This window comes from Pistacia vera, unplaced genomic scaffold, assembly GCF_008641045.1.
Source record: "Pistacia vera cultivar Batoury unplaced genomic scaffold, PisVer_v2 Contig290, whole genome shotgun sequence".
Classification (NCBI taxonomy): Eukaryota; Viridiplantae; Streptophyta; class Magnoliopsida; order Sapindales; family Anacardiaceae; genus Pistacia; species Pistacia vera.
The window spans coordinates 467,765-528,712 of NW_022196102.1; the positions used below are offsets into that span (position 1 = coordinate 467,765).

Consider the following 60,948-nt stretch of genomic DNA (forward strand, 5'->3'; position numbering starts at 1 on the left):
AAAAGAAATTGATGGAGAGTGATGGCGTGATGGGGAGAGAGAAAGAAAAGTGAAAGATGGAAGTGATGGGGAGAGAGAAAAAATAATTAATAATAAAACTTGAGGGTGTATTTACTTTATTTTAAACTCATAGGGGTTTATAGGTAACTTTTAGGGATGTATTTGCTGGTTTTTAAACTTATAACAATTAACAGAATTGATTAAAGATGGGACTGTTACATACCGATCAGACCGACCGATCCAATCGGTTGGACCGATCAACCCGTGAACCGACCCTTTGACCGAGTTAACGAACGGTCCGGTTTTTAAAACAATGGTTTGTGTAATTGAATTTAGAAAGATTATCCAAATAATGGCTTGGCCAAATGAGTATATTGTTGTTTCTTGTTTTGAGATTAATTACAAACAATATGTAATAAATGATTTTATTACATAAAGAATAGAAAAACTTTCCCAAGTATAGATATCAAAAGAAACATTAAAGATATAGAAGTTTGGTCTTGTATTAAATATATGACCATTTTAGAAATTGATTGGTATAAGTATAGTTTTCATGCCTTATTATATATTACAAACTATAGAACTGTGCTAGAAGATCTTGAGAATAAGTTGTATTGGCCAAAAGTTTAGTTAAGAATATTAGAAAGAAATTAGAATTTAGCCAAAGTATATATGTTGTGCCATATGTTAGATTGAATTTACAATGATTAATATGACAATATAGACTAATGTATAGAATGTAGCCAAAAAAAGAAGAAGAAAGAAAAGCATGTATATCAATTGAAGTTGATGGTCATGTAAGAGAATGCAAATTTATGGCATTAAGATTTGTATTTAGAAAGTTGTACAAGACATGTTTGTTATATTAAAAAAATATTATGTGAATTGTTTAATGACATGATTATGTGACATGTAAGTTTGGGAAAAACTAGTAGTATAATTGGACATGTTAGTAAACTTAATACCTAAGTTGTGACATAGATTTTTATAGAAGAAATTAGATTGCCGAAAATGTAGTATTCATTCCCTAATTGAATTATGCCGTTTTAATATATCACTAATAGAATTATAAAAGAGTAGAATTTGTAAGATTTAATGTACTTATGTACGTGTACATTTTACATAGCATGATAGAATTGAAGAATTACAGAATTATGTAGAAATTATAGAATCGCGTATGTACACACGATGCATAGAATTCCAAAATAAAGAATAAAATAAAAAATGTTTAGTTTAAGCCTGTTAGTAGAATAGAACTTTGGGCTTTGCAAAAAAGCATAGAAATAAAAGCCTTAGAATTAATAAAATACATGCAAGAGTCAGACACGTATTTTAGGATCATGCATAGACAACATATAAATGCATGATAGAGCATAGCATAGCATATATTTCAAAAATTTTATAATTATTGGAAATGTCTAGCTAGTTATTTTGCAAATTTACAGAGAATGTTTTCAGAGAGCTATTGCGATGGGGAACCTGTGAGCATTCGCTGCGTTAGCCAATGGCAACAGAGATGCAAAAGGTTCCCACAAGCACGTTGTCATCAGTGAGCAGTCTCAGAATAGAAAACAGAATTGTACAGTCCGCTAGAAGTGCAGGTGGATAAGGACTGTTCCCAAAAAGAATTTCAGAATACGCTCACATGACCAAGGTTTCAAATCCATGCTTCAGTCTAGTCCGATCGGCAAGCCAGAATATAAAACAGAAAAAGTTTCAGAAAGAAAGAAAAATAGAATAAGAAACAGAAATCATAAAGAATTTCAGAAAGAAAGGAAAATAGAATAAGAAATAGAAAACAGAAAGAATTTCAAAAAGAAGAGAAAAGAATTAGAAAAGAATTTTCAAAAGAATACAAACATAATCATTTACATATGCATAAGACATTTCATGTGCATTGCATCTTATGCATAGATTAAACAGTTTATTTATTATTGCGTGTCTGATTAGCCAAAAAAAGAAAAATAAAAGCCCATGAGAATAGAGAAGAAAAGAAAATAGAAACCTATGAGAATAGAGAAAAAAAGAAAATAGAAACCTACGAGAATAGAAAATAAATTAGAGATATACAAGAAAAGAATAGAAATTAGACACCTATTTGAAAAGAACAAAAATTAGAAACATGACAAATAGCAAGGAAATTTAGCAATTTGTTGAGTTGAGAAAGAAACAGAAAGTTATAATCTAATAGAAAAGACAAATAAAATGATAAAGAATGGCACAATCCTAGAAGGATTTAGAAAGATTTGAGAAAAATAGAAGACTGCTAAATAATATGCCTGAGAATAAAGAGAGAAAGCAAACAGAAATTTAGAAATAGTACCGCGAAAATAGGAACAACGGAGTCAAAACATAATTAGATTTAGTTTACTTATTGAGCATTTATAGCTCACCCCGTTGCTTTCCTTATTTTTGCAGATATTAGATTGTAGTAGTCGAAAAACGTCAAGCTGGCGAGAAAATTGTACACATTGTCTCAGAGAAGAAATTTAATGTGGATTTATATATGTGAGAGATAATCTGTGTAATAGTATGTTATAACTGGATTAAGGACAAAAATTTTAGACAAACACCCTTTTTAAACTAGCAATTCTCTAGATTCTCTCTATAGGATACTCAGTAAATACTTGCCCAGTAAGACATTACATCTTATTAGACAACTAATAGATATTTACTCAAAATTCACACTAGTAGTCACCCGGAAAAGTTGAGAACGTTAGAACGGTACAACAGTTAAAGTTGATGGTATCATTTAACGAACCTTGTAGTTGATGTAGAAAAGTTTTATTACTTAGATTGTAGAAAAATTCTTGAGCTACGAAAATTATTAGTGTAACATCATATATTTTTTCATTAAATAAGAAGAAATTCAAATCATATTTAATGAGAGTGAGTGAAAAAAGCCAATGACTGCCAACTTTTTGTAGATATCACCCTCTTTTGCTTATTAAACAAGCTATGTATTCTTCTTCATCTCATCTAAGCTTATACCTGCAATAGAATTGAGCAGATCAACCAAATCATCATTTACTTCGTTGAAAATCCTAACAGTTGACCAATAAAAAAACATGCATGTTCGTAAAAACTAAATTCAAGAAAAAAGCATTATTTCTCAAATTGTTCACATTTAAGAACAATGAAATTGTATTGTGATGATTGAAATTGCTCAATAACGATAACTAAGTACTGAAGATGGCTTGCTCATCATATGTTTCTTGAAATGAGTGACAGACACGACCTCCAAGTATGTATCTACAACTAAGCTGGCACGAAGTGCTGTAAAACCAAAGTAAGGATAAGGAAGAAGGATTCCTACTAATTCAACAACATCAACTACAGTTACCTGTGAATAGAAAAACAGAGAGGTAAAAACTACGATGAAGAGTTACAACTCTAGTAGAGACAAGATGATAAACTATTTGAAATAATGCAATTTCTTAAACAAAGTATTGTAAGAGCCAGTTGCAAGTTGCAATTATTCACACCACTCAACGATTACTTTAAACCCATGTAATGACATTCTCTTCCGATTCTTTTTTAGCTGAGACAGATTTATAAGCAAAGGGGTGAATTAGTTTTGAAATGCCCTTTTTTCATCAAACTTGAGTTCATGGCTTTATCCAAAGTTTTTATAAGAATCAGACAACAATAAAATTGATTAGTAACAATTTAATGCATATTAACATTACCTACTGAGATTTAAGTGCTCTTCTTACACCCAAAATGAAATACAAGATGTAGCCTCCAAAGTTTCTTGGAAATCAAACACAACCGCTAATCTTTCTTGTAAGTTCTCCACTCAAGTGACACGCCATAGTCTAAGAGACATGACCTTTTGGAACATGCGCATCCAACTCTTTCTTAGCCAAAAATAATCATGCTTACTATTAATCCATTCTAAGATTGAAACCAAACTAAATTAAAAAATTCTTGAAAATTTGATGGTCTGAGTTTAAGGATCAAATTCCCATTTGTTATATTATCCAACAACATCTGGACGGGCATTCAAATGCAGGCAACTTACTTTTCTATCGCAGATATTAAATGAAGACAAATAGTGTAAAGAATAGACAAATATATAACCAAGTTTTGTGAAATTATAGGTCCTATAAAGTACCTAGTAGATTTTAAAAGACAATTCGCCATGTATATATTGCAAACACATAAGGGGCTTAACATCTGAACGGAGTTTAAATGCTGAATCCGTAAGGGCGGACCAGAGAACAGGGAGAGAAGGGTATTATTCGGTGCCAAATAGTATAGGAGAAAAGTATATAAACAAAACAAACATCCACCCACCAGTGAATGAATCCGTCATCATAAATAATAAAAATACCAAACAAAAATCTCTTAAGACATAAAAACTTGTTACGAGGTACTAGTTTGATTTAGATTTGCATAAACTGTAAAGGTAGGGTAAAAAAAAAAAAAAAAAAAAAAAAGTGAAATCATAGAAAGAATACATCACCACTAGTTAACCAAAAAAAAAAAAAAGGATGGAAGACAAATCCGACTAGCAAAGTTAAGAAAATTTAAACGAATAAGAATCCCCATTTTATGACGAAATCAACATTAACATCTATAAAGCAAAGAAATTGCTGAAAATGGAACATGTATCAATTTATAAATTTCAACCAACATAACCAAACAAGAGTAGCTACCAATTAATTAAAGCAAGAAAAGGGGAAACGAATCATTCAATGGAACTTACAGTGAAAATTTCCATCAACCAACTTGAAGCATCCTATTTCTATGTCGTCGCAAGGCTTTCTAAACTATAGTTCACTCATTCCACCACTCATTTCAATTAGGGTTAAAATGATGACAATTCAAAATAAGAGCACCAAGAGTTATAATAAAGGAGTGAGCCACATGAGCAAAATAATTTAGCAAATTAAAATTTTGTGTATAAATAGTGACTCTAAATCGAGTAAATTCTCTAAAGTTTGCTACTAAAAGTCTGAACAACTAACTGCTGAGTCTATCTTGTTCCTCTAATGGCCCATCTCCTGCACGTGATAAAAATTAAAAAGGTGTACTTTACAAAGAAGGGAAGATATATCAACATAAGCGATAAAAGAAGCCCCTCTTACAAACATTAAATTAAAAATTTGTAAAGAAAAGACATATCATATCAAGTCCAGTGAAAATAGAGATCCTGTAATTAGTTACGTAGATTTAAATAGAAGGATTAAATGTTGTCATATAATTACAAATAGCCTAAAGGAAATGAGACATCCTGGTGTGATCTAACTATCAGTAGAAGTTCAGCATATAGACAAAATATTAAAACCAAGACTCTAGTTTGGTTTATAACATGAAGAAACTAGGCCACCTAATCTGTCATTAAAAATTAAAACATATTCAACTCAATCATATAAAACTGGTGCCAACGACAACTAATCAACATTCAGATCAAAGAAGAATATATATATCACTCTGAGGAGTTTATGCCTCGGATTATACACAACAATCTTTATTCAAATAATTCATAAGTGTTTGTGTGGCCATGGGAAGAATTAGAGGAAAAAACAATATATAACAAAAGGTTAGAAAGAAAATAAAAGCAAACCATTAATTCTAGACGATGCAGATCACCAAGATTAATGTCCCCTTAACTCAAAAGCCCTCTAATATGAATTAGCAATGTTTACATAAAGTTTTTTAATGCATCAACATCCCTCCATGCCCCAGCTTCTAGAGTTATCAACGCAACTGGAAAATTAGCATTCAATTATAATATTCTTAATGACACCAATATTGCTTACAATTTCAAACGAAAGACAAATAAATAAGATAGTGGTAAGCCTAGCTATGAAGTTTTAACTTAAAATTTTTAATTCACTTTCATACTAATCTAAGATTCTTGTCCTCCAAGCTTCCCAATTACAAATTACAATAAAAATTACAAGGTAAAACATAATAAGATTCTAAGCATTATAAGAAGAAAAGTCCTGAGCTTTCATTGTGCTTGACAAATGGCTTCATGCTTATATTTCGACGAAAAATTATACTAAAGCATTGAGAAAACAAGCATAAACAAGTGAAATACAAAAGAGAAAATAATTACAAGACAAAAAACGAGACAAAGAAATACTACCACTAAACTTCTTGAAAGCACAAAAAAAAAACATGAACACAACAGCAAGGGATGAATGAAAAAACTTATGAGACGAACAAAACATGATTCTGACCATATTCTGGGCATCTAATCATTAACAGAAACAATGGTATCCAAAGCTCCTAATTAACCAATTTCTACTCTTCTGCCTTCTTTCCTACAACCTCAAGTTTGAAATTAGTAAAACCCCATATAGATTAAAAGAAAAGATCAACATCTTTCTCACAATGTTAGGTTAAGAAAAAATTCGAGCCAACAGTAAAAATTCCATTAGTGAAGAGTGAAAAATTGTTAGTAGAGAATTTCATAAAGCTCCTAAGTATCAAAAGGCACTTCCCCAACTCTTGTAGAGATCATAAAAGTAAAAGCAATATTTCCATAAGCTTCAGAATTAAGTGTCCTGGTAAATGATGAAGCATTGTGTGAAGAAAATACTTTGTTTTATTATATTTCAAATAATGTACAAGGAATTTATAGCAAAAAACAAAAAAAACTATCTAGGAAGTAAATTGTTACATTCCTATTATACTAATCTATTATTATAGCTTTGATCCTAACCTAATATAGAAGTAGTCTTTAATGAGAATAATCATTTTCATTTTACAAATTTTACACTTAACACTCCCTCTCAAGCTGGAGATATAAGTCATTGCACCAAGCTTGTTACAAATAAAATCACATGAGAACCTTGAGAGACTTAGTGAGGATGTCTGATACTGGTCGTTGGAACTGACATAACTAGTTTCAATACACCCTGATAGAACTTTTCTCGAACAAAGTGACATCTATTCTATGTTTAGTCCTTCATGAAACACTGGATTTTAAGCAATATGAAGGGCAGCCTGATTATCACAGAGTAACTCATTTGTGATACTTCGACAAATCTCAACTCTTGAATTAGTTGTTTAACCAAACAAGCTCACAAGTGGCTAAAGCCATTGCCCGATACTCTACTTCAGCACTTGACCTTGCAACAACGCTGTTTCTTACTTTCCATGAAACTAGGTTCCTCCAACAAGAACACAAAAACCTGAGGTAAAAGTCTATCAGATGGAGAACCTAGCCAATCAGCATCTAAATATCCAACAATATGTGAATGACCTATTTCATACATTAAGCCTCTACCTAGTGCTCCCTGATATACCCTAAAATCTGGACAATTGCATCCCAATGACTATCATATGGAGTTTGAAGGAACTGACTTACAACACTGAAAAAGGAAATATCAGGTGTGTGATAGTAAGATAGTTAAGTTTTCCAACAAGTCTTCGATACCTTCCAGGATCACAAGAGCTCCCTCTGTCCAGGTGAAAGTTTAAATTAGGACACAGAAGAATCTATGGTCTGCAATCTGACATCCTTGTTTCCTCTGAATATCGTAACGCCCCCTTGAGGTACGTTGTTATTGTTTCCTTTTCGCCCTTAATCGAGTTGGTTTTGTTATTATTGTTTGTTGATGGTATGTTGAATGTGCCCTGAATTTTGGTTGAAATAGAAGAATTTGAGTGACCAAGCTTGCCGGGGCGAAGAAAATCTTCGCCGCGCGGAAGAGGGTTGAACCAAGGGTGAAACTCTCTGGACAGTTTCGCCGGGCGACAAATGTTCTTCGCCGCGGCGACGGGCGAATTAGTGGTTGAGTTTTAGACATTTTCTTCCCTAAGGACAATTGACCTTTTACCCCTTTAGCAAGAAAGTGGGGAGTTAATTGTAAGGATTTTCATGGAGAATGTGTTATATGGGGTGAGTTTGTAATGAATCAAAGGATATAGATGAATCCCAAAGAAGAGTAAGGGCAAAAGGGAAGGTTGTGTTATAATTTCATTAAAAGGGATTAGAATCAAAAAACCCTCATCTTCTTCTCCAAAAAACGCAACCCTCATCTTCTCCTCTCAACTTCTCTTTTCTTTGATCAAGGATTTCCAAGGATTTGAAGTGATTTGGGGTATAAAAGCAACCTAAGGCTTCCTAAGGTAAGGATTCTCTTAAGTTGTGTGATTTGTAGATTTATCATATTGAAATTTGAGGGTTTTCATTCTTTGGTTAAGAGTAGAGAGAATAGAAGAAGAAACCAAGTGGAAAGAGGATTTGGTGAAGTCTCTCCATAGCAAGTAAGTAAAAAACCAACCAAGTTGAGATTTATGAAATTCTTGATTAGGGTTTTGATAAGTATGATGTATGTATGTGAAATACAATGGGATATGCAGTATGGATGATATAGAGATTTCTAGCTTGTGAATGTTAATACTTGAAATATGAGAAGAAAGGGTTGTTGGATTGGCAAGGTAGTTGAGATGGATTGAAGGGGTGTTATGAAACCCTTTTGGAAGTGTTTATTTGCAGGTTTATGGCTTTGTGAAGGGGTTTTTCCCATTTTGGATGGTTAGGAAAAGTTTTAGATTCATGGCTATGATAGAGTATTTATAGTGCAATGAGTGTGTTTGATGAAATGCTAATAGAGAATGAGTGTGAGTAATGAACCTTATTCTTGCAACTGCATGTTGGCATTTCACAAGTGCTTAGTAGAGATGAATATCCATGTGCATTGTATATGCATGACAAGTGACCTAAGAAAGAGTGGAAACTTTGTGTATAGAAATACCCTATGAGTAGAGAGCTTAGTGGGGTAAAATTACTCTAAGGGTAGAGAGCATTGAAAAATGCTACAATAGAATGAGTTAGAAGAGTAATATAGTTGGGTGATGCTTTGTGATCATCACCCGACCGTATGGGAACGGATGATGCTTTGTGATTCATCCGAATACCTTAGAGAGATGGGTCGATGCTTGTGATCGTCACCCAATGAGAATAGGAATGGGTAAGATGCTTTGTGACCATACCCGATTAGTTAGAGATATGAGGTTGATGCTTTGTGATCATCATCCAACGGCTAGTAGAAGGGGTTGATGCTTTGTGCTATCACCCGATAGTGACTAGAGACGGGTAAATGCTGGTGATCATTACCCAAAATTCATGAGGAACGGGTGAGGTGCTAGGTGATCTCCACACGATAGTTAGGAGGAACCGAGTTGGTGCTTTGTGATCCTCACTCGGTAGTCACTAAGAAGGGTTGGTACTGTGTGAATTCCACCGATAGCCATAGAAGTGAGATGGTGCTGTGTGAACGCCATCGACGTACCTCGGTAAGATGAGGCCATGATGTTATTAGAACAGAAATAGAAACAGAATTAGAAAGGAAAGAATTAGAGTCACACACGGGGACAGACAGTTAGAGAGTTTACTTACTGAGCATTATTTGTGCTCACCCCGTTATTTTCCTTGGGATGCAGGTTCTAGGTGATGATGCGGTTGGAGGGGCGTCGGCGCGCGAGGAGCAATAGCTACACTGTTCCCTATTTGTCTTTTAAAATGCACTTTTGTAAACAGTAACCTTTGTGTATAAAAGACATGTGGATGTAATGAAAAGAAACATTTTGGGCCCAATTTTCCATTTTAATTGCATGCATTGTAAGTTTTCAGTAGGTGACATTTTGGTATCAGAGCAAAGATTTTGGGATTGAACAGTGTCTATTCTCATCGCCACGACGTCCTCTAACCGATTGTGTGAGTAATCTTTCCTTACAGTAATTGTTTCCTGAGTCATTAGTGTGATCATTTTGTAGATGAGGCGTAGTTATCGAAACCGCGGTAAAGGTGTGGTGAATGAAGGAGAACCTTCTAAACCACCAGAGTCTACGCCCCCTCCTTGGGATGAAGCTAGAATCCGGGGAATGTACAGCAAGTTATGGCTGAAAACTCCGGGGGAGGTAGTAACCCGTACAAGTACGCCAGTAGGTACGCGTCGAAAGAGGGCAAACCGTACTCCCCAGTACCCGAACAGAGTTGAACGATTTACGGTCTCTCTAGTCAGCATCAACCCTCAGAGTTTAAGGGTACTATAGATCCAGTGATAGCAGAAGAGTGGCTTGGGGCAGAGTAGAGCGAGCCACGGGGTTTATTTCCATGTCAGACGGGGAGAAGATCCGGTATGCGAGTTTCTTGTTTCGGGGTGGCCCGAATTTGGTGGGAATTAATGGAAGAAACTCATGATGCGAAGTAATGACATGGGAAGAGTTTAGGCAAGAGTTTGAGGCTGAGTATAGATCAGAGGACCAAGTTCATGAGAAGGTCCAAGAATTTATCAGTCTCAGCAAGGGACTAGCGTGTGAAAGAGTACTCAGTGAAGTTCAACGCTCTTGCAAGGTTTGCACTGGGAATAGTTAGCAATCCGGCCTTGAGAAGGGATAAGTTTGTGCATGGATTGAAGCCGGAGATAGCCCGGGATATAATGACAAGCTCCAACCTCCTCGGAATTACAGTGAGGCTTGGAGCGGGCAATGAAGGCGGAGATTTTGAGAATAAAATCTTCCCCTTAGGGATCCCGACGGGAGGACCAAAGGAGCTACCCTTACTCCTCAGAGAGGAAAAGCATGAGGGTGTAAAGGCAAAGAAATGAAGAATCAGAAGAAGAAGTTTCAGTATAAACAGAATAGAAAAGAGTGGAAGAATAAACGACCTGGACGAAGGGGTTCTCCTTGCCCTAAGTGTGGGAAGAATCACCCGGGAGAGTGTCTGAGGGATCAGAGAGTATGTATAGGTGCGACAGCCAGGGCATATGATGGGATTGTAAAGGCTTCCCACCAACTACTCAGAGTTCAGGAGGTACTGCGAATCCAGAGTTTTTACTGTGGACAAGGAGAAGCAGAGGCCAGTCCATCAGCCGTTACTGGTCAGTTTATTTTCATGCAGTCCCTTTATATGCTTTAATGATTCGGGTGCTACCCATTCGTTATATCTTATGGGATGCTTGAAAGATTAGGTTTGAAACCTACTAGAGCGACTCAGCCCATTAAGATAGAACTACCCAATGGGGTGGTGTTGTGACTCAAGAGATTTTGTTAAGAGAGTCCTTAGTGATCCAGGTAGAGGATTAACAGTTGACTTAATAGTTTTGATATGGCCGATTTTGATGTGATTCGGGTTAGGACTTCCTAGGAAGGTATGGAGTAGAGATTGACTGTGGAAAAAAGAAGGCAAGGTTAACCTCGACAGTGGAGATAAGTTTAGTTTGGAGAAGGCCATCAGTTGAGCATGCTGATTAGTAATGTGAAAGCCAGGAAGATGTTGAGAAAGGGGTGTTCGGGTTATATTGCCCATGTAGTGCAGAGTGGTGATGTTCCACAGTTAGAGATTCAGAGGTGCAGTGGTTCGAGACTTTATAGATGTGTTTCCGGAAGAGTTACCGGGTTTGCCTCCAGAGAGGGGAGTAGAATTTAGTATCGAATAGCACCAGGAACGGCACCAATATCTAAAGCCCTTATCGAATGGCCCAGCTGAGCTCCAAGAATTAAAGAAGCAACTCCAAGAACTTTAGATAAAGGCTTCATCCGACCAAGTCATTCCCCTTGGGGAGCTCCAATCCGTTGTGAAAAAGAAGGATGGAGCACTAAGGATGGTGTATCGATATAGGGAGTTGAATAAAGTTACAGTGAAGAATAAGTACCCGCTACCCCGAATAGATGACCTCTTTGATCAGTTGAAAGGGGCTGCAGCAGTGTTCTCCAAATTGATTTGAGGTCCGGGTACCATCAGGTAAGAGTGGTTGAGCAAGATGTGGCAGACTGCCTTTCGTACAAGGTGGGCATAGAATTTGTAGTAATGCCGTTTGGTTTGACCAATGCCCCAACAGTTTTTGGACTTGATGAACAGGTATTTCATGAGTACTTGGATCGGTTATTGTTGTCTTCATCGACGACATCTGATTACTCAAAGTCAAGAGAAGAGCATGAGAAACACTTGAGCTTAGTGCTGCAACGGCTGAGAGAAAAGAAGTTGTGTGCTAAATTCCAAGTGTGAGTTTTGGCTGAATCAAGTGATATTCTTAGGTCAACGTGTCAAAGGAAGGGATTTCGGTAGATCGAGTAAAGTGCAGGCAATTCTAGAATGGCAAAGCGAGAGGAGAACAGTGAAAGAAATCAGGAGTTTCTTAGGCTTGGGGGTTATACTGGCGATTTGTAGTAGGATTCGCCCAGTTGGCTAAACCGTTGACAGCTCTTACCAAGCAGAAAGCTCCTTTTGTCTGGTCAAAGCATGTGAAGAAAGCTTTCAAGAGTTGAGAAGAGGTTAACATCAGCTCTGTGTAGTGTTACCGCAGGAGGGTGTAGATTATGACATTTATACAAGTGCTCTTTACAGGGACTGGTGCTGTGTTAATGCAGTTAGGTAGGGTTATAGCTTATGCTTCTCGGCAAATGAAGAGTACGAGACCAGATACCTACACATGACCTAGAGGTGCAGCTGTGGTCTTTGCTTAAAGATATGGAGCATACCTTATGGTGTGAAGAGTAATATCTACACCGATCATAAGAGTTTGAAGTAATTCTTCACTCAAAAAGGAGTTGAATGAGGCAGAGAAGTGGTGTTAGAGCTGGTCAAGGATTATGATTGTGAGATCAAGTACCAACCAGGGAAAGCCAATGTAGTAGCCGATGCCTGAGTAGAAAAGCTCATGTTTTCCGGCTTACCAGACAGAAAAAGTTAATAGAAGAATTGTCTAAGGAACAGATGAGTGGTTCCGGGAAGAGTTGCCAGCCTAGAGGTACGTCGTCTTTACTGGAGGAAATAGAGAAAAGCAAAGGCTGATGAGTGGTGTCAGAAAAATTCAGCAAGTACAGAGGCAAGACATCAGAGTTCTTTGTGAGAGATGGTGTCCTCTATTTCGAAAATCGGGTGTGCATTCCCCAAATGAGGAGGTGAAACAGGAAAAATCCATAGAGGCTCATGACACACCGTACACCGCTCATCCGGGAGCAACCAAGAGTATCAGAATGTAAAGAAGGGTACTGGTGGTCAGGTATGAAGAAGACATGACACGCCGAGTTTGTGGCTAAATGTCTAACCTGCAGCAGGTGAAAGCAGAACATCAACGGCCATCAGGGTTGCTTCAACCATTGAGTATTCCAGAGGGAAATGGGAGAGCATTTCAATGGATTATCACGGGTCTCCCAGAGTGCAGAAGGGTGTATGCTTATGGGTGATTGTGGATAGATTAACCAAGTCAGCCCATTTTCTCCCAGTAAAGGAAAGTACCACTACAGATCAGTGGCTCAGATTTACTCAAGGAGATAGTCAAATTGCGGGTGGCCCAGATATAGATCAGATAGAGATTCAGATTTGTGTCAGCCTTCTGGACAAGTTACAGAGGAGTTGGGTACCGTTTAGCATTCAGTTGCCTCTCATCCTAGACAGATGGCCAAACCGAGGAAACGAATCAGGTGCTCGAGGATATGTTAAGAGCCTGTTGCATGGATTATAGAGTATCTGGCATGAGATGTTACCTTAGTGGAATTTGCCTACAACAATAGTTATCAGTCTCAATTAGAATGGCGCCTTACGAGGCTTTGTATGGTAGACGGTGTAGGTCTCCGCTTCATTGGGGAAGTAGGCGAAAGAGATGAGTTGAGTACGCTCTTGGGCCAGAGATGACTCAGAAACTAGTAGAGATGTGAGGTTAATCAGAAATAGAATGAAACAAGCCAAGATCGACACGAAGAGTTATGCCGACTTGAAGAGGAAAGAGGTAGAATTCCAAGTGGGTGACAAAGTGTTCCGAACGTTTCCCCCTACAAGCGAGTAATGCGCTTTGGAACCAAAGGGAAGTTAGCACCGAGGTATGTAGGTCCTTTTGAGATCTTGCAACGAGTAGGAAAAATGGCCATAGATTGGCACTACCACCTAGCATGGACAGGGTGCACCGATGTCTCCATGTCTCGATGCTACGAAGTATGTAAGTGATCCCCTCCACATCCTGAGCATAGAAGACGTTGAAGTAGCAGAGAATCTAGTATATGAAGAACGTCCAGTTCAGATTTTAGACCGAAGGGTTAAGGAGCTTCAGAACAAGAGTGTTCCGCTAGTGAAAGTCCTTTGGAGGAATCATAAAGTGGAAGAAGCCACTGGGAAGTGGAACGAGACATGCAGATCGTTTCCAGAGTTATTTGAAGAATTTCGGGGACGAAATTCTTTAAGGGGGGAAGAATTGTAACGCCCCGCTTGAGGTACGTTGTTATTGTTTCCTCTTCGCCCTTAATCGAGTTGGTCTTTGTATTTATTGTTTGAGAATGTCATGTGAATGTTGCCTGAATTTTGGTTGAAAATAGAAGAATTTGAGTGAACCAAGCTTCGCCGGGGCGAAGAATAATCTTCGCCGCGGCGAAGATGGGGTGAACCAAGGGTGAAACTCTCTGGACAGTTTCGCCGCGGCGACAAATGTTTCTTCGCCGCGGCGACGGCCAGGACGAATTTCAGTTGGTGAGTTTTAGACATTTTCTTCCCTAAGGACAATTTGACCTTCTACCCCTAATTAGCAAGAAAAGTGGGGAGTTAATTGTAAGGATTTTTCATGGAGAATGTGTTCATATGAGGGTGAGTTTGTAATGAATCAAAGGATATAGATGGAATTCCTAAAGAAGAGTAAGGGCAAAATGGGAAGATGGTTTATCATTTCATTAAAAGGAATTAGAATCAAAGAAACCCTCATTCTCTTCTCCAAAAACGCAACCCTCATTCTTCTCCTTCAACTTCTCTTTTCTTTGATCAAGGATTTCCAAGGATTTTGAAGTGATTTGGGGTATAGAAAGCAACCTAAGGCTTCCTAAGGTAAGGATTTTCTTAAGTTGTGTGATTTGTAGATTTTAGCTCATTTTGATTTGAGGGTTTTCATTCTTTTGGTTAAGAGTAGAGAGAATAGTCAAGAAAACAAGGAAAGGAGATTGGTGAAGTCTCTCCATAGCAAGTAAGTAAAACCCAACCCAAGTTAGATTTATGAAATTTCTTGATTAGGGTTTTGATAGTAATGATGTATGTATGTGAAATACAGTGATATGCATGTATGGATGTATGAATAGAGATTTCTATGCTTGTGAATGTTAATACTTGTAAAATGAGGGATGGGTTGTTGGATTGGCAAGGTAGTTGAGATGGATTTGAAGGGGTGTTATGAAACCCTTTTTGGAAGTGTGTGATTGACAGGTTTATAGCTTTGTGAAGGGGTTTTCCCATTTTGGATGGTTAGGAAAAGTTTTAGATTCATGGGCTATGATAGAGTTTATAGTGCATATGAGTTGTTTGATGAAAGCCAATAGAGAATTGAGTGTGAGTAATGAACCTTAATTTTTGCAAAATGCATGTTGGCATTTCACAAGTGCATTAGTAGAGATGAATCATCCATGTGCATTGTTATATGCATTGACAAGTGACCTAAGAAAGAGTAGGAAACTTTGTGTATAGAAATACCCTATGAGTAGAGAGCTTAAGGGGTTAAAATTACTTAGGGTAGAGAGCATTGAAAAATGCTACAATAGAATGAGTTAGAAGAGTAATATAGTTGGGATGATGCTTTGTGATCATCACCCGCCGTTATGGGAATCGGATCGATGCTTTGTGATCATCAATACGAATAGCCTTAGAGAGATGGGTCGATGCTTAGTGATCGTCACCCAAGAGTAATAGGAATGGTAGAGCTTGTGACCACTACCCGATTAGTTAAGAGATATGCAGTTGAGTGCTTTGTGATCATCATCCCAATGGCTAGTAGAAGCGGGTTGAGCTTTGTGATTCTGCAAGCGAGCGTAACATTGACGCTATCTGCTGACTAGCTTATATTTGCGCTGGTGTATCACCAAAATTCATGAGGATCGGGTAGGGCTAGGCTGATCCTCACCCGTAGTGAGGATCTTGTGTTCTCTCTCTCCCACCCGCTTCCCTGCTTTTGGAATTTCGAGACGTTGGTGCTTTTCTCGTTGATCGTCCTCGGTGTCTCACTAAGGAAGGGTTGGACTGTTGTGAATGTCCCTCGATAGCCATAGAGATGAGATGCGGCTGTTGTGAACGCCATCCGGCGTACGCCCGGTAAGATGCAGGCCATGAGGTATTAGATCAGGAAATTACGAAACAGAATTAGAAAAGGAAAGAATTAAGAGGCACACACGGGGACAGGACAGTTAGAGAGTTTTAATTACTGAGCATTATTTGGTTGCCTCACCCCGTTTTTTCTTTGTGGATGCAAGGTTCTGGGATGAGTGCGGTTGGAGGGGCGTCCGTGACGGAGGAGCAATAGCTACAATGCCCCTATTTCTGCTTTAAAATGCACTTTGTAAACAGTAACCTTTGTGTATAAGAGACATGTGAATTGTAGCGAAACGATAAATGTTTGGGCCCAATTTTCCAATTGTAATGCATTGCATTGTACTAGTTTTAAGTAGGCTGTTACAATATCCAATTACACTACTTCTCTGAGGAAATAACAATACCAGATTTGGACTGAGCGACTTCTATGCCAAGAAAGCATTTGAGTAGCCCTAAGTCTTTCGTCTGAAAATGTTTGAACAAGTGTTGCTTCAACTGTCCAATGTCATCTTGATCACTTCCTGTAAAAACCATATAGACAACCAAATAGACACATTGCCCTAATGATGTATGTCTATAGAAAACAAAGTGATCAGACTCACATCGAATCATACCAAACTCTTGGATAACTGTACTAAATCACCCAAACCAAGCACGGGGAGACTGTTTTAGGCCATATAGAGAACGACGAAGTTTACATACCAAACCAGACTCCCCCTGAGCAACAAAACCATGAGGTGGCTCCATATAATATCTTCTTGAAGTTCACCATGAAGAAAAGTATTCTTAATATCCAATTGATGCATAGGCCAGTGTCAAATGACAGCTATAGCAAAGAACAACCGGACGGAAGACATCTTAGCAATAGGAGAAAAAGTGTCAAAATAATCTTCCCATAGATCTGAGTGTATCTCTTGGCCACCAAACGAGCTTTCAGTCGATAAATTTTACCATCTAGACCCACATTTACAGTGTAAATCCATCGACAACCAATAGTCGAATGGCCCGGAGGTAAGGAAACTAACTCCCAAGTATGATTATGATGCAAAGCAGACATTTCTTCAACCATTGCCTGACACCACGGGGGGTGAGAAAGTGCCTCATGAACAGTGCAAGGAATAGAAACAGAAGAAATGGTGGACACAAAGGCATAATATGAAGGATATAAACGATGATAACTCAAAAAATTGTAGATGGGATGAGGATTGCATGAAGACCGCATACCTTTACAAAGAGCAATGGGAAACTGATCAGCTTGAGACAAGACTGTGGCATTAGAGGAATTGAGCACAGGACCTTCAGTGATAAGGGTCTCAGGAACAGTAGCAGCAACATCAGGATCATTTGTAAAAGGAACAAGACTATTGTTCACAGGAAGAGTGGTATTAGTAATAGACTGAGGTACCGAAACAGATGAAGGTGGGAAAGCAATGTATGGAATTGGTAAGACATCTACTATCAGATCAGACTCTAATGTAGGATGAGGAAAAAATGGAGAAGACTCAAAGAACGTAACATCAGTAGAGATGAAGTAGCGATGTGTGGCGGGAGAATAACACTTGTAGCCCTTCTGAAGACGTGAATACCCTAATAAAATACACTTCGTAGACTTGGCTGACAGTTTATCTCGACTAGGAGAGAAAATGTGAACAAAACAGGTACTCCCAAAGACACGTGGGGGAAGAGAAAATAATGGATGATCAAGGAATAATATGGAGTGTGAGACCTGGTCTTATAAGACAGAAGAAGATATGCAATTTATTAAGTAACAAGCGGTTAGAACAGCGTCAGTCCAAAAACGGAAAGGGACTTGGCCATGTAAAAGAAGAGTGCAAGCAGTTTCAATGAAGTGTGTAATGAATTCTTCCTACTAATATGCTCATAAAATATACTTAATAAAAATACATATATATTGACTAAAAAGTAGTTGGGCCCAAGTTTTTTCTTTACTTAATATATAAATTCTTTACACAGTACAAAAATAACATATACAAAAACTATGAAAATGGTGGACAGTGTAGCCATGTATCTCCGCTTGCCGACGTCCGTCCGACCACATCCTCACCTATTTCCTGCAAAAACATAGAAAGCAACGGGGTGAGCACAAAAATGCTCAGTAAGTAAATCCTTTACTCCACTATCCCCGTGCATCACTCTTTGATTCTTTCCTTATTCTACTCTTTCTCTTCTTTTTCTTTCTCTATTTCTTACTCTCACTGTTCTTTTCCTTCCTTCTACTTCTCCTCTATTCTTTCTTTCTTATTCTTTCTTTCTTATTCTTTCTATTCTTCCTAACCATGATGAAATTCATGGCAATGTACATGAATAAAATGCATATGCAATAATGCACAAAAATGCTTTTTCTTTCTTATCTCTATTTTCTTGTTCTATTTCTTTTCTTTTCTTTTTCTTTCTTATTCTTTCTTTTCTTATTCTTTGCTGATCGGACTCGGTTGATGTATGGATTCAGAACCTTGGCCATGTGAGTGAGTACAGTCCTCATCTACATGCACTCTTACGGACCATACAAATTCTTCTTTCTTCTTAGGCCACTCAATTAAGGTGACGTGCATGTAGGAATTCTTCTTGGTACAACCCTCATCCACATACACTCTTACGGGTCGTACAATTCTTCTTCTTCTTATGCCACTCAATTAAGGTGACGTGTATGTGGGAATTTCTTCTTAACACTCACGGTTCCCCATCACACCAACCTATTCTTTACTTTTCTTTAACACTCTTTAATTATTTAATGCTTATTCTTCCTTTCTTTTTATTCTTAGAGTGTTTTATTCTTTCTTTCTTTATTCTTTATTCTTTATTCTTTCTTATGTTTCTACACATACACAATTATATGCATATGGATGGCACATGTTTAAAATTTCTTACTTAAATGCACTTATGAAATGCACAAATGCAATGTTGCATCAAAGATAGTCATTCTGCATAGGTCTTATTCAAGAAGGCATAACTTGAGTTATACACATCGGATTACTACAATTTTTGTCTCATTTTAAATCTTAGAGACAGGGATATAACTTTTATGTTTAGGTGTAGACCCAGTTCAATCTGAAAGATGCACAAAAATCACTACGAAAGTCACGGCTGTGACAGGGCAGTTTGGCAACATGTTTTCAATTAGGCATTTCATCAAACAATAGTTGTGCATAAACAAACCCTAATTCAATTATCATTCAATTGGTTTCTTAAATCATCCAAATTGAGAGAAAAACTCTCCCATATCATCACCACACCTACACGGCACAAACACTCCCAAAAGATTTCTCCAATTCTTCCACTTTCAACCCATCATCAAACTATCACATACACTCCTCATATTCAACTATATCCAGCAACAAGCATAAATAATCATCCATGTCATCTCAATTTCTCAATAATCATAAGATTTACATATTTAAAAGAAATCTCTACTCACTTGATTTTCTTAAACTTTAACTTGAGTTGGATTTTGAGTGGAATTTACTTACCTTTTGCTTGAGTAGTCTCTCCTAAGCTCTCTACTCTTGTTGGATTCAAATCTTCTCTTAACCCTAAGCATAAACTTCATAAGAACTCAACTTTTACACAAATAAAACATAGATAAAGAGCATGAATCCTTACCTTTTGATGCCTTGAATCAAAACCCTATGAAAATCTACTCAAAAGCCCTCAAATTCCTTGGAGAAGTGAATGAAAATTTGAGAGAAAAAGGAGGAGGAGTGTGGGGGTGGTATGAACGAATAAGGGTTTCAAACCCTTAACATTTTAGTTTATAACTTCACTTTCCCATTTTGCCCTTACTCTTTCTTATAAATCTCATCTTTGTCCCTTAGAAAGAAATTCCATCTTTGTCCCTTAGTCAATTACCAAAATGCCTTCACTTTAATTGTATTCTCTATGATTTTCTATCTCTTTCACTCCCACAAAATCACTAGTTTTGTGAAAGACTATTTACCCTTAATGCAAGTTTAAGGCATTTTCTTCATATTCTCTTAAATAATTCTACACAAATATTAACTAGGGCTATACAACATAATTTAAATCATGTACCTCAATGTTGGGTGGTTACAAAGTGTCTATTTTATACCTCAGCAGCCCTTCTGTTGGGGACTATAAGCACAAAAGACGATGTAGAATTCCCTGGATGATGAATTTAGTAAAGGAATCAGAAAAATATTCTCGAGCAATATCATTCTGTAATAACGATGGTGTATTATGTTGAGTCTTAATTTCAGCACAAAATGATGAAATATGGAATAATTCAAACTTATTGCATAAGAAATAACCAAGTTCAACAGGAATAGTCATCAATAGGTAACAAATATTTAAATCCCAAATTAGAGGTAACACGACAAGGACCCCACACATCTGAAGCACTAACTCAAGGGGGATGCGCCCGTTTATTGACAGCTTTAAAGAACTACAAGTGTGCTTTCCAAGTTGACACGACTCACAACTCAAGGCCATAATTAGATAGACCTGGGATCATTCTGAAGTTTGGAAAGATTAGGATGGCCCAAACGATTATGAAGGAGATTCAAGACTCGAAGATAGTGCATGCGGTAGATGGATATGGAGATGATAGAGACCTTGTGACTCACGTCCTGTGCCAATCATCCATCTTGTGTCGCGGTCCTGTATAACAGGTCAGTATCAAACAATAGAAATTTAAAGAGCATGTAATTTACTGACAGACACGAGATTAAGGGATAGAGGAATATAAGCACAAACTTTATTTTAGGAAAGGAAGGGTTTTGCACAAACCAATAACTTGAACTCAGCTTTAGACCAATTAGCTAAAGTAACAGGGGGTAAAGATGCAGTATTTGTAATCTGAGTAAGTAAATGAGGTTACCATGAATATGATCTGAGGCACCTGAATCTAGGACCCAAGGTCCTAGAGCAGAAGACTGAGTAGGCAGGCAACTGAATTACCTGTTTGAGCGACGAAGGCAATGGATGAAGTCTGCTTACTGGCCTGATACTGTATATTCATCATAATCATACCTGTGAGAGTTAAGGAGGCTGACCTCACTGTAAAGGACTCAAGATGAAGATCAAGTGATCAGCCTGAGCAATTTAGCAGCCCGGTAGGTCGACCATGTAACTTAAAACATTTCTCTCTGGTTGCCCCCACTGATGACATTAACTACACTGGGTCGATTTCCTCTACCAACTTGATCGCCCTGTTCTTCTTTTAAAAGTGTGGGACTGAGAAACAAGAACGGAAGAGTCACTAGGGGAATGCACTATAGTAGGGGAGAAAAACACGAAGTATTGGGCAAACCTTCATCAAGGGAGCACAGTGTCTCCAAAAAATTTGGATCTCGAACAGGTGTAAGATCTGGACTCTAGCTGCAAGTGTCAGACACCTAAAAAACTTGTCCCCGTGAGCCAAATCTTCTGCCACAGATTTACCAACTGGTAACAGCAAATTGAATTCTGTCTTAGAGAGGCCATCTTACCAGGAATTCTGACATATTCTATCTTGTTGTTTGAGATGAACTAATTGGACACAATACATATATAACGTTGAATGTCATTGTATAGAGAAGTTTAGCCTGACTCTAAATATCAACATAACAGCGGTAAGATTTGTAAATAGGGTGAAGGGAGGATCAATTTTGCCATTACATACTGCACAACAGCACATCAATTTTAGTCCAGAAAGACTTATCTGATGTAATATCGGTAGCCTGGTGGTCAATTGATTCTTCAGACCTTACCCATACCCATATCGACGAGAGGCCAGCTAGATAATATTAGTCATCCCAAGTAATCTCTCGTGGTGACGGGAGGGAGAGATAAAAAGAAAAACACTTTGATGTGACTAAGAGGCGATTAGGGGACCATGAAGACGACAACGTGTCTTGAAGCTAATAAAAAAACAGAAGCTCACTGCTCATTGGAAAAATAAATGCTCGCCGAAAAACAAATCGAGCAGAAACTGACGAAATTCCTTGAAGGATTTTTGCCGGCGAGGTGGAGAGGAACAAGATGTTTGGCGGTGAGATCTCACGCTCGCCAAAAAGTAGATCGAGTAAGCAATCGAAAACTGATCGCCGCGTGTAACGGCGGCCGACAACGAAACCAGTTGGGTTTGACGACGTGAAAGACGTCAGTCTGGTATGATTAGACCAAATCCTGATCGTTGCTGGAGAGCAGTCGCCGGAGAACATCGCAGGAAAAAAAAAGTTGGAACTTATCAGCGACCTTGGCTCTGATACCATGTGAAGAAATCTTTGTTGTATTACATATTTCACAATGAATGTTACAAGGAATTATAGCAAAAAAAATCTAAGAAGTAAATTGTTACATTTCTATATAACTGATATAATTTTTTAATAGCTTTGATCCTAACCTAATATAGAAGATATGTCTTTAATGAGAATAATCCTATTCCTATTTTACAATATTTTACACTTCACACATTGAATATTTTATGAGAAGAAAATGGTCCTCAACGAAATTCATCCTCAGAGACGTTGGAATACTTTCGTAACTCCAAAGACTCTATTTGCAGTGAAAGCAGTAACTAGTGTCAAAATCAACTCTCAGCGCTCAAGCTGAACAATATATAAATTTTAACATCATTTAGATTTGAAGCACCTGATATCAAGCATATGGGTCATCTAGGCAAGAGAACACGATTGGAAAAATACAACTTTTAAATATTTGGTCCAAATTTAGCTTCACCATAGCCTGATCAAGAAGTCAATTGAAACAACATTTGGTTGGAAGTACACAATGTAACAAGAAAGTAAGGCAACAAATTGCAATAAGTAGCAAAAGTTTTTCTTATTCCAAGCAACAACACAAATAGACGCAAAACCCACATCTTTGTCTACCAAATTGAGAATAAAAAAATGTCTAACCAGTATTCCTTCTCAAATGGTTTAGGCTCAATACCAGGATAGGGGTAAGAATGGTTCTATTACATAACACAAAAAAAAAAAGATTAAAAATCAAGAGCACTATATATCAATAGAAGAGAACAGGTGCATTAAGTGAGAACAGTGACAAGAGACACGTACAATATCTGCATGTTGTTCAAAATTTTAGTTAATCTTTACTATTTAACGATTAAAAACTTAAAACTTTATGCAACCGATGCTTGTCTGTATCACATCATATTGATCTTTTAGGTTGGAACTTTGAAGTTCAAAATCAACAAATTGCCATTAAATAGTCATCTGAAAACTCCAAATTCCCATATGGAACTAAATGGTTAAGAGGAAGCATTTAGAATGAAGGTCATCATCAAGCACATAAATATATACGCAAACCTCTTCAAGAAAGAGAAAACAAGATTAGGATGAGTCCACCTGACTTAGAAATAGAATTGTCTCCTCTGTAAGTGTCCCAAGAGATAAGTTCAATGTGCCCACTACAGAGCTTCTCTGTCTACTTCGAGAGTCCATTCTTACTCATAGAAAATGACCTGAAGCAAAAATTAAAACTAGAAAATTGTCATTTAAATTAAAAAAAAGAGAATATTATGTTTCATACAACATTGGAGCCCAAAAACGAAAAATTGCTTTCAAAAAGCATCATTTCCATGAACTTAAAAATTGAACATCCCTGTAGTTGATGGCACACTAAAATTTCTTATAGGAGCAAAATGCTTCTCAGCCTTAATTGATCCACGAAGACACTCAAAAGGAATCTTGTCATAACTCCAGAAAATCCTCCATGGCATATGAGAAGCAAAAACTATAATTGTCAAAATCAAATGGTTTTAGCAATCAACGTGAAGACATTTTATTACTGCATGGGATACTTCACTCCCCATTGGATTTCGGCTTTCATTATGCCTTGATGGTCTACTTATGTAACTTCATCTTATTTAATTTACTACTATAATTTCGAGTTAAGGCTTAGTTGACATGACACAAACAACACATTAACCTGTTTTCCCAACCCTACTTCTCCCTACATCTAGATGTTACTTTCAAACCCATTTTCCTCTTTGCTTTTTATTTTCCCAATAGGATAATGTATGACTAGGGTTTTAGAAGCCTACTTTTTTTCATTCTAATTCCATCCCCAAAATTGTATGGGCAGACTAGTTGTGGTTTAGAAATGGTTCATTCTAATTCTCCCGTTGTCTCTACAACTTTGGTCCCACCATATCCATTACACCTCTGCTGAAACCCTCATTTTATTTACCAGCAATACATGCAATAAAAAGTGTGAAAGCTAGTTCAATTTGGGTTGCCTATAAGATAAGTTGGAAAAGGATATGTTCCAGCAAATACAGAAGAATAAACAATATAATAATTCATTCAATTATAATGAACTACAAAATCTGAAATTGAAAATAAAAATTCACAGTAAGAGAACCAACCAAGACACTGATCCTCACAATTGGGATGAACATATAAAAAATGCAACAATTTTGAAGCCAACGATAGACCCCCCATTAAGCACGTTTACAAACACAAGGGCATAAGGGACAATAGGGCCAGAAAGGGGTAAAGAGTGTGAGGTGCCTGCTGTTGGTTGATTAGAGAAGTTGGTTCGGCCACGTATGAAGGGGAATCAAAGTAGTTAGGAGCATGAAGGTAGTATAAATAAAGGGTCAGTTTTGGGTGAAGGGATTAGAGATCAAAATGCATTGTGGGAGGTCCCCAGCTCCTGAATTGCTGGGATCTATGTGAGTTTATCACTTGTTTTGATTGTTCTTTGTTTTTCTCCATTAATATACTTGGTTAAGGCTTGTTTGAAGTGGATATATTCTGTTATATTGTACTGTTTGGCTATTGTTGTTATCAGTGCAGGGAGTCTTATCACCCATATAACAGAACTATATAGTAAACATACACTGATTTTCTGACGAGTTCCATCTCTATATATTGCATCGATCATAACCAGAGAACCATGATAAGGGTTCGTGAGTTTTGATAACTTGTTGTCTTCAGTATAAAATAACTTGAATTCCTCTCTCCATGCTGATCACCTTCGTCTAGAGGCTCCTTTACATTGTACTTGGCCGCATCAGAATCATTATAAATAGGTTGTATTGTTCTTTGGGTAGACGAGGCTTTACTATGATTTCATTAAGAGTCCTAATATCAATTTCATGCTTTTCTTCAATTGATCAATCTGTTTATGCCTTTGCAGTTTCTTGTTCAACTTCTATAGCTCGCTTCTTAAAAAAGAAATATAGAAAAAAGTGTAAATAAAATGTATCATTTAGAAATAGAAACAAAAAAATAAATCCAATAATTTTCAAGTGGAAAATTGATAATAAAGTGCTGTTGGAGGTTATCCATCCGATATGGAGTATTCAACAATTTAAACATGATATGGTTATAATTAAGAATAAGTCATTGTCCAATAAACTAATGCAAACCATATTTTGAAAGAAGTTGCAGCATAGGCAACAAGGATAATAAGTTCTTAAAATCAGTCTTATTTAGTATCTGATCTTTCAGTAGAGAGATTAACATCCAAGCTACGAATGAACCAAGATAGGTATCCTTAGTGCAACCCTGTACAGTATCAGGGAAGAGGAGTTTCATAAGAAAAAGAAAATCGTGCAAAGTTAATGTTACGTAGCCATAATCATAAATAAGGCTATGAATAATGAAGCAGTGTATGTAAAACGTATAGAACTTCATGAATTAACTATGAATGAACCAAAAGACAAGCTCAATTGCTCATATACAATAGTGTCTATATGCCTGTCAAACAAAAACTAAAGGATCTAAATCAGTTTACAAAAAAATATGAATGAGAATGAGCAAAGATCATTTAGCTTTCTCTCAAGTGAGGATTCTATTCATGACTACCAAAAATCCCACATGTTCTAAAATTTGTGTCACTCTCACGGAGACAAATGAGTGGCCTTAAAACAAAAACATAGTGTGCTCAAAAATAGCACGGGAAAAATAACCATCCTAATCAAGCAAAGGAATAATGTGCTCATAAATCCTCCAAGATATAGTAAAATCCCCGTCACATAACAAGTAATGCAATTTCTATACACCTTAAGTAAAAATATATCACAAAAATAAACAATAAAGAAAAGCTGGCAACAGGTGAACTTTTCATGATAGAAAAAATTATCTGAACAAAGCAGGAGGCACACCTGGGCAGCTGCAACAACTTCTTCTACTTCTTTAAGTCGTACAAGTACTTCACCTGCAACTTGTACAGCTTCAGCAGTATCTCGCAATTGATCTTGAAGCCCTTTATTCTCATCCCTGAGATATCTCCTCTCTTTCTCTTTTTCAACTTTCAATGCTGAAATTTCACCTGCAAGAGCATTTATGAACTTAGATTCAGCACCCATTACTCCTGTTCTAGTAGCCGCTTTCTTAACATCATCTATTCCTTCCTGAATCTTTCTATGCTTTGCAAGCAATTGAATATGCTTTTCCTCAAGATCTGCATACCGTTCTAGCATGCGTGCATGTCCCTCCATAGCCATCTGCATTACTTCCTTCAACTCTTCTGTACATTGCTTTTTAGCATCAAGTTCCTGTTTTTGCTTTTCTGCTAAGGACCTGCTAGCTTCAAGTTTGATCCTCAATTCTTCTGCAAGAGATATCCACTTGCTCTCTACCTTAGTCTAGTGGATTCTTTCTCGTTCAAGTTTCTCCTCAGCACTATTTTCGCCTGACTCTGGGATTGTAGTCAGAGGTAGACCTGGCAAAACGGGTAGGTGGGTCGAGTACGGTCCGGGTCAAACGGGTACGAGCCCTTATACGGGTCGATATATACGGGTCCAATATTTTGGACCCGTGCCCTACCCTATCTGGGTACGGGTGGACCTGTTTTTTCTCTCTCCAGATTTCAGTTTTTAAGTTTCACCCCTAACAGTTTTCAATTATGACAATTATACCCTCAAAATCCCTACAATTTTAATTTTTTACATTTACACCCCTTAAATCAACTTCTCTAAATTCAATTCAATTAAGAATACAAACAAATAGGAACCAAAATAAACAAATAACACATAAACAAACAATAACATATAATACAAAACTACAAATACTAACCAAAATAAACAAATACAAAATCACTAATACACAATTACACATAAACAAACAAAATAAGTCAATAAACTATAAATACCAACTAAAATAAACAAATACATAATCCAATATTCAACAAAAAACATTCTTAGGACAGCAAATGTTCATCCCACAGTGGGCGTGATAGAGTCTCTTGATTCCACAGTCTCGAGATCAGTCAATGGCACATCAAGATCATCATCTGAATCATCATTCATCTCATCATCTACAAAACAATGATCAACTACAAATATTAATAAATTTAAATAATAAAATATAAGTAAAAAGTGTTGCTTGAAGTCTATATCCATTCCCGACATTTACATTTTTGGCCTATTATATTAACCCCTTTATGATGCCTCTATGTTTTGCTGCAGACTGCAGTAGTTAAGGAACTGCAAGACTTGAAGGAGGTGGTTATGAAAGGTGAATTGGAAGGAGAGAACAAAAAGGAAAAATTTGATCTCGAGAAGCATATTGATGCTTACTTGCCTGTTCGAGTTAATGAGCAGAGAGTGAGCAATCTGTTGCAGTCTCTCTTAGTGGTGGCAGCAGTGTTCGCCATGCCTACCATCAAGCAAATTCCTACATCAGTTCTTTGGGGTTATTTTGCTTACATGTCCATCGAAAATCTCCCAGGGAACCAATTCTAGGAAAGGATGCTACTAATATTCATTACACCTAGCCGGTAGTACAAGTGAGTATTCCTTCTTTTTGAGCATTCAATCTGAGAACACATAATTCAACTCGTTTTGGCACTATGAAACACAAATTAGTTGCTTACGATTGTCTTGTTTCTCCTGCGGCTTTGGTTCTTTCTCTGCAGGGTCCTGGAGTCGGCTCATGCGTCGTTTGTGGAGTCAGTTCCATACAAATACATTATCATATTTACTCTCTTCCAGCTTGGATATAGACTTCAAGCAGCACTTTAATCAACTACAAGCCCTATATCCATCAATTAACACTACATATAACATGTCAAACTCTAATTTGATCACATATGCAGATAATATAATCAAAGTATATATATATCAAAAAGTAATGAATTATGTTATGCATGCGAAAATGTGTATCTCATGGAAATAAAAAGGGGCCACCGAATATTTAAAATGCAGTACTGAAGAACTCAATACAATTTCCACTCAAATTGCCTTAACTTCCAGCATTTTAAAACACCATGAAATCAATTTTCTCAAAGACATTCCAGCTGGGAGCATGCAAGTGTATTCAACCAACCAACCCTTAAATCAAATACATAACTCAAGCATCTCCCAAATGCTGTCCAACCGAGTGCATGCAATTAAAGTATCCAGCCAACATCACAATTTATTGAAACAACCAAATGCATGCAAGTTCAATTAGCAAGCAAATTACATTCCATTTTAAAACTCAAATTCAACATGCAGCAGCATAAACTAGCAAAATTTCATGCTTACAAAAAGATTCCAGTAGCCAAACATAATTCAACCAACATCCCACTATATCCTAGCCGAGTGTAAGCAAATAGGATGTCCAACAAAACATTGAAGTAAAAACACTATTAAGTCATTTTCTAATATAACCTCCAGCAAGCTTAAAAATTAAGAAGAAGAACCAACTCAAGCATTTTCTAATATCTTGTCTAGCCGAAAATATATTTATGCACACAAAAATTTCCAACAACATCACCAAGAGACAGAGTAGCTGAAAGCAATGGAACTAACATCCCACAACATCATGTTTAATATCAATTTCTTTGCACAACACATGAAAAGCAAATCAAAACTTTAACATGCAAAGACATCAGTCAACATTTTTAAGGAAAAACAGTTTTGGAAATATAAATTTCAGTGACTAGAAAATACACATAACCGATAATAATTGATTCCAGTATACATCCCTTATACATTTAAGTAAACCCCACTTGCAAAACCCATCAACCAGGGGAACCCAACACAAACACACTCAATGAAAACAACTCTACACAGATTTACGTACAGGGAAAGCTCAACTAGACAACAATATAAGTGTAAACAATGTTAATCTCACAAACAAAAATTAAAATACAAAATATTAACCATTCAAACAAAAAAGAAAACACAAAATCTGTCAAAAAAACAAAAACAAACACACAAAATTAGGGGTTAGGGATTCATTACCAGCCGACGAGGATGAGTGACAGCGACCGGCGACTGTGGTACTGGGAATGGGAATGACTGATGACGACGAGTGACGAACTGACGATTAATCAAAGATGGAGACACTAAGACAGGGAGTTAAACTTCAGACGAAGAAGAATGATGAGAGATTGAGATGCGGCCGCGATAAAGTTACTGAGAATCTGAGAGTGAGAGATCAGAGATGAGATGAGAGTGAGAGATCAGAGATGTCAGAGATCAAAGATGAGATGAGACTGAGAGTGAGAGGCGTGACTGCGTAAATGGCTGAATGCGTGATAAAATCAGGGGTTACTATTAGTTTTACGGATTCAAATTCATTAGCTCAAATACGGGTGCCCGTGGGTTCACCCGTATAAACAGTGTGTATTTGGGTCGGGTATGGGTACGGATCTCAAAAAATGGGTTTAATAAATTAGACCCGTACCCTATATTTTTTACCCGAGTACGGTACAACCCGCGGGTCCAGACCCGTTTTGCCAGGTCTAGTCAAAGGTGGTCCTAGATTGGGATCACATGAATAAGTCAATTGCAAAATTGAGTTTTGTTTTCAAGCAGATAATGAAGAAGAGTCTATATAATATTGTAACTCGCTTCTTAAATCTTGAATCCCTTCCAAAAACACTTCCCTTTCATCCAAATCACAGAAATTCCGATAATGTTCCAATTGCTCTTGAACTATATTGAGTTCAATTTTTGTCCTTAAAATTTCAGGATGATTCTCAAATTTTTCCTTCAGAAGCTGTAAAAAATAAGGTCAGATATATGCACAAAATATTAACTAATGTTATCTTTAGAAATAAATTTATACTTTGGTAAGTAATCATTCTACCTCAATGCTTAAGTTCATAACTACCAACCTAATAAAAGTATTTAAAAGCTACAATAATACCCGTCACGTATCTCATAGTGAAATGGATGCAAACACAGATGCAAACTAAATAAATATACAATTTTATATGAAAAATGAAAACAAGTGAAACTTGTAGGGATTTGAAAGTGAGTGTTTAGCTTTATTACTATGTTAAGTAGATTTGTAACCAAAAACTTAGGCTAATACATTTTTTAGCTCTAACATACCTTATGCTCATGCATGATGTTAGAGTAGATGCCCTAGAGCCAATCAATTATTGTAGAATTGACTCTTTGTAATAATGTTCATTAATCAATAAAAGGCATTTTATTCTATATTGCGTAAATCATTATTATTGCAATATATATTGATATATGTCCTTAGAATGGTAGAACCGTGACGAGGGTATCAAGTGTTTCAAATCTTGATAGTGAGAACCCTATGAACATGTCTTATAGTAATTCTGATCTTTCAGTAGAGGAATTAACATCCAAGAGAATGAACCAAGATAGTATCCTTAGTGCACATGTACAGATCAGGGAAGAGGTTTCATAAGAAAAAGAAAATCGTGCAAAGTTAATGTTATGTAGCCATAATCATAAAATAAGGCTAGGATAGAAGCAGTGTATGTAAAACGTATAGACTTCATGAATTAACTATGAATGAACCAAAAGACAGCTCAATTGCTCATATACAATAGTGTCTATATGCCGTCAAACAAAAACTAAAGGATCTAAATCAGTTACAAAAAAATATGAATGAGAAGAGCAAAGATCAGTTAGCTTTCTCTCAGTGAGGATTCTATTCATGAATGCCAAAAATCCCACATGTTAAAATTTGTGTCACTTCACGGAGACAAATGAGTGGCCTTAAAACAAAAACATAGTGTGCTCAAAAATAGCACGGGAAAAATAACCATCCTAATCAAACAAAGGAATAATGTGCCTATAAATCTCAAGATAGTAAAATCCCCGTACACATAACAAGTAATGCAATTTCTATACACCTTAGTAAAAAAATTTCACAAAAATAAACAATAAAGAAAAGCTAGCAAGAGGTGAACTTTTCATGATAGAAAAAATTATCTGAACAAAGCAGGAGGCACACCTGGGCAGCTGCAACAGCTTCTTTTGCTTCTTTGAGTCGAACAAGTACTTCACTAGCTTGTACAGCTTCAGCAGTATCCTGCAATTGATCTTGAAGCCCTTTATTCTCATCCTGAGATATCTCCTCTCTTTCTCTTTTTCAACTTTCATGCTGAAATTCACCTGCAAGAGCATTTATGAACTTAGATTCAGCACCCATTACTCCTGTTTAGTAGCCGCTTCCTAAACTCATCTATTCCTTCTGAATCTTTCTGTGCTTGCAAGCAATGAATATGCTTTTCCTCAAGATGCATACCGTTCTAGCATGCGTGCATGTCCCTCCATAGCCATCTGCATTACTTCTTCAACTCTTCTGTACATTGCTTTTTAGACAAGTTCCTGGTTTGCTTTTCTGCTAAGGACCTGCTAGCTTCAAGTTTGATCCTCAATTCTTCTGCAAGAGATATCCACTTGCTCTCTACCTCAGTCCAGTGGATTCTTTCTCGTTCAAGTTTCTCCTCAGCACTATTTTGCCTGACTCTGGGATTGTAGCAGAGGTAGACCTGGCAAAACGGGTAGTGGGTCGGTACGGACGGGTCAAAAGGTACGAGCCCTTATACGTCGATATATACGGGTCCATATTTGGACCCGTGCTACCCTATCTGGGTACGGGTGGACCGTTTTTTTCTCTCTCCAGTTTAGTTTTTAAGTTTCACCCCTAACAGTTTTCAATTATGACAATATACCCTCAAAATCCTACAATTTTAATTTTTACATTTCACACCTTAAATCAACTTCTCTAAATTCAATCAATTAAGAATACAAAAATAGAACCAAATAAACAAATAACAAAACAAACATAACATATAATACAAAACTACAAATACTAACCAAAATAAACAAATACAAAATCACTAATACACAATTACACATAACAAACAAATAAGTCATAAAACTATAAATACCAACAAAATAAACAAATACATAATCCAATTTTCACAAAAAACATTCTTAGGACAGCAAATGTTCATCCCACAGTGGGCGTGATAGAGTCTCTGATTCCACAGTCTCGAGATCAGTCAATGGCACCCAGATCATCATCTGAATCATTCATCTCATCATCTACAAAACAATGACAACTACAATATAATAAATTTAAATAATAAAATATAAGTAAAAAGTGTTGTTGAGTTATATCCATTCCCGACATTTACATTTTTGGCCTATTATATTAACCCCTTATGATGCTCTATGTTTTGCTGCAGACTGCAGTAGTTAAGGAACTGCCAGAGTGAAGGAGGTGGTTATGAAAGGTGAATTGGAAGGAGAGAACAAAAAAGAAAAATTTGATCCTGAGAAGCCTTGATGCTTACTTGCCTGTTCGAGTTAATGAGCAGAGAGTGAGCAATCTGTTGTAGTCTCTCTTAGTGGTGGCAGAATGTGGCCATGCCTACCATCAAGCCAATTCCTACATCAGTTCTTTGGGGTTATTTGCTTACATGTCCATCAACAGTCTCCCAGGGAACCAATTCTGGAAAGGATGCCACTACTATTCATAAACCTAGCCGGTAGTACAAAGTGAGTATCCTCTCTTTTGAGCATTCAATCTGAGAACACATAATTCAACTCGTTTTGGCACTATGAAACACAAATTAGTTGCTTACGATTGTCTGTTTCTTGCGGCTTTGTTCTTTCTCTGCAGGGGCCTGGAGTCGGCTCATGTCGTCATTGTGGAGTCAGTTCCATACAAATACATTATCATATTTACTCTCTTCCAGCTTGGATATAGACTTCAAGCAGCACTTAATCAACTACAAGCCCTAATCATTTTTATTTACCAGCAATACATGCAATAAAAAATGTGAAAGCTAGTTCAATTTGGTTGCCTATAAGATAAGTTGGAAAAGGATATGTTCTAGCAAATACAGAAGTATAAACAATATAATAATTCATTTAATTATAATGAACTACAAAATCTGAAATTGAAAATAAAAATTCACAGTAAGAGAACCAACCAAGACACTGATCCTCACAATTGGGATGAACATATAAAAAATGCAACAATTTTGAAGCCATACGATAGACCCCCCATTAAGCACGTTTACAAACACAAGGGCATAAGGGACAATAGGGTCAGAAAGGGGTAAAGAGTGTGAGGTGCCTTGCTATTGGTTGATTAGAGAAGTTGGTTACGGCCACGTATGAAGGGGAATCAAAGTTGTTAGGAGTCATGAAGGTAGTATAAATAAAGGGTCAGTTTTGGGTGAAGGGATATAGAGATCAAATAGGTCATTGTGGGAGGTCCCCAGCTCCTTGAATTGCTGGGATCTATCTGTTGAGTTTATCACTTGTTTTGATTGTTCTTTGTTTTTCTCCATTAATATACTTGGTTAAGGCTTGTTTGAAGTGGATATATTCTGTTATATTGTACTGTTTGGCTATTGTTTGTTATCAGTGCAGGGAGTCTTATCACCATATAACAGAACTATATAGTAATACATACACTGATTTTCTGACGAGTTCCATCTCTATATATTGCATCGATCAAAACTAGAGAACCATGATAAGGGTTCTGTGAGTTTTGATAACTCACTGTGTTCAGTATAAAATAACTTGAATTCCTCTCTCCATTGCTGATCACCTTCGTCATGAGGCTCCTTTACATTGTACTTGGCCGCATCAGAATCATTATAAATAGGTTGTATTGCTTCTTTGGGTAGACAAGGCTCTACTATGATTTCATTAAGAGTCCTAATATCAATTTCATGCTTTTTCTTCAATTGATCAATATGTTTGTATGCCTTTGTAGTTTCTTGTTCAACTTCTATAGCTCGCTTTTGAAAAAAGGAAATATAGAAAAAAGTATAAAATAAAATGTATCATTTAGAAATAGAAACAAAAAAAATAAATCCAATAATTTTCAAGTGGAAAATTGATAATAAAGTGCTACTGGGAAGTTATCCATCCGATATGGAGTATTCAACAAGTAAAAACATGCTATGGTTATAATTAAGAATAAATCATTGTCCAACGAACTAATGCAAACCATATTTTGAAAGAAGTTGCAGCCATAAGCAGCAAGGAATAATAAGTTCTTAAAATCATGACTTATATAGTAATTTGAAGATGCTATATCCAGCGAAAAGTTGCACCGAAACACATGGAAGCCGCCAAATAGACATAAATGGACGCCCGCCCAAATTAGCAGGACTGGCGTCCATCTCTATTGATGGACATCCATACCCGCCCAAATTAGCATCTTTATGGACTGGCATCCCCAGTTTGTAAAATTTTTTTATTATTTAATTTTTTTTTTAAATATAATGTAAATATGGACGGCCGTCCAAACTACATGGACGCCAGTCCATCTACTAGGGACGGCCGTCCAAAGTAGTATGGACGGTCATCCAATGTACATGGACGGCCGTCCAATGTACATGGACTGGTGTCCATATTTGTTGAATTTTTTTTTTTTTTTAATTAGTATCAATGAATGGCTTGTCTAATATGCTTCATTTTTAAGCGCCAAATTTTTTTCTTCTCTTCTCCTTCATCTCCCGTCATATGTTTTTCAACAATTCTTCGTCTGCACCATTTGGTTTTCTTAGCTTCTCCTTCGTTGCGTGTTGTGATTCCTTGACGCTGGTTGCTTCCTCAACAGCCAAGCACTAGCAGCAATATCTCGTCNATAATCTTGATGTTTTCATCCATTATCGATGTTCTTGAAATTGTGGCAAAAGATGGGTCTTACTCTGAGCAAAGATTTCATGCAAAAAACATATTTAAATTGATGCAATCATTTGACTTTGTGTTTAGTCTATTTTTTATGAAAGATATACTTGGCTCTACAAATGAACTTTCTCAAGCACTACAAAGAAAATATCAAGATATTGTAAATGCTATGAATTTGGTTGAAGCATGTAAGCAAGCTTTACAATTGATGAGGGATAATGGATGGGAGACTTTATTAAGCAAAGTTTATTCTTTTTTTGCCAATCATGAGGATGACAAGTTTTTTATTCAACGGCGATCACAACGTAAGGCTCAAGGTATCACAAACGTACATCATTGCCGTATTGAGTTATTTTATAATGTCCTAGATATGTAGCTTCAAGAGTTGAATAATCGTTTCAATGAGTTAAACACTTAATTGCTTATTTGTTTGGCATGTTTATGTCCAAATGAATCGTTTGTTGCTTTTGATAAACAGAAATTGATACACCTTTCCGAACTTTATCCTGATGATTTTTCTTACTTAGAACTCATGACACTTGATTCTCAACTTGATGTCAAATTTATAGGATTGAAAGGGATTGGAGATCTGACAAAAATGATGATTGAAACTAAGAAGGATAGAATGTTTCCATTCATTTAATTTGTTGATGAAATTAGCATTGATTCTACCCGTTGCCACTGCTAGTGTAGAGAAAGTATTTTCAACAATAAATTTTGTGAAGAATAGTTTGCGAAATAGAATGGGTGATCAATAGTTGAATGATAGCTTAGTTGTGTATATAGAAAAAGATGTATTTGATAGTATTGATAATGAAGTCATTATATAATACTTTCAAAAGATGAAATCCCGTCGAAGACAATTATAAATGTACTAGTTAATGAGAATTTTATAAATACAAAATTTATGCTTATGTTAATTTAAAATTGTATTATTCTTTTAACTTTGTCCCCCTGTGTATATAGAGAAAGATGTATTTGATAGTATTGATAATGAAGTCATTATACAATACTTTCAAAAGATGAAATGGATGCAAACACAAATGCAAACTAAATAAATATACAATTACATATGTAAAATGCAAACATGTGAAACTTTTAAGGATTTGAAAGTGAGTTTTACTACTATGTTAAGTAAATTTGTAACCAAAAACTTAGGCTAATATATATTTTAGCTCTAACATACCTTATGCTCAGGCATGACAGATACAAATTCTTCTTCCATGAACTCCTCAGTTGACAAGACACCACCCATAAGGCCTTCAAGGCGCAGAATTTTATCCTCCTTTGTCGTCCTATAATGGCATTGCATTCTCTCACATGCTTGTACTGTTGCACCTGCAAAGAAATGCAGAAAAATGTCACCCATAAAAAAACAAAAAGAGATGAAAAAGAAAGCATTATATAGTCATTGCTATTTGCTGGTAAAACTAGTAAAAAAACATACCAAACGATTAAGGTGCTTAATTTCAGAAGTTTGCTTGGCACAGAAGTCCTCCAGTGCCATTTCCCTCCTAATGGCTCCTGCCAAAACCTTCTCCACTGCCTGAGCGAAAAAGAAACATGTAAACGCGCACAGTCACGATGTTAAATTAATCCAAAATGCAGCTGAAATCGTTATACTTACTTTTGGAACTTGCTTCATGGACTTGTCAGCAGATTGTGAGTCGTCAAAAGGTAGCAACCGAAGATTTGAGCCGTCATTCCCCTCTTTGACATCTAGCTGCATTCTGTTCTTGCAATGGTTACATAAGAATGATTTTGTATTTTCTTTTGGCATCTCATCATTTTTAGAAGTTTGCACACCGACGTCAACTTTGGCAACAGGCAAAACTAGTTTAAATCGGTGGGTCTTAATGAGAACCTGAATGATGATCGCCTTAATCCTGAACTCCGGTGGTGGTTATCAATAATTTCAAGGCCACGATGGAGGCTAGTTGCCAAATGCTCAGTTGTTGCAACAGAATTCCTTCTTGTTTGAGTGAAAATAGCATTTGATAAGCAGCTTTTCATGGACTTTTACGAAAACATATCCACATCATCTAGGTCAGATTTGTTGTCATCATTCAGATCTTCTGGGATGCACTTAGCATTGATGACGTCCTCAGGCTTTTCCTGCTATTGTTAATTCTGGGTGAAACACTTGGAGACTTAAGAACTGGAGATACATCTGTTCAAACTATGCCGAGACAAGAAGGAGACACACAATTCACAGATCCATTTCCAGATTCATCAGGCATGTCTTCTCTTGAAATTTCTATGGAAAATGCAGCCAAAGGATCAGAGATTGGGCATGAAGATCCATGTCTCACTGAATTGCTTAGTGATCCTTTGTCTGGCAATCCACTGACAGAAGAGCTAAGAGCCTTTTTTCTCCTCGAGAGGCTACACAGAGGAGTCCCGAACATGTGAATCAGCAATTAAATTGTTTGAATTTCCTTCATCATTTTGTTCCTTGGTAGTATGATTTATGTCAATACCATTAGAAAGGCCTGAAGTATTTGTAATAGATTCAGCACAATCAGCAATCATGAGTTCATTTTTACAGAGCACAACTTGTTCAGATATTCCCTCTTCCATTTTAACATATGCATCCTCTGAACCTTTTTCTTTAATACAGACCGTTTCAGAAGTGTTAAGCTGAGGCTCAATAAAAGATCCATTTTCAGACACCTCTAATTTTGAATGAGACTTAATTGTTTCCACTCTTCCCTCTGTAATTGTGTTGTTGTCTTCACCGCCTGCTAACTGCATATCTACATGGTCACAAATCTTCTCAACAGCGTCCTCATCAATTTCCATCTCTTCATCCCCTTCATCATCAGTATGAGGTAATGTCATAGGATGATGTAAGCTACGTTTTACTACATACAAGCTTCTACGGGCCCAACCGGCTGAGCAGCCTCCATTTGTGTCAGTCAGATTCTAGCCATTTGCCTTCACTTGATGCAGTTCATCCTGTTGGATTATCCAATCAGAGTTGTATACACAAATATTTCCACTGGTAAATATAATTATCTTCATCGAAATATCAAAAACAAGAGCACACCCTTAGTTGCGGTATCACTTCACGTAGGTAATTGACATCATCCTGCATTANCTCTTCTAATACAGAACCAAAAAAAAAAAAAAAACTCAACAATTTCTCGCTTTTCCTCTCGGTAACAAAACAGAAGCTAAACAAAACTTTAAAATTTACATTTTCTCAAGCTTGAGTCACTTTTTCCCCAAATTCTCTCAAAATTTAAAAAAGATAATATCAAATAACCACTGAAAAGAAGAAGATCGAAACAATTACTTGAACACCCGAGTCGGGGACCCCAACCATTATGTTCTCGGGAAGTGTATCAGTGGCGAGCTTGCGCTTGAGTGGATTGGGCGAGCTTGGGGCAGCGGACTCTTCATCTTGGAAGGTTCCGGAGAAGGTGGAAGAAGTGAGTTCAGATCTGACGACGGAGCGTTTTCTTTGGATGATTTTAGCTTCCGCAACGACTTTAATTTTGAATTAGGGTTTGGAGATGGCGACTCACTTCTCAAGATTGTGTTTCTTGGCTGCATGAAGTGCTTCATTCCGATCAGTAAACTAAAGAGAAAGAAGAGAGAGTAGGGTTTGTTAATTTGGGCAAAGATTGTTGAGATTGAGGGCGTTGAAGACAAGAAGAAGAGAGGAGAGAGAAATGTATCCGTTAGAGAGTTTTGAATTTTGTAGACAAAGAAAGAGAGTGATAATTTTATTTTTATTTTTTCATTTTTCTTTATATAGAGAAAAGGGTTTTCTTTATGATAATAGCTAATTAACTTTTAATCTATAAAAACAAGAATAGTAATTTAAAAAGCAAAGAAGGAAGTAAAAAGAAAAAGGTTCAGTTTGCAGGAGGGCTTAAAATCATGGTTATTAGTATCCTACTACGATACGATATGATACGAGTCACCAACGATACGTATGAGGGAATATATATTAGAGGTGGGCAGGGATCGGTCCCAAGCAGGCCCAGGCCTAAGCCCATTTGGGACTGGTCCCAAATGGGACCAGTCACTCATGGGCCTGGGACCGGTCCCAGGCCCATGAGAAAAATTAGGACGCAGACCAAGCCTTAGGCCTGGTAGGGACTGGTCCCATGGGCCCAGGATCGGTCCTAGGACTGGTCCCATGGGGCTTGGATAATTTTTTCCCCCCTCAATTTTTTTTATATTTTGGGGGCAAAACGAAATTTTATAGGCGGTTTTTAGTATTTTTTAGGAGTAAAATTTATAAATTTTTTAGACTTGGAAGATTTTTTTTTTATATAAATTTTGTAAAATTTTGGTTTAGCCATTATAATTTATATTTATTTTAAAATTAATAGGGGGTTTTATGTAATTTGATAGGGGACTATATTGAAAAAATACAAAAAAAATTGGGCCTTGGAGGAGGGCCCGGGCCCTCCTCCTTAGGCCTGGTCCCGTTTTGGGACCAAGCCTCCTAGGTCCGGTCCTCTCAAGGACCGGTCCTAGGACCGGGTTTTGGAGCTGGGCTTTTGGGCTCGGTCCCAAATGCCCAACTCTAGTATATATTAAACATTTCGATACGTTAATATATATCATATTATACGATACATATCTGTTTGTATCCTTAAAAATATCTATACAAATCAATACGACTTTATTAATTTGGATCGAAGGCCAAAAAAATTTTTTAGGTTGGATCCGAGTCACCCAACCAACCCGGTTCACTAAAACCTACCCAAATTTACCCATTTTGCATAGAAAAAGTGAAGAGGAAGATGTGTTACCCATTTTACATGATAATAATAACATAAGTGGAGATATGGCTCAATTTGATTCACTATTCTGATGCTTTTTATAATAGTATTTTGGAAATAAAGTTTGATTATCTTTACGAGAAATGTAATTATTAATGTTTTGAGAGCTAAATAAAATAGAATTGGATTTTGAGAATATTGAAACGAATGCATTTTTGGATTTTTATGATAGAATAGTGGAATAGGATAGGGTAATAATAGTGAACCAAAGGGGATATATATTGATATTGATCTTGAAAATGATATGAATGGTTAAGAGGAAATGATATATATTCTTAATTTTGTGATTAATTTTGATTATGTAATACCATAATTTAAAACCAATAATACCACAAAATTCGTTAATTAATCTTAGGGATGATATTAATTTTTAGAAAAAAAATTATTATTTTATTAATTTTTTTTAAAAAGGTGTGTCCTATGATATGATATGATACGCGATACAAGATTTAAAAAATTAGGTTTTTGATACGTAATAAGATACACGATTTGACAATCATGGTTAAAATCACAAAAAAGAAATAGGTTTAGAGAGTTTCGTATGGACTTTAGGGCTTAGGCCTATTAGAGCATCTCCAAATGACTTTTTATATAACACAAACTCTTTATTATAAAGAGTTTATCTATAGAAATAAGAGTCCAACAGACTCTTTATTATTTAAATATAAATTAAAGAGTGAGTTTGACTCTCTATATTAAAAGAGTCAAATTCCACTATCTATCCTAATTTTAAATAATAAATTGCAAGTTTTTGTACATTTTATTTATGATTTATCATTCTTATTAAGTTTTCTTCTTGAAAAAATATATTCTCTCTCCTAAAATTTAAAGGGTCCATTGGATTTGAATAAAAATTTTGTTCTTTATATTTAAAAATCAATAAAGATGCTCTTTATTTATATGAAAGATACTTTTTAAAATAAAAATGAACTTAATTATTATTATTTTTATAGCAACTAATTAATTCAATCGTTTAGCATTAATACATTATAACTATAATTTATATTGTTTTTTATGACCTTGAAATTTAATTACATTGTACGGAATAACCATTTTTCTCCCCTTAAACGTAAGATTTTAAAACCTATTAATATTATTATTTTGTTTATATATCAACTCTGAATACCCAAGCAAATACAAAACTTAAAAATCACAACTCATTTTCATAACTGTATTGCTTAGAAGATACTTTCTATATAGAGTTAATGAATTTTTCTCACCCAAACAATGGCTTAATGACACTTTCTCATCCACTAACTTCTAAAATATCACTTTACGATCCAAATTTATATTCTGGAGACAAAGAGAGAGCAAACTGGATTTAGACTGTTAGGGCTTTTGAAGGGGAGACTGATAAGTCTTTTGGTGGTAGAATTGGATTTTAATGGTTAGGATTGATCGGTATTTGACTTGGGTGGGGCGATTGCACAAACCCCAATAGCTCGATTGTCGGCAATTAGAGGGGTCACGGGAGTATGGTTTAAAAGGTTTTGATGAGTAATAATCGAGAAAAAGAATAGTGGTGGTGTGGGGTCGTAACGATGCCGAAATCAGAATATAAATTTGAGTAGTAAAATTGTATTTTAAAAGTCTGTGAGTGAAAAAGTACCGCTAAGCTATTATTTAGGTGGGAACAAGTCATTTACTCTTCTATATATTGACATATGTTTTTCAATATTAATTAATTATATTTTGTTTCTATAGCTAGACCTTTCGACATGTGAAAGTCTCAGTAGTAGTCCCAAGTACAAACATAAGAACGAAAGCAATTTTGTGATTTAGCAGCAACTCATGACCCACAATGAAAATATTAAATTTACATCTAGTAGATTAATCAATAGCCAAATATTTTAATATGTTGATATGTGATTTTGACATCAACGACTTGCACGTGCAAATTGTTAAACTGTTCTTAGAAATTATATGTGAATGATTATAATCAGATACAAAAACTGAATAATAAATTAGAGATATGATTTTTAAAGTGGTTCGGATGCTTAAAGCGAATCATACGTTTACTGTTTCTTTTATATATGTGTGATTACAAGAGATCGCGTATAGCGAACAGTGAACAGAGATACAATAACTGAGTATTTAAAGAGAATATCAAGTTAGTCTCTTTCCTGTATGTTATCCTCACTCTGAAAATAAAAATTACAATCAAAATAAGGGTTCGGTATCAAAATCCCGAAAATGAGAGGGGGAGTCCTTTATTTATAGTAGAGGAATTCAAGGTAATAATGACAAATCTGCAAGTGGGTAGGTGTCATCCAAGTCCTTCCTTGTCTCCCATTGGCTGATAGCTTAGAAAATATCCTCAAATTATCTAGGGCGTGGACAGATGTGCGATCTTCAGTCACTCATAGACAAAACCTGAATATGCTAAATTGGTGACAATCATATTCTTTTTGTCATGGAGCAACGTAACAGCTCCTGGACGGCGCAAAATCTTCCTGAATTCTGATTGGTGCTCGCTAACATAGGCTAACGTCAGTCCTGATTTTTTAGGCATTACATAATACAACAAGTATCCAATTATGAGAATCATATGCATTCAAAGTTGTCACGATCTTTCCCATAATCAATATGTATTAAATAAGAGGTAGTTGAAGACTAAAGTTAATTTTAGTTTGATATAAAAATTAATGTCCTTTTATATCAAACTAAAATGCAATTGGAGCCACGCAATTGGACCCAAATGTGCAATATGGAGAAGTGGGCTTGAGCCCATAGTTGATGCTACTCCATGTAGACAAGTTTAGAAACACAAAGTCTTAATTACATGAAAGTGGGCTTAATCACTTAACTTAAAGCTTTAAATTGGCACATTACTTCATAATTCAGTGAAAGAAAATTCTGTCTTTCACTNAAAAAATAAAAAAATACTTTGCAATTTTTTTTTAAAATCTGAGGGCAGGCCTGGGCCTACCCTCAAGGGGCCTGGGTCCGCCCCTGCTTTGCTCGGTCTACTGGTATGGAAACTAGGTGAAAGAAGATTGGTTGTCCAGGGGGGATTGAATTTTGAGGATTTAGGATTCATGTTCAACAGTGACAAACATCTGACGGTTGCTTTATTTTATATACTATGCCTGCCAATTGTGAGGTCATGTAGAATATGTTCAACTAAAATTGAAAACTATACGGGAGACTTATTGATTTGTCTATATAGCACAGACAAGCATTCTGCTGGACTCTGATGGATTTAAGTTAAAGACTTGATAGTTGATTTCAAATTCAAATTTGGATTTACTTGGCTTGATCGTTTGTCCTTGGTCTAGAAACACTATTTGACGTTTCAAAAGTTTTATGCATTTCCCAAAGTGGTAGAACCAATTCGGGAGTAGAACCTGCATATATAACAATTGCGAATTCATTACTTTTTGAAAAGGAGGATACAGATTTCCTGAGTTTTAATAAGTTTAAATAACTACCTCAGGAATCTCAAGAGATTCTACTTTAGGAGATTTTTGAAGAATAGTATTTAAACATTTATGATTTGTGTTGGTGCCAAAATCCCACATCGATTAGGAGACAAGAGCCTTGGTCGCTTATATAGCACAAGGATACCCTTGTCACCTAAATGCGTCTTTTAGGACAAAACTATGTGGCCCTAGGACCTAAAATGGACAATACCTCTAAGAACCCACCTGACAGTTGGCGTCAGTTAGGAGATGAGGGTCTTGGTCTCTCTTATATAGAACAATGACACCTTTATCACCTCAAGGCGCCTTTTACAGGACAAAACCGACATTTTCATAACAAAATCCTGTAGACCCCAGGGCCCAAAGCGGACAATACCTATAGGAACCACCAACCGTGTTTGGATCTAGCATACATCAAAACTTTCAAATGAGTCAAGCAATGAAATTCCAGAAGACAAACCTAGAGATTTTCTTCATAAGAGAGACACTTCAAGTTAACACAAAAACAAGAGAAATCCCACTTGAACCCTTGAATCATAAATAAATTTATTATCAATTGCCCTGCGATAACATCCTTACCAGAGGGAATGAAAGGCTGACATTCATTGTGAAAGTTCAGCTACCTCCATCTCTAAAACGACTTTTAATGATAGACTTTGAGAAATCGTAGTTTTTTTTGCCGGTGGTACTCACACATCTTGAAATTTTCAAATTTGTCTCTTATGTCAAATATTTATTCTTTGATGTGAACATTCTAATAATCTTTGATTTGAAATTTCGCTAAAACATCTAGCCATATAAAACTTTAATTTATAGCAAAATCACCCTTACCTACCCCAAGTCACTATTGGCAGCCAGTCGGCGTCGTCGTAATGGTGCACGACTAACGGGATATGGTCAGTCATGTGCCGGTAAGGCCATTTCATAGCCAAAGATGTGGCTATGAAACGGCCATAGAAACGGCCTTACCGGCGTATGACCAGCGACTACCACTGGCGACCGGCCGCTGGCGGTGGTCTTGGGTGGTTGGGGGTATTTTGTTAACTTTTAAACTTTTTGTGGCTACGGTGTTTTAGCTAAATTCTCAAATGTAGGGGGTCTGGGTGATGATTATTTGGTAGACATTTAAGGGTAATTGTGTCCGAAATGTTATTTAATTAAGGACAAAATAGGTATAAAAATTAGATTACCTAATAATCTTTTCAGGAGATGTTATCTGGTAGTAGGGGTGTTCAAAAGTTCGGTTAACCGCTTTTCTAAACCAAACCGGATTTTCGGTTCGGGAAAATTCCCGAACCGAAACCGAACCAGTTTTAGGGAAAACCGATTTTTCGGTTAACCGTTTTAAAAAAAGCGGTTAACTGGTTTTGAACTGGTTTTCCCTTTTTTTTTTTATAAAACTTTTTTTTTTTTAATCTTGTCCTAAATTAAATTGTAAATATAGACAATATATTGGGAACTAAGAAAAAAAATTTGGGTTGGGATTTTAGATTGAGTGAATTAGGGATTTATTTTAGTTTATGTTATTATTTATTTATTTAATATAATATAATATATATATTTGAAAAACCGGTTTAGAAAACCGGTTTTCGGTTAACCGTTTCTAATTTCTCCTAAACCGGTAACCGAACCAAAAATTCAGTTTTTTGAATTTTCCGAACCATTTTTTCGGTTCAGTTAACGGTTCGGTTCAGTTTTTACATTTTTTTGAACACCCCTATCTGGTAGACATTTTTGTGATGACAATTTTTCCTGATTAAATTGCCATCACAAAAATTCTCACAAGAACCGAAAACTCTGCTAATAAACAAAAGGATTATACGCAAGAATGAGTAGGAAAAACAAGTCAAATCTAGTGAAGTCATGTCCCTGAGGGATCAAAGCTGAAATCATCTAGGAACTTGGCAGGTTATAGTTAATTAAACTAAAGTATAGACTTTTCAAATGAAGCTCTAGGCGAGCTGTCAACTTCTGATCCAGATGAAATCATGCAGCAAAAAGTTACTCAAATTCAAAAGTTTTACTACAAGCTAGTTACCACTGAAATTATGACTACTGTACCTATTAACCAGCTCTAGATTAAAAAATTAAAAAATAAATCAAATTGTGACTGTTTTTAATAATATACAATAAGCAAAGTATATTGAAATCTCCTATCTTTGCATTTCTTAGGGTAAAACAAGGGCCACAAAGTTTATTTGTAGCCGATACAAATGCTAAACAACATCGGGCATTTGTATCCAAAACATGTGAAGAACTTCCCAAAGAGCAATTCTTAATGATTTTGATGTGAAGTAGGCCCACTGGCCGCCACTGTTGGAGCCTAACGGTTATGATGAAGAGAAGGCATGTAGCAAGGATCATAGGGCGGATGTGTCGCCTTGATCAAGGAACTGCTTCCATTGATTTTACAGATTTCGAGATTATCAAACAGGATCTTGGCAGGGAAGCAAAATTTGATCTTCACAACAGTAACGGTGATGTTTTTTGTTAAAGGGAACGCCTTTCTTGCAACGTTTAGGTTAACCGCTATTAACTAACGTACGTTAAGTGATGGTCAAATAAACGTCTGTTAAATAACTCGTTAACTACGTTTGTTAGTAAACGGAAACTGAGACGATAGTTAGTTAACGCAAACCTAATGGTTGTTAGATGGCGGTGAAATTGACGGTGTTAAATATTAGTGAAACTAACATCAGATAGTTAACAGCATAAACCTGGCCATAAGTTAATTGTGAATTTAACAGCGTTAGTTAACAGTTGAGTGCTTCATTTTGGGTGCTACAAAATCAAAATAAATATTGAGAAGCATACAAAGTAACAGATGAACTCTGCAACAATTTAATGAGTGATTTTTTGGTAGGCCCTTTCCTGTCTGTGACTTTTTTGAATTTAAGGTCTTAAGAGCGTTAAAGCATTCCTGGTGAAGCGTAAAGACACCTTAACAAGATTGATAAAGGTGAAGAAAAGAGAGGTGAAAGAGAGACAATTGAGATGTTAAGAGTATGCCAAGAGAAAGTACTTTGTATATTAAATGAATTTCTTCATGTTTACAATACTTATTTATACAAAATTATATTGGCTATGTATGATAATACAATATTACAAATAATGATACAATTTCAATAATAAGGCAAAGAAAATCACATCTAGCATAATTAGGAATGAGAATAATTTACATATTCTCATTCTATGTCTGGATGATATGTGAAAAAGAAGATTTTGTCATTCTTCACAGAGTTTCAGTGATACCTTTACACATCTCAGTTTTTTATGGTTATCAGAATTTCAGCAATTCCACGAGTGCAACTAGATGGAGAATCACTTGATCCCCAAGCTCAAGTTGTAATGGAAGATTCAACTTTAAATATTTAGACAATGACATCCCAAATCTTAAACTATCAAGTAAAATAAAAATATTGTATATCTTTAATTTATATTCCGGTGTGGATATATGCATCATAAGAGAGTACAATTAAACATTAACATTCCATTATAGTTCATTCTCATTAACTAGCTAATTAATTGGAAATAAGTGTTTGAAAATCTATTAAAAAATAAATAAAGAAACAAAACCTACGATGTTAAACACACTTGAAATAATAAGTGAAATTAAACAGGAAGGTGTAGTAGATCTCCCACTTAAACGACGGTTCCTGTAGGCCTCTGCACTCGGCAGCACCCATGGGGTTTCAAATTCTTTAGCTTGTTCACAACATTGGATTTCAAATTCTTTAGCGTATTCACAAGGGAATCCAAAATTTCATCATCAGTTTGCATCTGAACCATGCGAATTGAGAAAATATAGGTAGCTGCAATCAATGTGATTGATCTCCACATCCCAATGAACAAAAACTTATTTTGGAGAGGAACTTGACTAATAAGCAAAAGGATTATGCTCAGTGATGCCACAAAAGAAAGGGTGTTGCAATTTACCTTAGGAAAATAAAAAACTAATATTTGGGCCATAAATTTTAAGTAAGACCTGATAGAGAGCCTTCAAAGCCCCACATATATTACACCCCTAACTCCATATTTTCACGTTCATACAAGAAGTTGCTCAAATTTCCCCTTTTTTAAACACTACCCAGCAAATAACATTCAAGATCCAACGGCTGTTTTTTTTTCCTCCAAGCTAAAACCAAAAACCCTTCCCTCTCATCTTTTCCAATCGCCCAATTTAGCTCATTTCTCAGCGGATCAGATTTCCATTTCGTGGGTTAATTATGTTAATTTCATGGGTTTCTGTTTTTGGTTATTGTGAGTTGATAATTGAAAGATTCTAACCAAGATGGTGGAGGCGAAGAGTTGTGATGGAGGTGGGGAGTTTTGATTGCGATTGTTAAGTTGGAGGGGGAGGGGTTGATGGTATGGAGGTCGGGGGTTTTACTACGATTGTTATGTTGGAAGGGGTGAGTTTGGTGGCGATTCAAAGTCTCATTGTTGATATCCGGCAAGAGAGTGAGAGTGAAAGGGAGAGAGAGGAGCGTGGCGATGGAGCTAAGCGGGTTAGATTCAGATGGCAAACAGTTCAAGAACGCAGAACAAATGTGGAGACAACAAATTGGCCAAGAAGGCCAGCCCCACAAGAAGACTCAGTGGTACCGCGAACGCGTTTCATATTGGGAAGTAAGTCGTTTTCATTTTCCTTTTAATTGAATTTGATTGTTCCTTTTAAATTTTTTCTTTCTTGTTGTATCAGTTTGTCAAAATCAGCTAATTGAAAGTTTTGTGTTGTGAGTTCTGAGAAAAGGGCGTGGAGGCATCGGTTGATGGCGTTTTGGGTGGCTTTGGAAAGGGCAGTGAATCTTTTTTACAGACCCTTTTCTTTGAACGCAAGAAGTGCAGCCATCTTCTGGAGGACCATCAGGGGGATCTTCAACCGCAATTGCTAGTCCTACTTCAGTTTCTGGTGGTAATGCAACTGGGTCAATGCATGAAACTGCCCAAGTTAAATTTGCAAATGCCACTGATTATGCCGTTCCATCTTTGACATTCTCTTACAACGCTGGAGGGTCTCAACAGTCAACATCATCTTTTGTCAGTGGCAGCTTTTGTTGTTTTTCTTACTTATCTATAAATCTTATTTAACTTGTATCTCTTTTTTATTTTCTTCGTATGTTTTAAATGCAGGTCATTAACTCAAATCCATGAGCATCACCAGTGGTCTTTCAACCTCCGATACCTGGGTCAGCTTCTTCTTCAGGTACCTCATTTTCATATAACATTTCACAGACGGCTGTTGGTTTCCTTGCTAACCAGCATTTAAAATCTAATATGGTGAGAGTTGAATCTTTAGTGAACCATTTCTTTATATATATATATATATATATATGGGTTTCTTAGGTGGCATCCACTGATTGATGGGACAATTTATTTGAACAATCCGAGTATAGTTTTAGATAGGTATTATCTTTTTAACTCAAGTGAAATAGGTAAGAAGCCAAGATACTGTGCTATTTCCACTGCATATCATATGCTTATGACCAGCCATATTGTTAGTTATATCTTACACCTTTTGGCAGGTGCCCCAAGATTTTATATCTAATATGGTGACAGTTGAATCTTTAGTGAACCATTTCTTTATATATATATATGGGTTTCTTAGGTGGCATCCACTGATTGATGGGACAGTTTATTTGAACAATCCGAGTATAGTTTTAGATAGGTATTATCTTTTTAACTCAAGTGAAATAGGTAAGAAGCCAAGATACTGTGCTATTTCCACTGCATATCATATGCTTATGACCAGCCATATTGTTAGTTATATCTTACACCTTTTGGTAGGTGCCCCAAGATTTTATGTTATGTTTTGTCATCGCCTTCATTGCCTCATTATAAGACCTATTTGCATTCTCAAATTAAAAGAAGTTTCCATTTGACTTGTAAAAATGTTAAGGTTTCTAAGAGAAAAAAATTTCTTGAGTAAAATTAAAATGTATAATTTTCAAGTGCCGGGCTTGATAAGATATTTTTCTACCCTTTGATGAATTTGCTCTTTTTTTTTTCTTTATTCAATGAGAAATTGTCTAAACTTTTTTATTAGAAAAGATGATTTTTAATGATTTGCAATTACAAAAAACAAAGGGAGTACTATAAGCAAAAAAGCTGTGAAATATGACCAAAAACTTAGATGTCTAGAAAACCACCAAGAACAAAATCCTAAACAGAAAAGTAATTACAAAACCATGTGTAGTTTATGTGGTCTTCCAGCAATGCAAAATCTCCTCTGTGTACAGTCATGAACAACCTTTTTTCTTATTCCAAGTTACCATAAGATAGCCATCATCACACAATCCAACAATACAGAGGCTTTATACTCCTCAGGTTAGATTCAGATGGCAAATAGTTGAAGAACGCAGAACAAATGTCGAGACAACAAATTGGCCAAGAAGGCGAGCCCCACAAGAAGACTCAGTGGTACCGTGAAGGTGTTTCATATTGAGAAGTAAGTTCTTGGTGATTAACTATGTTATGTGTAGCTGTTATGTTGTTTGCTTTTGAATTGACGAATAAGTGTTTGTGCATTTTTTTGAAGTGGCTTTGGAAAGGTTAATGATGTTGATATAAAGGGTAGTGAAGCTTTTTTGCAGACCCTTTTCTTTGAACGCTTTAACAACGCGGCTAGAACTCATCATCTTGTTGCTCTAACTATGTTAATGGAGTTTTTAATTGTTCTTGGTGATTAACTATGCTACGTGTAGCTGTTATGCTGTTTGCTTTTGAATTGACGAATAAGTTTTTGTGCATTTTTTTGAAATAGTTCTGATGAGAACACCCGAAAATCACCCCCAAACTCAATGAAATACTGTTAATGAAAACTAAATGGCACAGCTCTGTTTTGGAGACCCAACTGATATATATTGATTTGAATGGCAAAACACTGTAAGCAGAAGAATAAAATGACAAGAAAAGATAAAATAGTTGCTAGCACTTTGAGGGTCTAGCGGCCTCCCAACTAATTCCAGTTTCTCTATATCCCATCAGCTAGCTATTGCTCCCCTTTAAATACAACTGATATCACACTTTCTGTACTCACATAATCACACTTTTCAACCCTCCCTTACGTGGAGATTCCTCCTAACCAATTCTAATCTGAATTCCCTTAGCTGCCCTTGTCCACTGAATTTCCCAGGTTGCCCTTTTTCTTCTTCTTGTACAATTTAGTTATAGGAGGCTTATCAATACCTACCCCCCCCCCCCCCCCCCCCCCCCCCCCCCCCCCCCCCCCCTTCCCCCTTCTTCGAGACCCACCTTGTCCTCAAGGTGAAAATCCGAAAACTGCAGCAAGATCACGTCATAAGCCTCCCAAGAAGCTTCAAATGGTGGGAGGTCCTGCCATTTAATCAGAACCTCCAGAGAACCATTCAGCAGTTTGCGAGTAGAGAGGACTGCTTCAGGATAAACTTGTAGTTCCAAGTCTTCAGTTAAAAAAGGGGGAAGCTGTTGAACCGGAACTGAAGAGTGAAGACTTGGCTTAAGCTGGGAAACATGAATCACCGGGTGGATTCTAGAAGTTGGCGGGAGGTCCAATCGATAGGCCACAGGACCAATCCTTTCTAACACTTTAAAGGGCCCATAGAAGCGGGGACTTAGCTTCTCATTGAGCTTCCTAGCTAAGGACCGAAATCGATATGGTTGGAGTTTCAAATAGGCGAAATCCCCTAGGTGAAAAACAACATTCCGGCGGTGTGAATCCGTAGACTGCTTCATTTGCTCTTGAGCAACAGTCAAATTGTGCTTGAGGTCTTCCAATATGGCATTTCGGTCTCTAATCTGGCGGTTGACATCTTCAATCAAGGAGGGGCAATCTGTGAGTTTTAACAGAATGGGAGGGTCTCTGCCATAAAGAGCTTTGAAGGGGGTCACTTTGGTGGAACTATGGTATGTCGTGTTGTACCAAAACTCAGCCCACGCTAACCATTTGGGCCACTGCCGGGGTTGGGAGCTGCAAAAACAGTGGAGGTAGGCTTCTAGCACCGATTAACCACCTCTGTTTGCCCATCTGTTTGGGGATGGTAGGCAGAGCTGAATTTAAGAGATGTACCTGCTGCTTTAAACAACTCTTGCCAAAATTGGTTCATGAAGACCCTATCGCGATCAGACACAATAGATTGTGGAAAACCATGGAGTTTTATCACCTCACATATGAACACATTGGCGACATCCTTGGCTGTGCACGGATGGGTTAACAATAGGAAATGAGAGTATTTCGTGAGACGATCAACTACCACGAAGATAGTGTCAAATCTTTTGGCCTTTGGCAAACCACCGATGAAGTCCATTGAAAGGTCATCAAACACTTGGGTTGGAATAGGGAGGGGTTGTAATAGCCCTGCAGACCTGAGGGAAGAATGTTTATTGACTTGGCAGGTAGCACATATCTGTACAAATTTGATCACATCCCTTCGGATACCCTCTTAAACACAATAGCAGCAATGCGTTTATAAGTCCGAAAGAACCCAGAGTGGCCCCCACTCGGACTACAATGAAACTCTTCCAGCAACGTCGGAATGAATGTGGAATTTTTAGGGAGGACTAACCTGTTTTTGAACAATAAGCAGCCTTTGCGAAGCTAGTAGTGAGAGCAACTATTGGGGTCGAAAAGAAGATCTTGAACAATAAATTTGAGCTTCGGATCAGTTTGTGCTTCAGCTGCTAAAGCATCATAGTCTGTGAAGTGAACTGTGGTGATGGCCGTGAGTTCCCGAATGTCCTCTCTCCGGGACAAGGCATCAACCACCTTGTTAGAATTGCCCGGAAGGTAGTGAATCTCAAATGAGTACCCCATAAGCTTCGAAATCCACTTGTGCTGATTCGGCGTTTTAACCCTTTGGTCTGTGAGAAATTGCAAGATTCACTGGTCTGTCTTGATGATAAATTTGCGGCCAATGAGATAATGACTCCACTTACGAACGACAAAGACAATAGCCATAAGTTCCCGTTCATAGGCTGACTTCAACCGAGATGGCAGTGAGAAAGCCTTGCTGATGAAAGCAATTGGCCTAGCACTCTGCACCAGAACGGCACCCATTCCAGCTCCTGAAGCATCTGTCTGAATCTCGAATGGAAGCTCAAAATTGGGTATGGTTAAAACGGGAATAGTGGTCATAGCGGTCTTAAGATTGTCAAATGCCATTTGAGCTTCCTTACTCCAGCTGAACGAATCCTTTTTTAATAATTGGGTAAGGGGTTGGGCGATGGAACCATAACCTTTCACAAACCGTCGGTAATAACCCGTGAGCCCTAGAAACCCTCTTAAGCTTTTCACATAATGCGGTACCAGCCAAGATATCATTGCTTCAATCTTTTGCGGGTCAGCCTCCACCCCGTTAGCAGAGATTAAGTGGCCCAGATATTCCAACCTGTATTTAGCAAACAGACATTTCTTTTGGTTTACCACCAGTGAGTTATCCTGCAAAATCTGAAAAGTGTGTCGTAAGTGTTGGATGTGGGTAGTCATGTCCAAGCTGTAGATGAGAATATCATCAAAGAAAACCATAATAAACTTCTGTAAGAATGGTTGAAAAATCGTATTCATGAGGGCCCGGAAGGTAGATGGGGCATTCGTTAACCCGAAGGGCATCACCAAGAACTCGTAGTGGCCCTCGTGGGTACGGAAAGCTGTCTTTGGAATGTCTTCCTCTTTCATGCGGACTTGATGATACCCCGACTTCAAATCTAACTTGGAAAAGACCGTAGCTCCGGCTAGCTCATCCAACAGCTCTTCAATGGAGGGGATAGGGAACTTGTTGGGTATGGTAATGCTATTTAAGGCTCTAAAGTTAACACAAAATCTCCAACTCCCATCCTTTGTCTTAACTAACAACACGGGACTGGCGTAAGGGCTCGTGCTTGGTTGAATAATCCCCGCATCCATCATTTCCCCAACTAATTTCTCAATCTCATTTTTTTCGGAGATAAGGGTATTTATAGGGTCTGATATTGGGTGGGTTGGTTCCTAGTTGCAGGGTAATGGCGTGATCAAGCTTTCGGCGGGGGGGCAATCTAATGGTTTGGTCAAAAACTTGGGCAAAATCTGTTAGTACCTCTGCCACCATAGGGTCCAATTGTTCTTCTTTCTGATTTTCCCGAACCTCTATTGAATTGCATTCCACCACGTACCCATCCCCTTCCAGTGGAAGCAGCTTGAGTAAAGTCTTTAGAGAAACCACTGTTTTCACCAGTGAAGGATCTCCTTTGAGGATCACTTGCTTCCCTTCTCTATCGAATGCCATAGTCAATTTGCCCCAATTGGAATAAACATCACCTAAAGTGCTAAGCCAAGTAATTCCGAGGACCACATTAGCCCCACCCAATTGAAATGGAAAAAAATCCTGCTGAACTTCCATTCCCTGCATTTCAATTTTGGCATCTCTACATATCCCCTCACCCTTGATTTTGAATCCATTACCCACCATGACCCCGAAGGACTTCGTTCCATCAATCGGAATCCCCAATTTTTGTACTAACCCCAGTGAGATAAAGTTATGTGAGGCTCCACTGTCTACCAAAACCACCACCTCCTCACTTCTGATCTGCTTCCGAAGCTTCATGGTTCGATCTGAAGTAATGCCCACGATGGAATTCATGGATAGTGAGAGAGGATTACCTTTCGGAGAGTTTTCTGACTCTGGCTCACCCGTGATTTCCCCTCTGTCAGGTTCATCGTCATCCATCAGTAGAAGAACTTGAAGAGATCGACTTTTACATCGGTGATTTGGCCCAAATTTCTCGTCACACCGGAAGTATAGCCCCCTTTCACGTTTATACTGCAGATCTGCCTCCGTCAGTCGCCGGAATCCGTCGTTGCGAGGTGGAGTGGTTGTTCCTCCCATCGTTTTTTCTCTCCTGTCCCATATCCGATTGCTCTGTCCTGTTTCTGGAGGTTTGACTCCCATATTCTAGCAATTTTTTCATCCCAGATCTGGAGCAATGGAGACCCGATTGTAACTCTCGGGTTTGCTTATTTGTGTTTCGGATTTGCCCATTTGGTTTTTAAAAAATCTGGGCTTAGATTTGTCCAAGACCCTGTTTTTTTTTTCTATTCTATGGGCCTGGTCAATGAGCTCAAATAAACTATTGGACTTACTTACCCTTAACTCAGCCCTTAACTCTTCCTTAAGACCATTTGCAAAAATACCCATCAAAAGATCTTCTCCTAACTCACGCAGGGGAGCTGATGATTCTTCAAACTGCTCACGAAATTCAGTAACAGTCCCAGTTTGCTTCAACGCCACCAGTGTTTCATACGCAGACCCCTTATAAAATGGCCTAAATCTTTCCACAAGCGCTGATTTAAAAGAACTCCAGGAGGTTATTGGCGACCGAGATTCAACCCACTGGTACCAGTTCAAAGCTCGTCCCTCCATACACACCGCTGCTGCCTGTACCTTCTCTTCCTCTTCGTATTTATTTACCGCAAAATACCGATCAGCTCTGAAGGTCCATCCAAAGGGATCATCCCCGTTAAATATCGGTAGTTCCAGTTTACGAATCTTCTTGTCCTCCTTCTCGTTATCGCTGCCCTGTTTTCGTTCAGATTCCTTATCATGGCTGGAAGTTTTATCCCCGCTTGAAGAGGATGATTTCTCCTTATTTCGTTGTTCATCCCTTTCTTCCCTCATACGCATTAATTCGCGTATCTCCGTTAAGTACTCCCTCACACTTCCCAGGTCAGTTTTCATTGCGTCCATACTTTCTTTTACTGTCTTCATTTCTTTTTCTACTTTTTCCATCTTGTTCTCCATCTTGGGTTTGACCATTCCCTAACCTAACTCTGATACCAAATTGATGAGAACACCCGAAAATCACCCCCAAACTCAATGAAATACTATTAATGAAAACTAAATGGCACAGCTCTGTTTTGGAGACCCAACTGATATATATTGATTTGAATGGCAAAACACTGTAGGCAGAAGAATAAAATGACAAGAAAAGATAAAATAGTTGCTAGCACTTCAAGAGTCTAGCGGCCTCCCAACTAATTCCAGTTTCTCTATATCCCATCAGCTAGCTATTGCTCCCCTTTAAATATAACTGATATCACACTTTCTGTACTCGCGTAATCACACTTTTCTACCCTCCCTTACGTGGAGATTCCTCCTAACCAATTCTAATCTGAATTCCCCTTGCTGCCCTTATCCACTGAATTTCTCAGGTTGCCCTTTTTCTTCTTCTTGTACAATTTAGTTATAGGAGGCTTATCAGGTTCAGATTGTGGTTTTGGGATTGGGAGAATCACCCAGAATCTTTTAATAAGATCTTTTAATGAGGTAAAGTTTTTTTTTTTTTTTCATATTTACTAGTTTAAGCAGTGTAGTTTTAGATATAATCTGGCTGCATTTTAGTGATATGTGATCGTGCAACAACGTCCTTATGCGGTATTATTATAAAAATGAATAATGTAACAGCTAGTCCGTTACAATCTATTCCGAGTAAAAAATTGTTTGTAGAATGAACGTTTGAAGACTGATTATGGAGTACCCCTTTTAGAATTAGTTCACTTGAAGAATAATTACTTCGTTTTGTTGGTCGGTGGTGATATGTGATTATAATGCACTTAGGTAAAACCTCAAGTGGTGAACTTCATGTTTGATTTGACTTCCGTTCATGGTTCTGTGTTTGCAATTGCCACCTCTGTTAACATTTCATACCACTTGCCCTTGAGTTAATGTTTGGATTTTGTTAGATGACGATATTGCTGCTTGCTTCCTGTGTTAAACATTGCCCTATGACTTAGTTTATGTGAGGTTATCTTGTCTGAAGATTATATCTTTATCAGATTTTGAGGCTTTTGTTTATCTTGTGATGATGCATGTTGATTGCATGGTGTTTAGATAGGAGTAAACTTCTGTTGCGCAGCGGCTCAATAAATTGAATTTCAACATTGAGTTTTGATTGCGACTTTGATTGAGGTGGGGAGTTTTGATTGCAGATGATGGAGGTGAGGGGGCTTGCTGCGGTTGTTAAGTTGGCTTCTCCCTCCTCTTTTCCAATCGCCCAATTTCGTTCATTTCTCAGCGAATCAGATTCCATTTTCGCCCAATTTCGTTCATGTCTCAGCGGATCAGATTTTCATTTCGGTAATTGATTTCTTAACACTTTACTTTTGTAATGGTCTGAGCCCAATTTTTTGCCTACTAGGAACTCTAATTTTCTGATGACTATATTAATGTTTGAAGACATTATTGGAGCTCATGAAAAAGTTCATTTGCAGTTGAACACTTACATTTGTTAACTTGGAAACACACCCTTGCCAAGGTAAGGAGTACTATGTGCTCCATTTCAATCAGATTACTATATGCCCCATTTCAATCAGATGAAGGAATGTTTGAATTAGTCGAATCTGCTTTAATTAGTAGTCTCGACTTAATTTGATCATGCTGTACACAAAATTTTGGGTATATTGTTTGTAACATATCCCGCTGTACCTATATGATTGGAAGGTGTTTCTATTCCTCTTTCTGTGTAGCATATTTTTCTTCTTTATTCTTTCTCTAAGTCTAATCAAGATACTAGTGTTTGAAGATATTCCTAGAAAGCTTGGATCTTCAAGGCTGATTTACCTGTTGCACAGTTAAAGTCATTAATGCTTTTGGTTACTCTACTGCTATCATTTTTTCATAAATTAACCTAACCAAATCGATGTGTTTTTGTAAGCAACATCATGAATTGTTGTAGTTTTGTAAATGTTTGGAGGAAGCTGGCATTTGGCCTTTTTTGTTGTGAAAAGAATTTTTAGGTTGTATATGGAGTTGAGTGCAATACTTGCTTTCTTATACTATGCCTGACATAAGGTATAGATGTCATAATTGAGATGGACCCTTAGTATTGAAATAATCAAATAAAGGTGTTTTTTTTTTTTTTTTTTTTCCTTTCATTGAGTTTGATGAAGATTCTAGAGTTAGACGGCTTCCTGTTGAAGCAAATGATTTGACATTTTAAGTTGTTGGAAGTCTTAAATTATTTTGAAAATTGTCAACTAATCCTAACATGAAAGATTTGCAAAGTTGGTTGCATTCATACATGGAGAGGCAGCTTAGAGAGAAGAACAATGAATGGGTTTTGAACAGTGCTAATAAGGCTAAGTGCTAGTTGATGCATGCTTCATATTCTATTGTTCATATAGCAACTTGATTTTCTCTCCACACTTCCCATAGTGTTGTTACCGGCATCGATGATAGGGGCTTATCATTTAATGGAAAATTTCAATCAATACAATGTTTTACTTGACACGGGATTTGATTAATTCTTTAGTAACATGCAAATTCAGCTATATTTAGACCCTATTATTTGTTTATTAATTCCCAATTGAAAAAGATAGAAGTATTTATATTCGAGTAATACTACGTTTACAAAGAAAATTTACAAAAATTTCCATACAAAGTGATGTGACAAAAAATGAATAGAATAGTGAAATTAATGAGTTTAACTTTTTGTTTCACTCTTCCATTCATTTTTTGCCACCTTATTTTGTATGGAAATCTTTATAAGTATAGCATTATTGTTTATATTTGCAAGGCCCTTGATACTATTACTCATTTATGGGATTCATTTAACAACTCCATATTTATTATACGGATTCAAATTAATTCACAGATAATTCAAGTAGTTAAGTTTGTGAATTCAATAAGTTTGTGAATTCAATATTACTCTTAGAATATATGCGATAGGGTGTATATATATATATTTCAGGGTTAATTGCATTCGCCTTTGAGAAATAGCTAACTTTTTATCAATGTTCTGAAAATCAGACTAGGCGTTGACTCGATTAAAGGCCCGGTTTTCGGGTTAACCACTCTGACCGATCGGTTGGGTTGGTGACATCATCAAAAGAAAAAAAAATTAATTTATTAAATATGTAAAAATCATCTATGTTTTCTTGAACAAGGGGACAACTCTTTTCGTCTTTTTCTTCTCTCCTTTTCTCCATTGCTTATTCTTTTCTCTCATTAATTATCTTTTTTTCGTTGCATATCCCCAATACTAATAAATTTCAAATCTCTAACCGTACTCTTTTATAAATAAATGATTAAAAGAGGCTTTTCTTCTTCTCTCTCTTTTTCTCCACCACTTCTCTCTTAGGGAGGGGTGCAGATTAGGTTGGGGTTGGGGAACTCATACCTAGCATGTCTCCGAGGGAGGGAATAAACCACATCCCTGTGGGGATGGAGTCACTCTCGCCCCCAACCTGATGAATGGGGTTTTGCGAGGAATTATCCTCGCGGGGATTTTTGCCCTGTATGGATCAATAATGATCCTAAAAATGATTAATATAATCAAATAGAATTAATTTTTATGTCATTTTGTTTCCTAATTAGTATTTTTTTTTTCTTTTGCTATAATTAGAATTTTACCCACTATAAATAAGACTAATTTTTATATGTAGAATTTTCTATGAATTGAATATTAATCAAGTATCTTGATGTAATTTTGTCCTTAACGATTAATACATTGATTAATTATTCAATCTTAACATAATTTAGGTAAATTGATTAATTATTTAATTGTATAGAGGTTTGGGCTTAGTTAGACCTATTAATTAATTAATTTTTCATAAAATTAATATAATTATATTCAATTTTAATATAATTTACTAGGTAAATTGATTAATTATTCAATTGTATGGAGGTTTAGGCTTGGTTAGCCTTGTTAATTAATTAATTAATTAATTTTTCAATATAACTAAATTCATAATTTACTACGTAAATTGATGAATTAGTTCATAAAACACTATCTCTACTATAACTAATAAAACAAAAATGCTATATCCACTAAAAAATTGCACCGAAACATTGGAGGCGGCCACGTTGGACGATTAAATACTGACATAAATGGACGGCCGTCCAATATTTTTGGACGGCCGTCCATAAAAAGTTGTGTTGTTTTAAAAAAAAAAAAAAAAACAATGGACGCCCGTCCATCTTTATGGACGAGCGTCCATATGCCCATGGACGTCCGTCCATAAAGATGGACGCCAGTCCAACAAATTTGGACAAGCGTCCATAAAAAGTTGTGTTGTTTTAAAAAAAAAAAAAAAACAATGGACGTCCGTCCATCATATAGCAATGAATATATTTTCAAACTATCATCAATTAATATGCTCAATCATGACTGTCATCATAGCATGATAGCAAAATATTTTTACTTTAGAAATGCTATCACGGTAACAAATGCAATTATTTCAACCAAATGAATAACAACACGAATAATATTAGATATATAAAAATTTTGTACATATTTCTTATACAATTTCTACAAATTGATGTATCACAAAGTGAATATATGAATTTTTATATAAAATTAATTCAATAAATACTAATTTAAAAAAAAAATGTGATAATAAAATAGTTTTACCACATCAATTTATATACAAAAATTTGTATAATTTGTACATAAATAGCATCACATATAATTTAGCAAAATCCCATGATTTTATATCACTTGTTAATAATTAATATCTTTTTTTTTTTTTTTTGGTAAGTTAATTAATATTAGAAATGTCAGATTCTTTACTAGTTTTTAGAAAAAAGAAAAAAAAAAAGGGACGGCCGTCCATGAGTAATGGACCCCCGTCCATTAAATATGGACGCTCGTCCATACTTAATGGACGGGCATCCATTATTTGCTGACGTCCGTCCAAAATTAAGGGACGGGTGTCCATTAACATATAAACGCCCGTCCAATATGTATGGACAGCCGTTCATAACCTATGAACGGCTGTCCCTAATTTTTTTTAATATTTTTTATTTCATTTACCAATGGACGGGCGTCCTTTAAATGAGGACGCCCGTCCATGGTAAATAGACTCCCGTCCATATAATATGGACGGGAGTCTATGTTAATGAACGGCCGTCCATATGATATGGACGGCCGTTCATTAGAAAAAATTTATTAACGTAAAACACGTTGAATGGTCTGAGTCAACAGACACGTAAGCCGGTACAAAATTTCGATGTAAAAACACCGGTGTCTGTAGCGTTGTTGCTAATAAAATTAATCCATTTGTGAAAGGGACAAATCTCATTATCCCAAGTTTCCAACATTGATTAAGTTTAATATCATAATTAATTGATCAATTAATTAATTAAAAATATAATTAAATTTGTGTAATTTGTAAGTCGTTAACGTTAAACAATTGTGTATATTCTTGTATTGGTTTTGTAATAATCTAATTCAATTTATTTTTGGGGGCATGTGACCCTTGAATAATAAGTTGGGAGATCGATTGATTAGAAAATTTTGTGAAATTCACAAAATAATAATACATCGATTTAGTTATTAGACTCTCTCCTTTAAATTATTTTTTCTATAAATTTAATACAAATATTAGAAAGTATTATAAAAGTAAATATCATAAATTTAGAAACATTACTTAAAACCATAATTTTTAAATCATAGGACCCTAACTTTATATACAATCTAGTAAAGAAAAATAAAACATAAATTTCTTAATAAATGAACAATGGGGTGGGGCAGGTCTCCACGGGGGCAAGATTGTCGGGGTGGGCTGGGGCGGGGATTGCCCAATCCTTTTCCTTGATCCTGTCCCCGACTTTTTTGAGGATTCCCCGCCTCAATCGAGGTGGGCTAAGCCAAATCCCCATTGGTTTGGGGAGAACACCCATCTCTATTCTCTCTCATTAATTATCTTCTTTTCATTACATATCTCCTACACTTTTCAATTTCAAATATCCAAGCTTCTCTTTTATCAATAAATAAATAAAATAACTACCCAAGCTTCTCTTTCAAATATCCAAGCTTTTCTTTAATTGGCCTGAAACTTGTATCCAGAAACAAATTTGTCATGGACAACTTGAGGCACCTCTTGATCCACCAAATGCAATGAGT

The 60,948-nt window shown here is 36.6% G+C and overlaps 1 pseudogene; it reads right to left on the reverse strand.

The window, feature by feature from the left end:
- Positions 1-24,872: 24,872 nt before the first annotated feature.
- On the reverse strand, positions 24,873-38,199 carry LOC116134690 (annotated as a pseudogene).
- Positions 38,200-60,948: the final 22,749 nt, after the last annotated feature.